Source organism: Rutidosis leptorrhynchoides, chromosome 10, assembly GCF_046630445.1.
Source record: "Rutidosis leptorrhynchoides isolate AG116_Rl617_1_P2 chromosome 10, CSIRO_AGI_Rlap_v1, whole genome shotgun sequence".
NCBI classification, from domain to species: Eukaryota; Viridiplantae; Streptophyta; class Magnoliopsida; order Asterales; family Asteraceae; genus Rutidosis; species Rutidosis leptorrhynchoides.
In genome coordinates, this window is record NC_092342.1 from 135,695,767 (window position 1) to 135,767,855 (window position 72,089).

The following is a 72,089-nucleotide window of genomic DNA, read 5'->3' on the forward strand; positions in this document are numbered from 1 at the left end:
CAGAGTGAGCACTATATGAATTACAATTGAAATGCCAAACAACAACGAAACCACCATACCTAAGCCTACTACAAACACATAAACCCAGCCCCGAATCCAATCCCGCATCTTCATCCTCAGAAACCGCCAATCTAAACCATTCATCGGGCAATCCAAGAACACCTAACCCGAAGCCTAGTTACCGAAATCAACAAAGTAGACAACGACGGCAACAACATCAAGCCCACTAAAGACTCGACGACGGAAAAAATGGAATGAATGAACCAAACCAGCCGCAACAAATCAGAACCAAATGCAGAACCAAACCATAAAGTAGCCGGTCATCTCCAAATTTTCTAAGGACATTTACAAACCCCCAAATTCAAGCAGTCATAGACTCAAGCAGTCAGCAAACAGCAGCTTGCTACCGCCAGCAGCCACCAGCAAAAGCCGGCGACAACCAACAGCAACCAACCACCGGTATCACCATCTTAGGTCGCCGCCGACAGCCGGCAGCAGTCAACAAGCATCCTCGACCTACAGTCGCGTTCAGCCGCTGACAGTCACTAATAGCCTCAAACAACCACCAATGGCAACAACAACCGTTAACCTCTATTTACCGTCACCCATAGCAAGGAACCGACAACCAGAGGCGTAGCTATGTAGAGCCCAGGGTGGGCACGTGACACCACTCAAGTACGCGATGTAGTGGAAAAATTTATGGTTTTTTAACATGTGACACCACTGGATAGTGTAAATTTTTTTTAGTGACACCACTAAAATAAGACATCTAGTGAAAATTTTTTTGAGTTTTAACCGGTGACACCACCAATCCTGGCTCCGCCCCTGCCGACAACCTCTGCTAGCAACCACCGAGGGTCGCCAGCAGCAGCCCCCTACCCCAGAAGCCACCGGCAACGGCCTGACCACCGTCATTCGCCGGATTTCAACACATAACACGCGTACAGTCACAATCAGCAAATCAAACCTAAAACTGACCTTAAACCAGGGATCCAACCAAAAGGGTTGTAGAGTTCAGAAAAGAGGAGAGATGTGACGTACTTTATTGACACGGAAAGAAAGAAATCCGAACCACCGGCGAGATGCCGGTGGTCGGAGAGGAAGGCTGCCAAGGATCTACAAACCACCTGCAAAAATCGTTGAAAGATCAACTTGATAACAGGTAAAAAAGATGTTAAAAAATGTCAAAGATCTACAAAACTTGATAACAAGTCAAAGGTGTTAAGAAAGTGAAGATTAAAAAATCCGATGAAGATATGAAAAAGTAGATCGGGGCATTAGTTTCAAGAGAGAGAGAAAAATCCTCGTTGGTTTTTTTTACTCCTCTAGAAGAGAAATGTCACTCTTTCTATCCGATAATAACTGTTTTATATGACTTTTTAATGTCTTAACTTTAACTCTACAATTTTGACTTCAAATATTCTTTGTTATTATATAATATTTGATATTTGATGAAACTTATATCAATGAAAACACATTTTAAAACCGAATCTATTCATATAAGTTTCATCAAATACTATATAACATAAATGAAAATATTTGAGATCAAAATTTAAAATTAAGACATTGAAAAGTCAAACATGACACTTATTATTGAACGGAGGAAGTAAATTTATGTAAACGAGCTGTCAAATGAGAAGCAATAAATAATTTTGCAAATAACTAGAGGGGGCTTCTGCCTAGTAGTATCAAGGGAATTCATCAACTTTAAAGTTGTGAGTTCGAGTTCATCATGAATAATAAAAAACCGTGTGTTTGTTGTTAAAAGAAATTCGCAAATTGGTCCTAATGTACCCATATGAACTAATATGAACATTAGCGAATCTAAGAAGAGACTCGTGGGGTCACGGGACACCAGTAGTTAAAAAAATTTTAGTAGAAAATATTTTTAAAATTGTATAGGACACCACTAAATTTAAATTTATTGCCCCATATATTTTTCATATTTATAGTTTTTATTTTAAATTGTATAATACGCCACTAAATTATACTACTTACTCCATATACTTTTCGCATTTATATTTTTTAGGTAAACTATCACTAAAATAGCATTCTAATAAAGATTGAGTTGTAGTTGAACTGGTAGTGGTCTGCCTCTTTTAGAGAGAGGTCAGGAGTTCGATTCCGTTGGGCTACAACATTGCACTCAATGTCATCCCTGACCTGAATTATATCCACACAGGTCGCCTTTCGCTTCGTGAGGGGGCATCGGGAAGGGGGGATTTACCGGCCATGCCCTCGGATTGGTCCGGGTTTCCTCCAAGGCAGTAGTTGGGAGCGGGTTATACAACTACGGTAGATGAACGCGTGAGTGGTTTAGTCTCCTGAGTAATCCCAAACTAATGTCTAAAAAAAACTACTCCGTAGCATTCTAATATAATAGTATCGAAAAAATTTCGAGAGTCACTTGAATTATAATCCTAGAATTGATCAATGAATATGAACTTATATAATTATAATTTTCACACCATACGATCAATCATCAAATTGCAGTGAGCATATGTGGTTACACAACTATTTAAGATGATAAATTAATTAAAAAGAAAAAAAAAAAAGTAAGATAGCAAAACAATGTTAGAATTACGTACAAGACTCTAACTACGATCATCACATGACATGTTTCACCAATCTAATCTAATCTTAATATCAAACACCAATCGTAGCTTCACACCACTCAATTTCAATTTTATTCCAACTTTCCAGAAAATTCGTTAATTATGTACTACTCATTCTTTAACTACTTGAACGAGTATTTCTGATCGTCAACCTTTTCTCCATTCTTCGCCAATATATTTGTGGTTTTAAGCCACACAAATCGAACAAAAATTCTGCTTCATCGATCAACATGGGAAGAAGTAAGTTACTCTTTTTAATCTTGTAATAACATCATATGTACGCGATATAACTAGCTTATTTCAACGATCATTTCTAACCTTTCTATACGGTCCTAAATATGTTGCTAGTTAAATTTAAACATAGAGAAAGCATTACACTAAGATTGGTTATTATTTTTCTTTTTCGTTATAAGCATCTAATCTTATATAGTATGTAATTATCATAATGTTGATTGGTTAAAAATGAAAAGAAAATGTTACAATTCCCCTAAAATATTTTTGGGATAATCCGTTAAAATATGAAGTTGTGCGTTCAAGTACATGAACATTTGTATATATTCGTGAAAAAATTTCTGTTGGTTCTATGATTTTGATCAACCAGCTCACGGTTTGGTTTATTTTATTTTATTTTATTTTATTTTTTTTGACAAAAATCATGAATGTTCGTACGTTCTAGAAATTAGTTATAGTTTTAGCGATTTTACAAGTTTCAAATTTACCTTTTTAATTTCGTCATTTTAATTTGATCTACATGTTTAGATTTTTTTAGTAATTTATTTTCATATCTATAGTATTTCTCTTGAATTTTTTTTTTTTTTTTTTTTAATGGTATTAAAAGTAAGAAGTGAGACAGATGGTTGATAACAGTTGCTAATCCAAACTAACACCCCTGTAATTATCGGGGAAAAAAATCGTTTTTATTTTTATTATATTTTTTATTTTTTTGTGATGCAGGACCAGCAAGATGCTATCGCCAAATCAAAAACAAACCATACCCGAAATCACGATTCTGTCGTGGTGTACCCGATCCAAAGATTCGGATCTACGATGTTGGGATGAAAAAGAAGGGTGCGGATGAACTCCCATTTTGTGTTCATTTGGTTAGTTGGGAAAAAGAGAATGTGTCAAGTGAGGCACTTGAAGCAGCCCGAATCGCTTGCAACAAGTACATGGCTAAGCACGCAGGGAAAGACTCGTTTCACTTGAGGGTTCGAGTCCACCCTTTTCATGTCTTGAGGATCAATAAGATGTTGTCATGTGCCGGAGCCGATAGGCTTCAAACGGGCATGAGAGGTGCATTTGGGAAACCACTAGGGACGTGTGCTCGTGTTCATATTGGTCAAGTGCTTCTTTCGGTTCGATGTAGGGATAATAATGGTCAACATGCACAAGAGGCTCTACGTCGTGCTAAGTTTAAGTTTCCGGGTCGTCAAAAGATTATTGTTAGTAGGAAATGGTATGAGTTTTTAAATTTTTATTTTTGAATGTGTTGAAAATATAATGCTTTTAGTTGCAAAAATCGTGTAACCATTGTGCAAATGTCATCTCTAGGGGATTTACGAAGTTTAGCCGCCAGGATTACGTTAGGTGGAAGGCTGAGAATCGGATTGTGCCCGATGGTGTCAATGCCAAGGTATGTCACATGTTCTTGGTTCAAAGTAGTGATGGTAAAATGGCCCGAGTAGGACCATTGAAAATTAGTACAATATAAACGGGTCAAACGGGTCAGATGTTTTTGGTTTTGAAAGAAAAAAACGTATCAAGTGTATCCCAACTTGACAAAATTTAACTTTAAACAATTTATAAAATGACAGTCGTTAGGCCGCGTATAGGGTAAACAACTTTCCCGGGTAACCTGAATAGGAAAAATGTACTCGTTTATAAAATGGTGTCATTAGATGTGTGTATTATTTTGCAGCTTCTTGGAAGGCATGGACCTTTGGCGAATCGTCAACCGGGAAGGGCTTTTTTGACTTCAACCACTTGAGGAGTTTGTGTCAATGATACATATTCAACAAGAGGGTCGAACTATGTTCTACCAGTGTGTGACGATCCTAGTTAAGTTATGTCATCTTGATGGATGGTATTTGCTATAATACATTATAATGCTAGTGTTTGAGAGAATAATTTGATAATGTGGCAAATCTATTTTGCTCCTATAGATTGAAGACTTATGTTGATCTATTACGTTAAATAATGATAAGAGTACGAATCATATGAGATTTCTTTCAAAAGTAAATTTTTGTATGTGTAATGTGTTTCGAACTCTTTGATTTTATTTGCTAACATGTGGTTAAGGGTTTAACCAACCTACCTAGATTATCTTCTAGATTAAAATTATTAACGGTAAACCGAACCAGAGTTAAAACCATTAATTCCTTAAACGCTTATCCTTTGCAATCAACATGTATTCATTCCTTGTGACAAATACATGTTCGATCAGGTAGCGTACAAGATGTGTCTCTTTATTCGCAAGGTCTCAGATTATCATAGAAATATTCGCGGTAACTAGAAAATAACTAAAAACTATTAGTGTGTGTGTGTGTGTGTTGTAATGTGAATTTGATGGAGAAGTTATGATTGAAATAAGGACCAAGTGGACCTATTTATAGGGCCATCAACCCGGCTGATCCATTCATAGAGGCCCTTCTGTTATGCCTAAGCCCGTTTAAAGTGGTCGTTCAACTTGGGTTGGGCCGTTCAAGTAGCCGTTCAAGAGGCCCATTAATTAATGTGTCGTTCAGTTGGTCATTCATCTAGGACCGTTCATGGGAGACGTTAAGGTTGTTGAGCCATATATGATGGTCGTTCAAGCTGGTGACTCAGTCATGTCTAGGCTGTTGCTTGTTCGTGGCTTGGTCATCGGGGTCGTAACATGATTTTCACCGTTTTCACTCTATATTCTTCCTTTTAAGCCCGTTTTCATCGATTCTTTTTGCGTAGCCTTTGTAATCACTTGATCTACAAAATAATGTAAATAAATGCCATTTTTTTGATAAAAAGTTAATTACTTTATTATAAACGAAGTAAGTAATAGGGGTAAAGACGTGACTTTTTAGTCAATATCAACCGACAAGGACTAATTCGTAGAATGGTACTATCGTTCGTACGAATGAACATTCCATGCGCATAAAAGCTCCAACGACGAACGAGTTTCCCACATTTAATAAAAACTACGTGTACAACATATATAATAAATGTTAATAAACAATTCTTCAAACAAGAGCTACACAAAATATGCATCAACAAATTCCCCCTTGGACGTTACTGATGAATTGCTATAAACACCCCTTACAATCTTCAGTTAATCTCCGTAGTAGTACCATAGTCTTCTAATTCACAAGCTCCATCAAAAGTCTTCCATAATACGTTAACCATCAAACTTCGAACTTCAATGTTTTCCGCTCATTGAAGTTGAAATGCTAATAATATTCTATGGTTTCTTCAACATTGCTTGAACATGTTTCCCTTAATACCATGGTAGAAAGATTCCCCATGTGACTGAACTCTACAGTTCTTGACACGATCATATTCTAGATGTTCCAATCTACATACATATCAGTTTGTCCTGGATCAACAACTATAAACCTTCTCCCCACTAATAGCAACTTCCTATAGACGCTTTAGCTCATATCGTCTTCATGACTTAATACCGTGCTAGGCGAAAGTGTAAGACCCAAATATTTATTGTACATAATGTATTTATGGTGTACGATGCGTGTATGAAGTGTACGCAGCATGTACGTGTTGCTTGCTCGAACGTCGAAGGAAACTGGACGTTGTCTGAAGTGACAAGGTGTGTACGTATCTTTTCAACCCCAAATAAAGTTTGAGTTGATGTTTCAAAGCCTTACCATTGGAAAGAAAATCTTATTACGTTTCCAACGATATTTGATTCATCGAAAACGGAGCTACGGTCAAAAAGTTATGGCCAAAACAAGAAACTGAAAACTGACCTGAAGGTTGGAGCGGCGCTCCTCCTTATGGAGCGGCGCTCCGAATGCGTCAGAAGCAATTTTCAGCTTTTTTAAAAGGTTTAAATGAGGGGTACTTTGGTCTTTTCATTTAGGGTCGGTTTAGGGTAACCAAAACTGATCTAGAACTCCATTGGAGCTCATTTCTCACCCACACAAACACTCTCATCCATATCTAGAGAGAGAGAGGAAGGGTTCTAGAGTGAGAGAGCTTGAATTGGAGAAGAAGGAGTTGGATTCTCACCAAAACTCGGGTTTTAAAGTTGTTCATCTCGCTCCTAGCTATGTTTTGGTAGTATTGGTAAGTTCTAACTCCGAATTTCTTTTGTTAGATTTGATATTCAAGTTAGGGTTTGAGTTTGATTTGTAGTGAAACCCTCTTAGATGATGAAATGGGTTTATGGTGACTAGTTATTCTTGTCACTTGGCGGATTTTGGGTTGGTTGACGATTTGGCCTTGATTAGGCTTTAATCTTGAGTTTAATCACTAGATTTAGTGATTATGGAAGTGTTGGAATCACTTTAGGTGAATTTGGGTTGACTAATTTTGACTTGAGTCAAAATTAGGGTTTGGTGATAATTATGACCCAATTGTCGATTTAATAAGGTTTATAAACTTAAAATGGATTAAGTTGAAGTATAAAACCAAGTTAAACATGTTTTGGTGTCAAGACTCGCTAATGGCGCGATGTTGACTCCTTTAGGTCAAAATTAGGGTTTAAGTGTCATTATGGGAAAGATAGGTGTTTAACACCTATGATTGGGTTTAATTGGCGTATTAGGACCATTCTCACTTGTGTTAGTGATTATTGGTTAATTTGGGTGCGATTTGTACTTGGAAGTGCAATCAGGTCGATATTGCACTAGGTGTCAATATGGGTTGGTTTGTAATCCACCCTAATTGTGTTGTTTATTATTATGATAATGGATTAGGTACGTTCATTGACGGATCAACGGATTTGGCTTGTTTTCTTCAAGACTTCAAGGTGAGTGGAATAATTATACATGTATGTATATAATTTATTTGCTTGTGCGCGATGTGCACAATAGCCGGGTTTTGGGGCACATCGATGCGACGATAGCCGTTTGGACACCTTTGGAAATAGTGACACAATAGCCGGATTTTGTGCGCTACATGTGACTTAAGATTTGGGGACCCGATATATTTATTGTAATGTTAATATTTGACGATGAGTCACATAGCCGTTTTTGTGACCATTGAGGTGTTGCATAGCCGTTTTTGCACACATTAATTAATGGTGTCACATAGCCGTTTTTGTGACCATAGTTGTGGGACATAGCCGTTTTGTCCAATTGATAATTATGCACATAGCCGTGTTTGTGCATATGGTGGTGAGTAATAGCCGTGTTTTACTCCCACGTTGTTGCCCGTATTAATTGTTGCACATAGCCGTGTTTGTGCACACGAATGTGAGTAATAGCCGTGTTTTACTCACACATTGATCAAGTGATGCCATAGCCGTTTTTGGAACACTTGGGGGTGATGCAATAGCCGTTTTTGGAACACCTCGGGGGTTAGCATACCATAGCCGTGTTTGGGCGCTAACGGTTGTTATGAACATCGATGACTTGTTTCGCGAAGTCATTCCCCTGCGAAGAGTTGGTTAACCATGGATTATAGTTGTTGTGTAGCATTTAATTAATATTATGACTATTATGCTAATGGTGTTGCTAGTTGTACGATTATGATGCTACTAGCTTTGTTACGAGATGATATGCGAGATTATGCTAAGGTTTATGCTAGTTGTACGTTTGATGTTACTAGCTTGTGCGAATTGATACACGAGGTATTTATGGTGCGTTTGATGTTACTAGCTTTTACGCTTGTTAAACGAGTTCATTGTGGTAAGATTGATTATGCTAGTTTCTTATGCTTTGACATGCGGGATTAATGTGTGGTTTGGGTAAGGGAGTGCAAGTAGGTAAATTATATATGTACGTGTGTAACTATTGCACTCACTAAGCTTTAGCTTACCCTCTCGTTGTTGACTTTTTATAGATTTGCATGGATGCGGTGGCTCGGGTAAGCGCGGGGACTAGTGGACTTGCGTAGTTGCTTTAAAGGCATGCTTTTGGATTCGATTAGGATTGGGTAGCGTATCCCCAATCGCCATGCTCGGCCTTTATTTTGTATTACAAATCATGTGGTTGAAAACTTGTATTTTCGTACGAAAGTCGTAAACGGCCGATGTGGGCCCGGTCTCGTAAGACTCATTTTATTATTGGAACGTGTTACTTTTAACTATTGAAATATGTTGTGAAAACCGTTTGATCTAAATGTGTCTGGAAGTCGAAGATCTTTTTCACAAAAAAGGAAAAGTTGGACATGCCGTTTTGGCGCGCGCCACTATGCTGTACAATTTTTTTTTTTATTTTGCATATTTCGATTGCATATGGGTTGGGTTGTTACAAGTGGTATCAGAGCATGTTCTAAGGGATTTAGGTGACTTGAGATAGGTGCCTAGACTTAGACTTTTGTGTGTGCTTAATTTGTTGCGGGACTTGTAGGATTACGGGTCGGAATGGGTTCTAGCTAGTGCCTTGTTTATAGGTTGACTAACGTTTATATTAGTAATGCGGATATTATTAATATGCTATTGTGATGTGATAATAATTCTCGCGTGTGTTTATATCGCGTAGAATTTTGTTTGTGTTTGTTTATATCATCGAGCGAGGCGGTCGTTGTACTAACGAGTTGATACGGTGTGTGTGCGTAATAAGGACTTGCAAACCTTATTACGGGTGCAAATCGTATCTAACAAGTGATGTACGATGAGTGTTTAGCAAGATGGGGCGGTGTTGTGCGTGTGGTTTATACGTTCGTGATCTAATCGTTTGCATTCCTAAGAATGAAAACGGAAGATGGATGCGGAACGAGTGAGCCTATTCACGAAGAGAAGGATGAGTTAACGTTAAAGATTGAGGCCGTGTTTGAACAATATATCTCAGTTTTCACTGGCAAAGTTAGGGAAGTAACCAAGGAGTTGGTCGAAGGACAAATGACGGAAATGGTCCGAGACCAAGTGACTAAAGTTGTAAAGGAAGAGTTTGAAAAGAGGTTTCCCAAACCTCGAGGTAGTGATGATGAAGATGTACTTGCAAGGTTAGGATTACAGGGTGCTCATGGTAAGAGGGCACGAAGTACGCCTGAAGGCGTCGGGAATGTGAAGAAGAAGAGTAAGAAGGGTTACAAGCTTACGTGCTTTAAGTGTGGGGAACGGAGTCATTTGACACAAGATTGTACGGTGGTGCCTTTAGGCTCAATCGGGTGTTTCATTTGCCGGATGGAGGGACACCGGAAGTCAGAGTGTTCCGAATCGCATGACGATCGAGTTAGGAGGTTAGAGCGCGAATACATGATGGGAAGTGGAGCACGGAAGCCCAACAGCGCTACATCAGGTACTTTTAGTACGAAATTATATGTTGTTCGTTTGTAATAACATGCGGTATGTGCGTAAGTCTTAGCTAAACTTTATTCTCTGTTGGAGATAATTCGTAGCGAGCGGGCGGTTTACGTTTATGGTTCCGGTTTGCTCTCAGTAGAAGGTATAAGTGGTGTGTTGTGCCTTGACCCTATGGTGCGAATCCTTGGGTGCTTAGGCATTTTGGTTGGTATCGGGTCGTTAAGCTCGTTCGAGTGAGACCCTTAAGGTCTCAATTGTGTTGGGCATGTTATTGATATGGGTGACGTTCCTAATGGAAGTACCCTATAGTGACGTTGGATTGTCGGGCGAAGGGCGTAAGACTTGGTGCAACCAAGCATCCCTTAGTATTTGGGAAATGTTTCTACCAAACCATGGAAATGTGTAGCGACCCTTCCAAATCGTCATTGACGGCGCCGCTAACTTAGGTCCCGTTACGTGGTCGTAGTCCCTATATGAGACTCGTTTGACCAAAATTATGTCGCGTTCTTTTGAAACGTATCATGCTTACAAAGTTTAGTTTACAAAACCGTTCGACAACAATTTTAAATTTACAAAAGTTACAAAGTGTAAATGAAATAACTTGCGACATAATATAAGTTGAAAATCACGGTTGCTATAAATAGCGTAAGTATGTAAACATTTGTTTGAATCCAAAGGTGCTATCACTAGCGTATGCATGTATGCTTGACTCCAATCAAAGTAATCAAAGTGTGCGGAAGCATGTATCAATTAGCCAAGTATGAACCTGAGAAAACATGTAGAAAACTGTCAACGAAAAACGTTGGTGAGATCATAAATGTATTTGTAAAAGTATGTTTTTAAATCACAAGGTTTAGTATCAAAGCGTATACATCTATAAAGATGTGTTTGTATCAAAGCGTATACATCTCGAAAGATGTTGTTTGTAAACCATAAGATTTAGTATAAAGTGAATATCAAGCGTATACATCCCAAAAGATGTTGTCTGTATCACGAGCACCCAATTACCAAAACTTAACTGAATCTTACCTCTGCATAATAGTGTAGAACCTACACTATATCCCGAAAATACGTTTCATCCCTTAGATGAGGGTTCGTAAAACCCGCATGGCCACACAACATAAGTTCTCGCTCACACCCAACAAGTGTAACTAATGGTAATTGGACTTGAGGATTTTCGTTCTAACTCGTATGTATCTTTGCTCTTGTATTCGTATTTGTGTTCAAAGTATGAAAGTATAAACCGTATAAAATGTATATAAAGTATATGTTTCTCAGCACACGATTTAAAAGTATAAAAGTATTTGAAAGGGTGGGACTATGATCTCACCTCGAGTGCACGAGTATAAATGTACTTCATAAAGTAAATGCGTGCATGAAAGTTGTTTAGCCTTGACCTAAACAAGTAAGTTGTATCAATTAACCGGTTACGACACAAGGTCGGCGAAAATGTGTTCAATTAGTCCTATGGCTCGTAACGACTCGAATAGTATAGCATGTGAATCACGTTGTCAAGTTTCATGCAAGAATCAAATATAAACGAAGATTAGAACGATTGCATAAACGTTTGTTTAAGTTTGACTAAAAGTCAAACTTGGTCAAGTCAAAGTCAACAAAAAGTCAACACGTTCGGGTCGGGTCCCGAACTATTTTTCTGTGCTAATTATTCATATATAAGCATGTTAGAACAAGTTACATGTGAATCGGAGGTCCATAGTATAGCAAACATTTTGCGTGAAATTGAAAAGTGGGACAGATCCTGGAACACGGCAAACGCCGCGCCGCGACCCAGGATTGCCGCGCCGCGGCAATGAACGTGAGCTGGTACCTGGTCTGCTGAATTTGTTCAAGTCTCAAAACAAAAATACAATTAAACGCAACTTGCAAACCGTAAACACTTAGGACTCGTATCTTATATCGTTGGGAAGCTCTTTTGACAAGGAATACAACTAACTACTTTTCACCAAGCAAAAACATCAATTACAATAACCAAAATCTCGTCAAGTGATGATTATAGGGTTATTTTCAAAGTTTCAAGTTCATCAAATGCATTTTAAGTTTCGGGAATCCAATTCACACATATGATATGCCGTTTTGAAGGCAATGAAACATACATTACAACTATACATTTACAATTTACATTTCATGGCATTCGAAACATCAAAAGCTCGTTTTAAGTCTATCAAACCCTAACCAAAATCCACAAAAATCAATATTCATGTTTTTGAAGTTTTCTTAATCAACCTACGCATCAAAACGAAGCTAGTGATACTAGTAACACAATTAAAACATGAACTTTAACAATTTGACAACATTAACTCATCCAAAATCAAAGATGAAGCACACCCATTTTTAAGTTCATGCTAGTTACTCTAAAACAACAAATCGAGCAAACAAAACATATATTCATGTTATACTTGAGCCATAGACACTAACTAACACCATTTCAAGTATATAAAATGAATTTAGAGAAATCTAGAGTTTTTAGAAAGTTACCCAAACGAGATGAAATTGGTACCAAAATGTAGAGGATGAAGAGAGGATCACGAAAATGTAATTTGTTTTGATGTTTGCTTCTTGATCCGGATTTAGATGATGATTTTGTGAGTTGGGTGTTTAAGTTCCAAAAATGGGAGTATGAAGAGAGAAAGAGGAGAAAGAGATGAAAAGGTGGGTGGAAATGAATGGGCGGATGAGGTGGGTTGACTAGTTGACCTAGTCAACTAGTTTGCCCACTTGGCAACCTCGGTCCCTCAAGTTTCGAAGCGGGTGCGTGAATTTGCCAAATGAATATTTTTAAAACGCTCAAGTAAACGAGTGATGTTATAACTAAATAACGAGAATATTATGAACGTTTGTCAACGGAATCTACGAATATAAATAACGAAAGATATTAAAAAAAAGTGTTAAAAATAAATTTAACGAAAAAACGCGGGATGTTACATTACCTACACCTTAAAAGAAATTTCGTCCCGAAATTTAGTGGGAAGTAGTAGTTGTTGTTTCTTCTTCGAAACCATGCGTTGCAAATTCTACGGATATGTGAAGGTACTTCCTTGGGCATTTCAACGAACTTTGACAGTCGGGATTTTACGTTGTTTTAAAGTTTGGTTTCACGATTTATAGTTTCAATCGGTCCTCCTATTGTGATGACCCGAGAATTTCTGACCAAATTTAAACTTTAATCATTATATGAGTTCGACACGATAAGCAAAGTTTGTAATGTTGAAGTCTCAAAAACTTTGAACTGGGTTCATGTATACATTTGACCTTTGACTAATCTCGACGATTCACGAACAATTGTTGTTAATAATTATGTATATATAAATATAAGTATATGTGTATAAATAATAATGTTAAATAATTAAATACAAATTAAACAGTAGAATTAAATATGAAAAAAAATAATATATAATATAATACTGTTATTATTAAAAAGAATATATATATATATATATATATATATATATATATATATATATATATATATATATATATATATATATATATATATATATATATAACATAGATGATAACTATACATGAGTATTATTATATGTGTATTGTAATATATACATATAAAAGATATAAATATTATGTGACGAATTTATAACATCTATCTCTATTATGAAATAATATAGTAAATAGATATATAGATATATATATATATATATATATATATATATATATATATATATATATATATATATATATATATATATATATATATATATAAACATTATTAATATATTCACATTTACATATATAATATGTAATATAAAAACAAGTTAAAAATATAATGACAATTATATTATTACTACCTTCATTATTAAAATCATTATTAATGATATCAACAAATGTAAAATAATTAAAATTTTAATAAATTTAATATTATGATTGTCAAAATAAATACTTAAATGTAAATATTACTATAAGAATGATTAAATTTATTAACTAGATATAATTTAAATATTATTGGTATTATGATTAATACTATTATTATTATTATTAATATCATTACTTTTATAAATATAATTACAAATTATGGATATAGTATTTTATAACATTATTATTATTTCTTGTATTATTATCCATGCTAATATAATTAGTATTATTATTATAAGTATCATAATAAGATTATTATTATCAATTTTCTTAAAACCTTTATCATTGTGATTTATTATCATTATTACTCATATTATTATTATTATTATTATTATTATTATTATTATTAAAGCATTAAGATTTAGTTTATTTTTAACATAATTGTGATTATTAATTATTAACAATAATTATAATGGGTACGTATGAATCAGTTTCCCATCCAAATCAATTAGTGTATTAAACTTTTATTTCTATCTAATATATGGTACGAACCAATCTTATATATCCATTAATATGTTTTACGTTTTGTTTCTACTCCAATTCTGTTACACATAGCAATCCATTGTAATCAATTATTGAATCTGATTTTTATTTTGTTATTTTTATTTTTTCCCTGGCTCATGAAAGTGTGTCGACACACTACTTGGCTACAAAACAATCTTAATCACTTTTTTTTGTTTCTGTACAAATCGTCAACACAGAATTATATATGTTAACATCTTCTGCGAATTGATTAAAGAAACAGATTCTTTATTTTTTTTTCTTTTACAGCGAAACCGCTGTTCTATATGGTTTATTTTCCAAATTCGAAATCGAAATAAATGATAAAATCTGTTAACGTGGTTTTATCAGGAATCATTTACTCAATATATCTTCAAAATTTCAGCTTCAAATCCTTTAAAACGAATCCTAATTGTAGAGTCAAAGTTCATAATAAAAAGTCAACTGTTTTTGTAATTGGAGAAATTCGAACTCGTTTTGAGGTTTCAAATCCAATTAACGATTTCAATAGTTTATAGATATGAATTAAAATTTATTTCATGTTGTAAGATTTGTCTAAAACGTTATAGAAATCAAAATCATTTTTTTTCTTTCTTACTAGCGACGAGCATCAGTGGGGGGAGCTGTTTTCTTTTTATTTTTTTCTCAAACTAATTAAACACAAATTAGTGTATGAATAATGACATTAAGTCTTAAACCAATTATACAATTCGCGAATTTGATTTGGGATGAGTTTGAATGGAATTCATTGATGAAGAAGATGAACACTAGTAATACGGGTTAAATATAAAAGCTTTCTGTTATATTTCAGATAAAGGGGCAACAGCCCACTGGTTACGAGTGTTAGCGGGAAGCGGGAGGTCGTGGGTTCGAGCCTTGTTATGGGCAATTCTTTCTACACAAGCTTTAAAAGGTATACCAAATTTCTTTTATTATTATTATTATTATTATTATTATTATTATTATTATTATTATATTATTATTATTATTATTATTATTATTATTATTATTATTATTATTATTGTTATTATGATTATTATCATATTGTTATTGTTATTGCTAATATTAATAATTACAATTATTATTATACATACTAGGATTAATAATATAATTAGTATTATTATTAATATTATTATCATTATCATTACTAGATTAACTATAAATATTATTAGTATCATTATTATTATTATCACGAATAACATAAATATTATTGTCGATAATATTATTACTATTATCTATATGATTATCATTAATAAGTAATGCAACTTTTTATTATTTTTGTAAATATTGGTAATTGTACCATTCTTAGTACTATTATTATTATGAATATGTTTAGGATTATTATTATTGTTATAACACAATATAGGTTATTATTACTCTCGCTAATATTAGTATAAATATTATTTTCGTAATTATTAGTTTTACTAATATTATTATTAACATATGTATCAATTTTAACAATATCGTTATTAGTATTATCAATATTAAGAAAGTTATTATTATTAGTAAATCATTATTATTAAAACTATCATTTCCGTTACAAATAAATATTTTGTACCTAAAATATACTTAATACATACATTATAATCATATTAATAGTTTATATATCACCTACCAATTATAATAACATTATTTATATAAATAATTATATATAACGAATTAAGAATATTTTCATATAATACTAACCATATATATATATATATATATATATGTATATATATGTATATATATGTATATGTATATATATATATATGTATATATATATATATATATGTATATATATATATGTGTGTGTATATATATATGTGTGTGTGTATATATATATATATATATATATATATATATATATATAGATATATAGATATATTAATATAACCAAATATATAGATATTAAACATTTAAAATATATACACAATCTAAATAAGTATAATATATAATTCAAGTTATAATATATAAACTTGTTCGAATACGATTATACATTTTAATATATATACAAATGATATAGGTTCGTGAATCCGAGGCCAACCCTGCATTGCTCAGTTTATCTAATGTTGTCATATGTATTTTTACTACAAAATACATTAGGTGAGTTTCATTTGCTCCCTTTTTAATGCTTTTGCAATATATTTTTGGGACTGAGAATACATGCGCTGCTTTATAAATGTTTGACGAAATAGACACAAGTACTTAAAACTACATTCTATGGTTGAATTATTAAACCGAATATGCCCCTTTTTAGTCTGGTAATCTAAGAATTAGGGAACAGACACCCTAATTGACGCGAATCCTAAAGATAGATCTATCAGGCCCAACAAGCCCCATCCAAAGTACCGGATGTTTAGTACTTCGAAATTTATATCATGTCCGAAGGAGGATCCCGGAATGATGGGGATATTCTTATATGTATATTGTGAATGTCGGTTACCAGGTGTTCAATCCATATGAATGATATTTTTGTCTCTATGCATGGGACGTATGTTTATGAGAAATGGAAATATGAAATCTTGTGGTCTATTAAAATTATGAAATGATTATTTATGTTAAACTAATGAACTCACCAACCTTTTGGTTGACACTTGAAAGCATGTTTATTCTCAGGTACGAAAGAAATCTTCCGCTGTGCATTTGCTCATTTTAGAAACATTACTTGGAGTCATTCATGGCATATTTCAAAAGACGTTGCATTCGAGTCGTTGAGTTTATCAAGATTATTATTAAGTCAATTATAGTTGGATATATTCTGAAATGGTATGCATGCCGTCAATTTTCGTTGTAAAGAAAGACTGTCTTTTAAAATTGAATGCCATGTTTGTAAAATGTATCATATAGAGGTCAAATACCTCTCGATGTAATCAACTGTTGAGAATCGTTTATAATCAATATGGACTTCGTCCGGATAGATTAGAACGGGTCCTTTCAGTTGGTATCAGAGCGGTGGTCTTAGCGAACCATGTCTGCATTAGTGTGTCTAACTGATAAGTCGTTAGGATGCATTAGTGAGTCTGGACTTCGACCGTGTCTGCATGTCAAAAGTTTTGCTTATCATTTTATGTCAAAAATTACCTGCTTATCATTCTTAGAGAATCACTTGCTTATCATTCTTAGTCTAGACACGTTTTACTGCATTGACTGCATGAATAGTGTATAGACAAAATTCATATCTTAGCGAATCTGCTACTTCATATCTTAGCGTATCTGTTACTGTAACTTTGCCTGACAACTTCCGTAGATTCCTCCGTAACTTATGGGATTTTAGTATTATATATGCATATGTAAATTATGTATTGCAGGGTACTAATCTACATCCTATAATCTATTTCTTATCGAAAATCCTTCATCTGATCGTATGAGATGAATCCTGCAACCAGTTCGAGTCCCTCAGATTCCGATAGCTATTCTGATAGTTATTCCGACAGCTATTCCGACATAGATGTTCACCTAAGCTCCGAAAACAGCGTCATCGGCATGAATCAACCAATCAGCCATTATCAATTCATCCGATGGGTTCGTAGTTGACTTAATTAATGAAAACGCGCAGAAGGCAATCCCTTCCACCAACCGAATTCACCTCTTGACAATGAACCTGAAGCGTTTACCGGCGAACCTGTTTGAGACACCATTTTTAGTCTCATTCCAGGGGTAACTTGACAAGATTATATTCTATCCATAATTCTGAACCTTATTCATCTGCTCGTTCCGACCGACAATCATCCTGGAGTAATAAGTCAACAAACTTCGCGCTCGAATAATCAATTCGGAGAATATGGTGCAAAATGTACCAGCTTCAGCAACATCACCGGCACTAACAGTACAATCAATAACAGCACCAGTACCATCAACAATCCATGCTTCAATATCATCATCTGTACTTTGAGTATGATCTTCGTTCGACATGTCGAATATGTAATCTCTAAAGTTTTAAAGATTATTTATTCTAGATCCAACCGAAAAGCAAATGAGTTTAATATTATATTAACTCATTAAATCCATGAATACATCTGAAGAAAATATATATGTATATATGTTTTCATAAAGATTGTAATTAAAAATTCTCTTGTACAAACTGTTAATGGTGAAAATATTTTAACGGATAGGTAATACCCGAGGACTATTTAAATTTCACATTAATAAGTTACATTGTACGTTCTTCGAATCTGTTTCAATAGTCATATACTATCCTACTTACATCCACCGATATACAAATCCGTTCACCACAGAATAACCATATTCATCCAATTACATATTTGGATTTTGACCTATCAGAATCCAACAAGTGGCATAATGAAGAAATAATGGACACAATAAAAATTGATTAGAAACAGATTAATTAACAATATGAAATTCTATTAAGAATCCACGCTAACAAAATCCTAGCTAACTGTTCCTAGCTAACTGTTAATTCCGTATTACCATTTAATTATCGCAATTTATTTATCGCAGTTTATTTATCGCAATTTACATTCTTGCAATTTTATTTATCGTCATTTAATTTCTGTTATTTACTTTACGCACTTTATTTATCGTCATTTAATTTCTGTTATTTATTTTACGCACTTTAAATATCGGGACACGTATACAAGGTTTTGACATATCATATCGACGCATCTATATATATTATTTGGAATCACCATAGACACTCTATATGCAGTAATGATCGAGTTCTCTATACAGGGTTGAGGTTGATTCTCAAATAATATATATACTTTAAGTTGTGATCGAGTCTGAGACATGTACACGGGTCACGATATTTAGTAATTAATTCGAATGTTATATATTAAACTATATATAAATTATTAGACTGTTAACTGTGGACTATCGACTATGGACTAATAACATTGAACAATTAAAATGAATTAAAAATATTGATTATAATATATGAAACTAAACAATTCTTCAAGTTTGCCACTTGATTTCATTTTAAACTTCATTTGTATCTTGACAATTACAAATCTGCGTTCAAACCTTTCATGATTCTTGAAAACACCTCAATCGATAGGATGAATCAACCGCGCTTCATCTACGGAAGGAAAGTTTTATGCATATAGTTATGCACCTGAGAAACTCTCAGCAACTGAGTAAAAGTTTAACACGTAGCCGCGTCAGATCCTTTGGCATTTATTAGCAAAAATAACTTTGCGATCCCTTTTCAAGGTAGCCAATTTTGTCACAGCTCCAGCAAGTCAACTTCGACTTTTCATTCGAAGTAGCCTTACTATAATCCTGGTATATACGATTACCCTTTTGATACTGGAGAATTCTTTTATATTCCACCATATTACCAGCAGACATACCAGCAACCTCGTTACTTCTTGGTTTAAATCTCTCTGACAAATCATTATATTTATTCATTGAAACCCTATCATATACTCATCCGCATTTTGTAACGAGAACTGCCATACCAATTACCGGGAATCAGCAATCAGTACTTTAAAAACTCACAGCATATCTACATCAACAGTTATATGTATGACATTTATCTCTTAAAATTATGATCTCTCCTTCTGGAATTCTGAAAAGCACTCAGTCACAAATCAATACTCTGAATGTTGAAAAAGCTGAATGAAGCATCAGAAACCATAGACAACCGTAAACGACCATAACCATCGAAAGTTTGATGATAAAGAATAGTATGTTGGAAAAGCTCAGAAAAAAAAAATTTGGAACTGGAAAACGGATTGAGCTAACCATATATTCAAAGAATCCAGATAATTCTGGATCCGATGAAACCTTCAACGAATATTTTGCTCCGCACTCATGTTAAAATCTTGCGGAAAAATCTTCCTCATCAACCATCGAACTTAGAAATTCCAAAATATCATCATCAATATCTTCGATATTTCTGAGGATATTTTCATAAATATTCTCGTCTGAAATTATATACCTCTTCGTGCTTCCGGTGTGTCATTATATTGGAAACATTCAATAGAAAATTTAGTACCGAAAAGCAGAATGTGCGAAACTATGAAGAAAGCCGTGGACAAATCACAAAAAATAAGTTTGACTTCAAAGAATCCGAATGATTCAATGTCTGCTAAGGTCTTTAGTGAATATCTTGCTCATTACTCTAAACCCTTGCGGACAATAGTTTCTATCATCCTATGATCTTAGATATTCCTAGATATTATCGTATCTATCATTATAAATATCCTCGATATTTCTGAATATATTTTCATAACTAATTTTATCTGAAATCATTAATCTCTTCGTGCTATCAGTGTTACATCATATAGAAAATATTAGTTTCTATATTCTGTAAACTTTCGAGCTTAAAATATGAATGATATTGAAGTAATGTTGGGAACTGAAGCATGAGTTAGTATAATATAATGACACTTGATCAACATGATTATATTACAGTAGGTCATGCTGAGTTTCTAATGAAACGTGATGATTTACAGAATCATAACGTCATCACGTGCCATGTTACATAACTCTTTTATTCTATTTAACTTCTGAACATATCAAGAAAGTATATTCTTGATAGTTCTATTCTCAGCGAATCTGGTAATTTGACAAATCAAATCGTGCTATTACGTTCCTCCTTATTTAGAACATTAACAGTGTTCATTCTGAAATTTATATCTACGAATTCTGGACCATTACAAGAGATGCCAAATCGCCAGAAGAAGAAACGAAGGGACAAAGCTCTGAAATAGAAATTGGAGTATAAATCGCAGCAAATAGGAGAGGGTATTAACTGGGGATGACAATGATTGTAGGAAACAGAAATAAGGACATTGAAATATAAGGGAAGATATAAAGCCCAATAACAACACGGAAATTACAAACCGTGTATATCAATGTTTATCGCAACATAAAGACACGGGAGAATTAAAAACACTATAACACAAAGGGCGAAGTAAAAGAGAACAGATTCCTCTGGTGGAAGTTGGAAAAGGAGAATAATTGTTGTGATAGTAAGGATAAGGATAGGGATTAGAACTGGATTAAACATTTCCATAATCTTTTGGATGTATGAACTAAGAAAGAAAGTATAGGAATGGTGAGAATAATGGAACGGAAGAGCTTAACTTATAATGGAAATATCAGACAGAGTAATCAAGGCAGATCACCGTATTTAATTATACAGATTTTAACTTCCTTATTCACCGAAGAATCAAATCTTATAGATTTCGAAGATTTTCTTCAAATCCCTTGAATTCCGAAAATCAACAGTGACTACGTCACCGGTTAAGTCGAACCTGCATTTACTCATTCCACTATTTTGTGATAACTTCATTCGTACTCCTCGAATAATCGAATTATTTTATTCATATTATTCAATAATGATAAAATTCTATTTATCAACTCATATTCGTCAGGAAAACATATTTATTGTTAGCCATGACGACCTCACTCAAATTTCGGGACGAAATTTCTTTAACGGGTAGGTACTGTGATGACCCGGGAATTTCTGGCCAAATTTAAACTTTAATCATTATATGAGTTCGACACGATAAGCAAAGTTTGTAATGTTGAAGTCTCAAAAACTTTAAACTGGGTTCATGTATACATTTGACCTTTGACTAATCTCGACGATTCACGAACAATTGTTGTTAATAATTATGTATATATAAATATAAGTATATGTGTATAAATAATAATGTTAAATAATTAAATACAAATTAAACAGTAGAATTAAATATGAAAAAAAATAATATATAATATAATACTGTTATTATTAAAAAGAATATATATATATATATATATATATATATATATATATATATATAAACATAGATGATAACTATACACGAGTATTATTATATGTGTATTGTAATATATACATATAAAAGATATAAATATTATGTGACGAATTTATAACATCTATCTCTATTATGAAATAATATAGTAAATAGATATATAACAATTATATATATATATATATATATATATATATATATATATATATATATATATATATAAACATTATTAATATATTCACATTTACATATATAATATGTAATATAAAAACAAGTTAAAAATATAATGACAATTATATTATTACTACCTTCATTATTAAAATCATTATTAATGATATCAACAAATGTTAAATAATTAAAATTTTAATAAATTTAAGATTACGATTGTCAAAATAAATACTTAAATGTAAATATTACTATAAGAATGATTAAATTTATTAACTAGATATAATTTAAATATTATTGGTATTATGATTAATACTATTATTATTATTAATATCATTACTTTTATAAATATAATTACAAATTATGGATATAGTATTTTATAACATTATTATTATTTCTTGTATTATTATCCATGCTAATATAATTAGTATTATTATTATAAGTATCATAATAAGATTATTATTATCAATTTTCTTAAAACCTTTATCATTGTGATTTATTATCATTATTACTCATATTATTATTATTATTATTAAAGCATTAAGATTTAGTTTATTTTTAACATAATTGCGATTATTAATTATTAACAATAATTATAATGGGTACGTATGAATCAGTTTCCCATCCAAATCAATTAGTGTATTAAACTTTTGTTTCTATCTAATATATGGTACGAACCAATCTTATATATCCATTAATATGTTTTACGTTTTGTTTCTACTCCAATTCTGTTACACATAGCAATCCATTGTAATCAATTATTGAATCTGATTTTTATTTTGTTATTTTTATTTTTTCCCTGGCTCATGAAAGTGTGTCGACACACCACTTGGCTACAAAATAATCTTAATCACTTTTTTTTGTTGCTGTACAAATCGTCAACACAGAATTATATATGTTAACATCTTCTGCAAATTGATTAAAGAAACAGATTCTTTATTTTTTTTTTCTTTTACAGCGAAACCGCTGTTCTATATGGTTTATTTTCCAAATTCGAAATCGAAATAAATGATAAAATCTGTTAACGTGGTTTTATCAGGAATCATTTACTCAATATATCTTCAAAATTTCAGCTTCAAATCCTTTAAAATGAATCCTAATTGTAGAGTCAAAGTTCATAATAAAAAGTTAACTGTTTTTGTAATTGGAGAAATTCGAACTCGTTTTGAGGTTTCAAATCCAATTAACGATTTCAATAGTTTATAGATATGAATTAAAATTTATTTCATGTTGTAAGATTTGTTTAAAACGTCATAGAAATCAAAATCATTTTTTTTTCTTTCTTACTAGCGACGAGCATCAGTGGGGGGAGCTGTTTTCTTTTTATTTTTTTTTGTCAAACTAATTAAACACAAATTAGTGTATGAATAATGACATTAAGTCTTAAACCGATTATACAATTCGCGAATTTGATTTGGGATGAGTTTGAATGGAATTCATTGATGAAGAAGATGAACACTAGTAATACGGGTTAAATATAAAAGCTTTCTGTTATATTTCGGATAAATGGGCAACAGCCCACTGGTTATGAGTGTTAGCGGGAAGCGGGAGGTCGTGGGTTCGAGCCTTGTTGTGGGCAATTCTTTTTACACAAGCTTTAAAGGGTATACCAAATTTCTTTTATTATTATTATTATTATTATTATTATTATTATTATTATTATTATTATTATTATTATTATTATTATTATTATTATTATTATTATTATTATTATTATTATGATTATTATCATATTGTTATTGTTATTGCTATTATTAATAATTACAATTATTATTATACATACTAGGATTAATAATATAATTAGTATTATTATTAATATTATTATTATTATCATTATCATTACTAGATTAACTATAAATATTATTAGTATCATTATTATTATTATCACAAATAACATAAATATTATTGTCGATAATATTATTACTATTATCTATATGATTATCATTAATAAGTAATGCAACTTTTTATTATTTTTGTAAATATTGGTAATTGTACCATTCTTAGTACTATTATTATTATGAATATGTTTAGGATGATTATTATTGTTATAAAACAATATAGGTTATTATTACTCTCGCTAATATTAGTATAAATATCATTTTCGTAATTATTAGTTTTACTATTATTATTATTAACATATGTATCAATTTTAACAATATCGTTATTAGTATTATCAATATTAAGAAAGTTATTATTATTAGTAAATCATTATTATCAAAACTATCATTTCCGTTACAAATAAATATTTTGTACCTAAAATATACTTAATACATATATTATAATCATATTAATAGTTTATATATCACCTACCAATTATTATAACATTATTTATATAAATAATTATATATAACGAATTAAGAATATTTTCATATAATACTAACCATATATATATATATATATATATATATATATATATGTATATATATATATATGTATATATATATATGTATGTATATATATATATATATATATATATATATATGTATATATATATATATATATATATATATAGATATATTAATATAACCAAATATATAGATATTAAACATTTAAAATATATACACAATCTAAATAAGTATAATATATAATTCAAGTTATAATATATAAACTTGTTCGAATACGATTATACATTTTAATATATATACAAATGATATAGGTTTGTGAATCCGAGGCCAACCCTGCATTGCTCAGTTTATCTAATGTTGTCATATGTATTTTTACTACAAAATACATTAGGTGAGTTTCATTTGCTCCCTTTCTAATGCTTTTGCAATATATTTTTGGGACTGAGAATACATGCGCTGCTTTATAAATGTTTGACGAAATAGACACAAGTACTTAAAACTACATTCTATGGTTGAATTATTAAACCGAATATGCCCTTTTTTAGTCTGGTAATCTAAGAATTAGGGAACAGACACCCTAATTGACGCGAATCCTAAAGATAGATCTATCGGGCCCAACAAGCCCCATCCAAAGTACCGGATGCTTTAGTACTTCGAATTTATATCATGTCCGAAGGAGGATCCCGGAATGATGGGGATATTCTTATATGTATATTGTGAATGTCGGTTACCAGGTGTTCAATCCATATGAATGATATTTTTGTCTCTATGCATGGGACGTATGTTTATGAGAAATGGAAATATGAAATCTTGTGGTCTATTAAAATTATGAAATGATTATTTATGTTAAACTAATGAACTCACCAACCTTTTGGTTGATACTTGAAAGCATGTTTATTCTCAGGTACGAAAGAAATCTTCCGCTGTGCATTTGCTCATTTTAGAAACATTACTTGGAGTCATTCATGGCATATTTCAAAAGACGTTGCATTCGAGTCGTCGAGTTTATCAAGATTATTATTAAGTCAATTATAGTTGGATATATTCTGAAATGGTATGCATGCCATCAATTTTCGTTGTAAAGAAAGATTGTCTTTTAAAATTGAATGCCATGTTTGTAAAATGTATCATATAGAGGTCAAATACCTCGCGATGTAATCAACTGTTGAGAATCGTTTATAATCAATATGGACTTCATCCAGATGGATTAGAACCGGTCCTTTCACCTATGAGGTGGAGGTTATCGTTGATAGTAAGTTCATCGAAGAGGATAACAAGTTCTTGTTTCGCAAGACACGCCTTTAAGTTTGATACACAGAATGTAGGATGAACGGAATTTGTTTGAGTCGAAAGTTCTAAGCGGTAAGCAACGGGTATGATACGCCCCAAGATTTCAAAAGGATCAGAATCTCACGGATTTAGCTTTTTACTTTTCCCGAAACAGATTACACCTTTCCAAGGTGCGACTTTTATCGGCATAGCTCTTTTGGCAACTACGGGCCATCTTGAGCCTTCCTCGGATTGGAATGATTTTAACGGTTACTCCATGAATGAGTCCGGGTTCGGTGACTTGATTATCATTTACTTGGTTCTACAAAAGGAGGATGACATTTCCGGTCATATAAGATTTCAAAAGGTGTGACGTTAAGACTTGAATGATAACCATCGTTGTAAGAGAATTTGGTTAAAGGCAAAAACTTTTCTCAAGTATATTTGAAGTTGATAACATGAACTCGTGTTTATGGTTTCCAAGGTTCGAGTCGTACATTTGATTTATTCGTCGGTTCGTGGATGACACGCGGTACTTATGTCTAAACGTGGTCCCGAGACTTTTGTAAGGCACCCCGAAATCTAGAAGTGAAACGAGGATCTCGATCCGAAACGAGGTACATTTCCTTAAGAGATATTTTGAACAAGTTTTTGTTTCTCAAGAATTTCGCGCCGCGGAAGATTTATCGGTTTTCAAAAACGTTCATTAGAGCAAGTTTCTTATCGGTTTCTAAAAAAAAAGTTCATTAGGACTATTCACCCTCGTGGTGAATACTAGTATAATGTGAAAAGTCTCTCTCTCCACTGAGAATTTAGATAAAATATTTCCTTATACGGGAGTACGTGATGCGAGAGAAGTTTCCGCCTTAATGTGAGCATAACAAGCATATTGTAGTTCGTCGATAAAACTGTGCGAAAACGAGATGGTATACACGCATAGCATATGGTTGAAGTTGAAGTAATTAGTCATTCATTCGGAAGCATAAGTATGGTTCGATAATAATCGATGACGTGTCCCGGGTATGGTTGTTATCAGTATTCTCGGAGTTGTCGGATGTTCAAACAAGAAAAATGAAGTCATGTACATGGCACATGGTGGTGATTAGGTTGATCGAGTCCAACCACCATCACGTGTCATTAGAACTTTGGTATGATTTACCGTAATATAACCACGTTGATCGAGTGTCATTATATTACGCTAACTCATACCTCCATTCCCACATCACTCCATAGAATCAAGTTCGTGTAACCGTGAAGATCTAAAATGAACAAAGTGTAACGGCATCTCTAACGTGACTCGTATTGAATCGAAAGAATTAGTGCAACTCTAAAGAAGCGTTCCCCGAGGGAAGTGTATAATCTTGTGCACGTCAATGCGGTTCGAGTCAAATGATAATGTATTTAGGTATGAAAAGAGTAACGAATCATGATAACGAGTAGTACGCAACCGTAGTGATAAGTAGTGACGACGATACTCACCTGGAGTAGTGATGATAGTAACAAGAAGTGGTAGATAGTAAGGAACACCGGTGTGACACCGATAGTAAGTTGAAACGGTGGCGAATAACAATCTGGGACACAGAGTTCCCGAACAAGTATGACTAATGAAGTCGTCGTCATCCTTATGCGTATGAATCTTGAATTTACGTGTGTTACCAGAAAGTGGCAGAATACGGATTCGTAAGATGAAAACTTGGTACCATTAAGAAGTTTGCCTAAGAATGATTCAAGTATAATGCACAAGTAGTCAAGTAAGTGCTATCTATAGAAAATGTATGTCAGAATGCAATGGCTAACTATCCGGTTGTAGTCTAGATTCACTAATGCGTCCTAACGACTCTGTCAGACACACTAATGCACATCCTAGTTCCCTACAACCAACGCTCTGATACCATCTGTAGCGACCCGTCTAAATCGTCATTGACGGCGCCGCTAACTTAGGTCCCGTTACGTGGTCGTAGTCCCTATATGAGACTCGTTTAACCAAAATTATGTCGCGTTCTTTTGAAACGTTTCATGCTTACAAAGTTTAGTTTACAAAACCGTTCGACAACAATTTTAAATTTACAAAAGTTACAAAGTGTAAATGAAATAACTTGCGACATAATATAAGTTGAAAATCATGGTTGCTATAAATAGCGTAAGTATGTAAACATTTGTTTGAATCCAAAGGTGCTATCACTAGCGTATGCATGTATGCTTGACTCCAATCAAAGTAATCAAAGTGTGCGAAAGCATGTATCAATTAGCCAAGTATGAACCTGAGAAAACATGTAGAAAACTGTCAACGAAAAACGTTGGTGAGATCATAAATGTATTTGTAAAAGTATGTTTTTAAATCACAAGGTTTAGTATCAAAGCGTATACATCTATAAAGATGTGTTTGTATCAAATCGTATACATCTCGAAAGATGTTGTTTGTAAACCATAAGATTTAGTATAAAGTGAATATCAAGCGTATACATCCCAAAAGATGTTGTCTGTATCACGAGCACCCAATTACCAAAACTTAACTGAATCTTACCTCTGCATAATAGTGTTAGAACCTACACTATATCCCGAAAATACATTTCATCCCTTAGATGAGGGTTCGTAAAACCCGCATGGCCACACAACATAAGTTCTCGCTCACACCCTACAAGTGTAACTAATGGTAGTTGGACTTGAGGATTTTCGTTCTAACTCGTATGTATCTTTGCTCTTATATTCGTATTTGTGTTCAAAGTATGAAAGTATAAACCGTATAAAATGTATATAAAGTATATGTTTCTCAGCCCACGATTTAAAAGTATAAAAGTGTTTGAAAGGGTGGGACTATGATCTCACCTCGAGTGCACGAGTATAAATGTACTTCACAAAGTAAACGCGTGCATGAAAGTTGTTTAGCCTTGACCTAAACAAGTAAGTTGTATCAATTAACCGGTTACGACACAAGGTCGACAAAAATGTGTTCAATTAGTCCTATGGCTCGTTACGACTCGAATAGTATAGCATGTGAATCACATTGTCAAGTTTCATGCAAGAATCAAGTATAAACGAAGATTAGAACGATTGCATAAACGTTTGTTTAAGTTTGACTAAAAGTCAAACTTGGTCAAGTCAAAGTCAACAAAAAGTCAACACGTTCGGGTCGGGTCCCGAACTATTTTTCTGTGCTAATTATTCATATATAAGCATGTTAGAACAAGTTACATGTGAATCGGAGGTCCATAGTATAGCAAACATTTTGCGTGAAATTGAAAAGTGGGACAGATCCTGGAACACGGCAAACGCCGCACCGCGACCCAGGATTGCCGCGCCGCGGCAATGAATGTGAGCTGGTACCTGGTCTGCTGAATTTGTTCAAGTCTTAAAACAAAATACAATTAAACGCAACTTGCAAACCGTAAACACTTAGGACTCATATCTTATATCGTTGGGAAGCTCTTTTGATAAGGAATACAAATAACTACTTTTCACCAAGCAAAAAAATCAATTACAATAACCGAAATCTCGTCAAGTGATCATTATAGGGTTATTTTCAAAGTTTCAAGTTCATCAAATGCATTTTAAGTTTTGGGAATCCAATTCACACATATGATATGCCATTTTGAAGGCAATGAAACATACATTACAACTATACATTTAAAATTTACATTTTATGGCATTCGAAACATCAAAAGCTCGTTTTAAGTCTATCAAACCCTAACCAAAATCCACAAAAATCAATATTCATGTTTTTGAAGTTTTCTTAATCAACCTACGCATCAAAACGAAGCTAGTGATACTAGTAACACAATTAAAACATGAACTTTAACAATTTGACAACATTAACTCATCCAAAATCAAAGATGAAGCACACCCATTTTCAAGTTAATGCTAGTTACTCCAAAATAACAAATTGAGCAAACAAAACATATATTCATGTTATACTTGAGCCATAGACACTAACTAACACCATTTCAAGTATATAAAATGAATTTAGAGAAATCTAGAGTTTTTCGAAAGTTACCCAAACGAGATGAAATTGGTACCAAAATGTAGAGGATGAAGAGAGGATCACGAAAATGTAATTTGTTTTGATGTTTGCTTCTTGATCCGGATTTAGATGATGATTTTGTGAGTTGGGTGTTTAAGTTCCAAAAATGGAAGTATGAAGAGAGAAAGAGGAGAAAGAGATGAGAAGGTGGGTGGAAATGAATGGGTGGATGAGGTGGGTTGACTAGTTGACCTAGTCAACTAGTTTTCCCACTTGGCAACCTCGGTCCCTCAAGTTTCGAAACGGGTGCGCGAATTCGCCAAACGAATATTTTAAAAACGCTCAAGTAAACGAGTGATGTTATAACTAAATAACGAGAATATTATGAACGTTTGTCAATGGAATCTACGAATATAAATAACGAAAGATATTAAAAAAAAAAGTGTTAAAAATAAATTTAACAGAAAAATGCGGGATGTTACAAAATGGGTTTTGGTGTTCGGTCGTTAAGCGCGTGTTCGTTTTCGCGTTGAAGTGGATGAACCATGAGGTTCATCGGGTGGATTGAAATTCTTGAAATTGAGTGTTGATCTCGATGTATGTTGGTAAAGGAGTCTACGTGACGCGACATTAGGTGCCTTTTTATACCTACTAGCGTGGTGTTCGACTCTGATTGTGTTGCGGTTACATTGTACTTAGGGTACCGAAGTGAAACCCTTAGGTACATGAGCAGTCGGGTGAAATTCGACAAACTAAAGCAATTGGATAATTGCGAGTGTATAGTTTGTGTAATTTGTGGTACACTTTTTGTTAGAAGTGTTTAAGGATAGGTTAGGATCCTTGGTATGCTCAAAGTTGAAGCAAGACGTGGTGATGGGCCGTGTGAACCCAATTATTGGTAAAGTCTACTTTTGGTAGCATTGTGTGGGTGTACAAAATGCGGTTATGGAATGTAGTTCCAAGTTGGGGAGTTACACTCCCGCACGAGGAGGTTTTTAGTGTGAGATTTCGGACAATGCTTTTGGTAGATCCAAAATTTGTGTCGGGACCTAGATTTGGTCGATTAGTGGTAGGGTACAATTTCGGTTAAATTGTACTTATGATTTTGGATTTGAAATATCACCAAGGAAGTAATGTGGTAAATCTCGTTGAGAGATAATGGACGGGTATGGTGAGCAAGGTGAAATCCCTCGGTTAAAGGATGTGCGTATCGGATCCTCTTTTAGAGAATTATTGTTTTGTGCCTATGTTTGATATAGGCGGTTCTTGCTCGATTGTGTGAATGGTTAGTGGTATCCGTTAGGATTCACTATGGCGTAGCAGAGCGCGATGTTACGCTACTCGTTGTTCGAGGCCAAAAGGGATCGTTGATTGGTGGAGCATGACCTTCGGGGTCCTCTGACTTCATCATGAGATCATTGATTGGTGAAGCATGACCTTTGGGGTCCGCTGACTTCATCATGGGATCGTTGATTGGTGGAGCATGACCTTCGAGGTCCGCTGACTTCATCATGAGATCGTTGATTGGTGAAGCATGACCTTCGGGGTCCGCTGACTTCATCATGGGTGTAGTGTTATATCGGTGAAGCATGACCATTGACGGGGTCCGCTGACTTCATCCGGTGTTGAGATTTGGGAAGTGGGTCGCGTGTAGTTTTCCGCCAGCCTTCATGTTGTTGGATGTGTGATCTATTGGTTGTTTTATACGCCAATGGTGGGGTCGTAAGGACCACGTTGTGTGAACTAACGGTGGTTTTATACGCCGATGGTGGGGTCGTGGGGACCATGTCGTGGGATTAGTGAGGCGATAGCCGTGTTTCGCTCACATGTTGTTACGGGTGTGACAATAGTCGATTTTGTACACCTTAGGTTTAGCGTTGCCATAGTCGTTTTGGGCGCTTTTGGTTTTAGCCGTTGCTTATGATGTTAGGATAGTGGTGTATTGGTGGTATTGCGCACTACAAAGGATGTTTAGTGGTAAGTGTAATCCATAAGGATTCATGTGGTTCGATCTTCAATGTTCGGATTGTTGACTTTAGATTGAGACTTGGTCGTTTTTAGCGTTGTCCTTGGTAAAGGTACGCTAAGGAATGGATATCTCGGTACGAGATGGATTGAGTTTTTCCCGATATGGGGACTTGAGCAGGTTTTAGTGCTAGGATTGTGGTTTTGATAAATCACGGGTGGCGATTTTAGTTGTTAAAGGTGATTCATTGGGAAGAATTATCTAGGAAGGTTCGGATTGGGACTTATGATTGAGGACCGTTGAGTAGTTCCGGATTGGTTAAGTGGGGAAGATCACGAGGACGTGATTGATTTTAAGTGGGGAAGAGTTGTAAGACCCAAATATTTATTGTACATAATCTATTTATGGTGTACGATGCGTGTATGAAGTGTACGCAGCATGTACGTGTTGCTTACTCGAACGTCGAAGGAAACTGGACGTTGTCTGAAGTGACAAGGTGTGTACGTATATTTTCAACCCCAAATAAATTTTGAGTTGATGTTTCAAAGCCTTACCATTGGAAAGAAAATCTTATTACGTTTCCAACGATATTTGATTCATCGAAAACGGAGCTACGGTCAAAAAGTTATGGCCAAAACAAGAAACTGAAAACTGACCTGAAGGTTGGAGCGGCACTCCACATTATGGCGCGGCGCTCCGAATGCGTCAGAAGCAATTTTCAGCTTTTTTAAAAGATTTAAATGAGGGGTACTTTGGTCTTTTCATTTAGGGTCGGTTTAGGGTCACCAAAACTGATCTAGAACTCCATTGGAGCTCATTTCTCACCCACACAAACACTCTCATCCATATCTAGAGAGAGAGGAAGGGTTCTAGAGTGAGAGAGCTTGAATTGGAGAAGAAGGAGTTGGATTCTCACCAAAGCTCGGGTTTTAAAGTTGTTCATCTCGCTCCTAGCTATGTTTTGGTAGTATTGGTAAGTTCTAACTCCGAATTTCATTTGTTAGATTTGATATTCAAGTTAGGGTTTGAGTTTGATTTGTAGTGAAACCCTCTTAGATGATGAAATGGGTTTATGGTGACTAGTTATTCTTGTCACTTGGCGGGTTTTGGGTTGGTTGACGATTTGGCCTTGATTAGGCTTTAATCTTGAGTTTAATCACTAGGTTTAGTGATTATGGAAGTGTTGGAATCACTTTAGGTGAATTTGGGTTGACTAATTTTGACTTGAGTCAAAATTAGGGTTTGGTGATGATTATGACCCAATTGTCGATTTAATAAGGTTTATAAACTTAAAATGGATTAAGTTGAAGTATAAAACCGAGTTAAACATGTTTTGATGTCAAGACTCGCTAATGGCGCGATGTTGACTCCTTTGGGTCAAAATTAGGGTTTAAGTGTCATTATGGGCAAGATAGGTGTTTAACACCTATGATTGGGTTTAATTGGCGTATTAGGACCATTCTCACTTGTGTTAGTGATTATTGGTTAATTTGGGCGCGATTTGTACTTGGAAGTGCAATCGAGTCGATATTGCACTAGGTGTCAATATGGGTTGGTTTGTAATCCACCCTAATTGTGTTGTTTATTATTATGATAATGGATTAGGTACGTTCATTGACGGATCAACGGATTTGGCTTGTTTTCTTCAAGACTTCAAGGTGAGTGGAATAATTATACATGTATGTATATAATTTATTTGCTTGTGCGCGATGTGCACAATAGCCGGGTTTTGGGGCACATCGATGCGACGATAGCCGTTTGGACACCTTTGGAAATAGTGACACAATAGCCGGATTTTGTGCGCTACATGTGACTTAAGATTTGGGGACCCGATATATTTATTGTAATGCTAATAATTGACGATGAGTCACATAGCCGTTTTTGTGACCATTTAGGTGTTGCATAGCCGTTTTTGCACACATTAATTAATGGTGTCACATAGCCGTTTTTGTGACCATAGTTGTGGGACATAACCGTTTTGTCCAATTGATAATTATGCACATAGCCGTGTTTGTGCATATGGTGGTGAGTAATAGCCGTGTTTTACTCCCACGTTGTTGCCCGTATTAATTGTTGCACATAGCCGTGTTTGTGCACACGAATGTGAGTAATAGCCGTGTTTTACTCACACATTGATCAAGTGATGCCATAGCCGTTTTTGGAACACTTGGGGGTGATGCCATAGCCGTTTTTGGAACACCTCGGGGGTTAGCATACCATAGCCGTGTTTTGGCGCTAACGGTTGTTATGAACATCGATGACTTGTTTCGCGAAGTCATTCCCCCGCGAAGAGTTAGTTAACCATGGATTATAGTTGTTGTGTAGCATTTAATTAATATTATGACTATTATGCTAATGGTGTTGCTAGTTGTACGATTATGATGCTACTAGCTTTGTTACGAGATGATATGCGAGATTACGCTAAGATTTATGCTAGTTGTACGTTTGATGTTACTAGTTTGTGCGAATTGATACACGAGGTATTTATGGTGCGTTTGATGTTACTAGCTTTTACGCTTGTTAAACGAGTTCATTGTGGTAAGATTGATTATGCTAGTTTCTTATGCTTTGACATGCGGGATTAATGTGTGGTTTGGGTAAGGGAGTGCAAGTAGGTAAATTATATATGTACGTGTGTAATTATTGCACTCACTAAGCTTTAGCTTACCCTCTCATTGTTGACTTTTTATAGATTTGCATGGATGCGGTGGCTCGGGTAAGCGCGGGGACTAGTGGACTTGCGTAGTTGCTTTAAAGGCATGCTTTTGGATTCGATTAGGATTGGGTAGCGTATCCCCAATCGCCATGCTAGGCCTTTATTTTGTATTACAAATCATGTGGTTGAAAACTTGTATTTTCGTATGAAATTCTTAAAACGGCCGATGTGGGCCCGGTCTCGTAAGACTCATTTTATTATTGGAACGTGTTAGTTTTAACTATTGAAATATGTTGTGAAAACCGTTTGATCTAAATGTGTCGGGAAGTCGAAGATCTTTTTCACAAAAAAGGAAAAGTTGGACAGGCCGTTTTGGCGCGCCGCGCCACTATGCTGTACAATTTTTTTTTTTATTTTGCATATTTCGATTGCATATGGGTCTGGTTGTTACATAAAGCTAGAGGCTTCCACCCTACAGCTAACAATCCCAAACAAACTAGTAAGCACTCAGATTTACCAAATCATCATATATCATAATCCTGTGATTGCGTATTAATAACCTGAAAACCAATCAGATTTCCTCAACGAGCGGAATCAACAAAATGCGGAAGATAAAGTATGACATCGTTGGCCCTTAATAATCAGGTGCTTCTGATTACCCCACAATAACTTCACTCCAGGTTCTTCAAATATTCAGTACCTTTTGTAAATCCAACCATATAGCCCAAAGGTTCCCGAGACAAAACTGTTTCACCACTCACGACATCAAACCCGAAATATTCCTCCAAATATGCATCAAATTCAAAATCAATATCTGAAAGTCCAACGGTTCGATAATCACCAAATTATTACCATACTTAGATATGTATGTCTTGTCTCCCCAATTCGAATATCAGGCTGATCCAATGGTAGACGAACCAACAATAATTTTTCTTCCACAACTGCGCAATTATACCCTAAGGTTTTTTTCCCCGAACGGTAGCTGACTTAAAAGACATCTTATCTCCAAATTTAACGGTATAATCTCTACCAAATTTTGACCGCATTTAGAAAAATGTTTCAACACCTATAGTTAAATATCAAGGTGATCCAGCCGTTAACAAACCTGTTACGAATTTTCTCCCACAGCAGCGCTAGAATCTTCGAATTTAATAGTTGAATCGTAACTTTGAACTTCTTTGATCTATAAATCGATTCAATAATCAAGAGCTCGATTGCATCGACTCTGATAATAATATGTTTTTCTATATAAACAGATTACACATCGAGTACAAGATTAAAAGATGGAAGAGATAAACAATAATCAAAGATAAACAAATAATATACCAATGAATCTCGAGATTTTAAATCGTTTAAATAGAGAAACATTGGTTGCCAAGGAAGATCGAGCATAATCTTCCTCAAACTCTAGATTCGCCAAATGCGGATCACCATAATTAGGTTAAACTTTTAACCCTAAATGATACATTAAGTTTGTATTTATAGACCTGTAGGCCCATACGTACGGATGGACCTTTGTCCATACAGATGAATCATTCATCCTTACGGGTGATATAAGGCACGATTTTTTCTGGCGTAAAAAATGCGCGTAGGCCATTAAGTACGCTAGGTACTACCCACGCGTATCCAAACACAAGCGTAACAGCGTGTTTTTAATTCTGTAAATACATAACGCTACATTAAATATGAATATGCAACTTGAAAGTCCTCGCCGTATCGCGCGGGCTGATCCGGTTTAAGAATTAATTGTGATTGTGATTATGATTATTTCTCTAATTCCATAAAACTTACGCGTGCCCCAATTAATCGCGTGAATTAGGGCAACAGTTTCATGCTTATAATTTCATTAAGTTTTAAACCTCCCGAATTTATTTTGTCACGAGAAATTTTCTTCTTCAACTTCAATCCTCTTTGTTCGATTCCCGAGATTCTCAACATCAAAAAAACTGACAGCCTTTGATTTTCAAGTTTTAAGGTCGAATCTGGGTTACTTGATTGTTGCTTTGAAAAAGGTGGATTCAACCTTCAATTACAATTAATGGAGCGATTACGAACTATCAGATTTCTACATTTCATACTCAGGTTCTAATACATCATTATTGATTGTTTGGTCGAATGGGTGGGACAAATTGAAAGTCACTAAAAGTTTGTTTTGGACTGCCTTCGATCTTGTATTAACATTTGATTGTTTTCTTATGGATTTTGTCATCTGTTGCAGTTGTCATGGGAAATGTTTTAGGCTATTTCATGGAAATAGCGATATTGAGAAGGCACAGGAGTCCAACTATGGAACTCTGCATAACTTCTTAAGCAACAGAGGTTTGTTAGTTTGTATGAGCTTTTGATGATGTCCACCTACAAATATTTTTCCCTTCATAGCTTTTCTCGTGTCTTTCATTTTTGTATTGGTTATATACAGGCGCAGGAGCGGTTTAAATGTGAGAATTGTCATTATATTCTACATCAATGCTTTGTTTGGTGAACTCGGGTCTTCTGATAAATCTTCGAATACAGAGGTATGTAGTACTTTGAGGCAATTGATCACTAGCAAAATGGTGTGTTCTTTTTGTTATTTTTATATTTACTTGTTAACACTCTTTTTTCAGTAGTTGACTAATTTGTTCTCCGTTTTAAATAGGTCATTTTAATTTTATGTTTCTTATTCTTATATTAAGGTCCTTTTTCTTTATGAAAATTATTCAAAAGTGGAGTTGCGCTTTTCACAAAATGAGAGATCACTGTTGGTAGCAACTTGGCCGGGTTGGTGAATTGTGTAAATTTTCAGACAGTCGTTGGTTTGTGTTAAATCATTATCATTTGTACATGTTATAATGGCTTTTCTGTGTATATTTTATTTTTCTTCGAAATAACTAATGCATGTGTTAAGACTAAATTAGCATTTTTTTTTAATATATAATCATACTCTGAAACTTAAGAGTAAGAATGATTTTGGAGGTTATTGCACAAAAAATACACTTCGGGCATTTTCCAACCCCATTGAAAACATTTTTGCTTTTGGCTAAATTTTTAATTGTAGTTAGCTGTTACACGCTTCTATAATCTATATGGCTATGGGAGGAGTAAGATCTATCTTGGCTTATATATACATTGATCAAATATATACTTCTACCAACTGAACACGCCTTAGGGTCAATAGAACTGATGCTAGCCAATTAGTTCATTGCAGTAATGCTCTTGCGAATTGTCTTACTAGGGCTGTAAATGAGTCATTGATCGAGTTACTCGGTCAAGTAGATCACATTTTTAGGTACTGTTATAGGTGTGATGGTATCCTGATGGTCCTAACTTGCTATCGTTGTGAGGTTTTTCGTTGTAGTTTTGCAACCTGTGGCCACTTTTATCATCCGCAATGTGTTGCAGTTCTGCTACATAAGAATGATAAGGTTGAGCAACACTTTAAACAATATTTTTTCCCCTTTTATGATTAAACAACTACATTTTCTTTTCCATTTATATTATATAGTTAATAGTTAATAGTTAAGAGTTAGTAAGTAATAGTTATATTCAAGCTTTTGTAGCTTCCAATGGAGCTGAGGTCCTGCTGGCTGTGATTTGTTCAAACAGCTCTAGAATTCTCAAACCAACAATGGTTTGAAAAAGCTCAGTGCCATTGTTAGTTGCTACCAGGAAAATTAGAATTGCTCATCTATCTCTAAGACTGAAACCTGAAAGGTAAAAAGGTATTTCAATTAAGATTACGGATTATAGAACTGTACTAAAGCTGTTAAAATGGGCGGGTCATGGAGGCTAGGTAACATGTCAAAACACGTTTTGTTAGTGTGTGTCAGGTTTCATTGACTTGTAACCACTTTTGTCATTTTAAATTTATCATCAATTACGAATGCCAAAGTATAATATTACAGTTATTTTAGAAATGAGCCAAAAGTTTCTTAAGCCAAAACAGGTAACTTATAGTTAGGTCAGGTTAGGCTTAAAATGGTAGACAACCACATCATATGTATATTTATGTCCTATCGGCAGTTAATGCCTTAAATGTGATTACAAGTTAAAAGACCTATAATATTAATATTATGTGTAATAATAATCTTAAATATTACTTCTAATAAAGTAGTATAGGAGACATATCCGGACATTTCTCTCTCTCGAAAAACGTGAAACACATTCACATCTTCTTTCCGATCTCCTTTTATTTTTCCGATCTGTAAGTGCTTTTTCTTCACTACTCTTTGCCGGTTTGTAGTTCCGGTTTTGTTTCCCTCTCCGACCACCGGCATCTCACCGGTGGTTCGGATTTTATGCTTTTTGTCAAATAATTACAACCTAGGTCCTATGATGCCTTGACCCGTTTCATCTTCTCCGGTCGCTTCACCGACTTCCAGGCGGCGATTCCGAGTGGTTCTACTCGGGATCTGGGTGTTGGTTGGTTTTTGGGTTGGTATTTGATGTTTCCGGCATCTTTTGGGTTGCTCGCCGGTTTTTTCCTCTCCGATATTCGTGACCGGTTTCTTCCCTGAGGTGGTGGTAGGTGACGAATTCCACCGGAATTCTACTTTCATCTTGGTAAGTCTCGGTTATGTTTTAAGGTTAGGTTTAATTTTGGTGAGTTTGTGGTTGGTTTATGTTTTGTGTTGAAACCAGGCTATTTCCGGTGGCCGGACTCCGTCAGTGACCCCCGTGAACGGATGACGGCTGTTAGTGGCCGATTTGTTACTATTGGCCGGCGTCTGGGTTTGGGTGGTTGAGGGCGGTTTCAACCAGTGTCGTGAGGCTGTCTGACGGCTGTGAGAGGATGCTGACGACAGTTGATGTTGTTGGCGGCCTTTTGCGGTGGTCTGAAGCCTTGTGGCTGTCGGTTTCTGTTGGTGGCTGTTGGTGGCAGCTGGCGGTCGCCGGCGGGAAACGGCTACTGGTTTCTGGCCTCTGGTGGTTGCGGGTTTGTAATTGTTCTTTGAAAATTCGGCGTTGATAGCCGGGTTTCTGTTGGTTTGGTGCTGTAATTTGTACTGTTTGGTCGTCGTTCCGCTGTTATGTTCATGCCTCTCCCGTAGTCGGGTCTATCCGGGTGGACTCGATGTCGTTGCCGGCGTGTGTTGGCTTTGTTGACCATGGTAAATTGATGTATTTTGAAGTAGTTCTATCGGGATCCTTTTTTCCGCTCGAACGGGGTTTTGATCTTACTTGACGAGCATGTGGTTCTCTGGTTAGGAGTGTTATGGGTTCTTCGAGTACGAGAGGTTACTTTGATGTGCAGGCCTCGGGTTAGGTGCTGCTGGAGTGCCCGGCGTTCATTTTAGTGTGCGGCTTCTATGTAGTGGAGATTGTGGCGTTAGATACGTTCCCGGTTTTATGTTATATTTAGATTTAGGTTTGGTGGTTAGTAGCTTGTTGTATCATTTCATTTTCAATGTGCTCGCTCTCTTTCAATCAATGTTTTCGTCCAATTTGTAGGACGATCAGAGCGAGCCCTTACAATTTCAATCATTATTGTTTGTTTGTAACAACAGATCTTTACGATCTTTATATATATATATATATATATATATATATATATTAATATTTTTGCCGGAAAAAAAAATAGTAGTAGAGGAGACTGTATGCTATAATAATACAATATGAGGGACTTTTTTGCCCATTTACCCGTTCACGTTTCAGTTAAGTTTTTTATTTGACCTTAATCGATCCATGTAATAAATGGATAGATACTGTCATCTAACTAATGTGCATGCTACAAGAGAAGATTATGTGAACTTACCTCATGATCATAATAAGAACCGGGCCCATAGGAAAATTTGATACTATGGTAGGAACAAGTAAAGCTTCCTCCCACATGGGACCCATGATATGGTGGAACCTTCATCGAACAAGTAAACCGGGCTGAAGTATTTCCCTCCCTCATTAATATAAATTTTAATATGATTAATTCTATAAGTTTAGATTAAGTGGCTAATTACAGTGATTTACATTTTAAATGGCGTATACAATAAGTTATAATCCGTTTGTGTTTGCTTTTTTCAGGTTGTATCGGATGCGAAATCTGCATTCGAACTTTGAATTTTTCTCAAACTGAGCTCAAACTTTCATCATCATGAAGACTCATTGAAGTTGTATTATCTATTTCACTACACTAGAAAGACAATGTAAAAAACTATCGACGAATTTAACCATTGATTTCTGTACATATACTCTGAAATCAATAATTGTTAATTGTTTGCACGTAATGGTTTTGTTCAAAATTATTTAGTTATTAATTATTGGAATTTTAGGTTACCATATATGTTAACAAATCGGAATATATGATATGCTTCAGGTTTTAATATTATTTTATCAATCATTTGATTTGTGGTTTTTGGTTCAGTTGCATCCATTCTACTTTTTGATATTGGATTTACATAGTTAAAGAAGAGGCCAGTCGAAAGCTCATGTTTCTGTCTATGGCAGCCGGTTATTATCATTTCTTTTTGTGATTTATGAGTACTATTATGTATGCAATCAGTGACGTAAAGCTTTCATAACGCATGTTTTAAACTCTAAATTGATGGATGTCATTTGTTTATGCGTTATCGTAAGATATGACATTTCCTTGATCGCCAACAGTTTGGCTGGTTGAACAATCACAATGGCGAACAATAATTCAAAGAAATGAGGCTGCCTTTTGAGATTATGTTTAGGATAACAATCTAATGTTAAAATAATATTTGTACACCAACACCCCGCCATCTACACAACAAGTATACGTGGATTGGTGAACCATAAGGAAAAGATTGTTGAATGTCTACGAACGTGAAGGAATGCACGTGATCTCTATATAAGTTTATACCGGGGAATGATGTTGGTTTATACTTAATGATAATATTAATAATAACTAATGTCAATAAGTGTTTTGATGATGACAGATGCACATAACTAAAAGTGATGGTAGACATCTTGACATAAATATACAAGTTCACTAATCCACACTTACTCTAGCAAAAGACCAAAACCAAATGAAGCTTAATACGAAAATATATCACACGGTTTGGTCCACGGTCAACAGCAGGTCAGAGCGTGGAAGACCTTGCACCCTGGTTTATGAAATCAAGCGCACGGTCGACCTAACGGCTGACCGTGGGTCGACCGCAGAAGGTTCTGTCCAAACTTTTGATCAAATAAAGTTTGACTACTTCGGGGCATCTATAATTTATGAAACTTGTTTCAACATGCTTAAAATAGATTCCCCCTTCATATACAAAAGAGTTTTGGTTACTAGAACGCTAATCTTGGTTAATCACACCTAATGACACATTAATGACGACTTACCCTTGATTAAGGATAACACATAAGTGTTACAGGAAAAATTTGTGGTCCTAAAATGTATTTAGACATACTTAGGATGGTCATCAAGTTCCAACCATGAGTTGCTCCTTCCTTGTACATGTGTTGGATATTAATGTATACTTATACATTAATCTTGCAAAATGCCACATTGCAAGTAAACTTACATTGCCTTGATACAATGCTATGTCATCACTATATGTTTAATCCTAGATTAATTAGTGTTCTCTTGCTAGTCATTACATAATTATTAAGTGACTACTTGCTATTAATACATGAGTATTACTTGACTATGTGTTATTTGTCAACTTGCTTATACTCATTCAAATACATATATGAAAGATATTACTTGTCTTGCTATGTGCTACAAGTTCAAAAATCATCAACTTGTATTTGGACTACTTCAATATACTTATGCAACTTGGATAACAATTGAAGAGTCATAATCTAGTGGTCTTAAAAGGATAAAGATTTATTAACACACATATGAAATTTGCTTAAGTCTAGAAACAATTTTAAGAATGGTCTAGTCTTGATTAACATAATGTCTTACAACATACTTAATTAGTATTACTTGTTTCTCTTATTAAGACATTATGAATACACTTAATTAATCCACAAACAAGCTTAAAGATGAATATTATGTGCATTGTGATTAAGTGGCTTATTGTCATCAATGACATGTTGACCAACCAATTGGACTTTAACAAGTGCGTTAATTACAAACAAAAGATTATGTCAAAACTGAGATTGCCTCAAATGACTATTATGACTTGTACCCCAGAATGTTAGACTTACCACTTTGAACATGACAAGTCACTATCAAGGCAATACATCCAACATAAATGAACACTTAATGCATTTAGTACTTGTATGGGATGTTGGGATCTTTTGCATGTATTAAATGAAGTAAAGAGTCCAAAGATTTGAGTTCAAAACTGAAAACGGCTATACAACGGATATATGTTTTGGACTAGATGGTCGACCGTGTGCTCAGCCGCAGCAACGACTATATTTTTTCTCTCTCCCTATAAATAGCATGACATTGAGAGCTTTGAAGATTTGACCCTCTTGCATGCTTCAACTCAAAATTCATCAGAGAATCACAAGATTATAATTCATATATATTTTTGTGATTAGCAAGGGAAGTTCTATGATCTCATAGATTATAGAAGGGTTTTAAACTTACTATCAAATTACCATCTTTGTTAGTTTACTTATTGTTGTATTATCCTTTGAATTGTCTTATGATCTTCATCACTAGAAAGGGTGAGTCTTGTACTTTATAACTAGAAGCATATGCTAGCTTAGTTATCATCTTCCTTAAATGGAAATAAATAGTTGATTAATTCCATTAGAAATTAATACTTGTCCAAGGTGAAGACAAGTTGATCTAAGTTAGAGGTAATCTTTCAAATGGATAGAAAGATTAGGTTTGTTGTCTACAAAGAAGTACTAGAGTTGTAAATCGGATCTCCACCAGATTTGGAGAAAAGGCTTAGTGAAGGAAAACTCCCGATTAGTGAATCGGTGAGTGGATTAAGGTGGATTAGTTAACATCCACCCGAACCACTATAAATCATTGTGTTTATGTTCTTTAATTTACATTCTGCATTACTTCAAACATAACACTAAACATATTGAGTTTGAGTTGATTAATTTGATCAAGGATTGTTCAAATCTTGCTGATCATCGAAAAAGTTTTAAAATCGTATTAAGTAACTATTCAACCCCTCCCACTAGTTACTTACAATTTCAATGCTATATTTGGTCTTATAATTTGTAGATGTTATAATGAGTAATTGATGTGAAAACTAATTTTCAAAATGCATTCTTTACATGTAGTCACCACTCAGATGCATCTCGACATCTTCTTGGAAACACTAATCCTTCATCTTGATTTGAGTTATACAATTTTAAGTTGGCATTCAGTTTTGAGTTTCGGGTGTTAAAAGGGGCACTAATTCTGAGTAGTTATGAACTTCAAACACTATATTGTCTATTCAAGTTTTAGATATAATGTTGTACGTACTTCACATTGTATAACAATCCATTAGAAATCTTGATTGCATTAGTAAGTTAAATATGTGACGACCCGGAGATTTTCGACCAAATTTAAACTTAATCTTTATTTGATTTCGACACGGTAAGCAATGTCTGTTAAACCTAGCCTTAAAATTTTTGAACTGGTTACATGGAATCAATTAACCTTCGACTATGCCCGACGATTCACGAACAAGTTGTCTGTAAATAAATATGAATATATATATATATATATATATATATATATATATATATATATATATAAATGTAAATACATATAATGATTTGAAATTTATAAATTATAATTTAATCATTAGAATTAAATATGAAAGATAATATATAAGATAACAAATTTGTAAGTTAAAATGAACCTATATATATATATATATATATATATATATATATATATATATATATATATATATATATATATATATATATATATATATATATTCAATACATAAGTATTATTATATATATATTGTAATTAATAAATATTAAAGATTCAATATATTATAATATAATTAATAAATTGTATTATATTAAAATTTAATTACAAGTTTGGATGTAATTGTTATATTAATATTATTATCAATACTCTCATTGTTATCATTATTTGTAAAATTTGATACGTATAATTTGTTATATCATCATTAGTATTATTATGATTATTGTTATCATTATTGTTATTATCAATGTTACCATATTATTATTATTATACCTATTCTTAAAAAAAAAATATATTAACAAGTAGTATATTTATCATTACTATAATTAGATTATTTATCAATAATTATTATTAATATTATTATGTCATTATTATTTCAGTATTTTTATAAATATGATTATTATTAATATCAATTAATTATATAAAAGAGTATCTGTATAAAATGGGGATCAAATCTGTTTGATGTAGCTTTCCAACTGTGTTTAATTTGTCCTTCCATTCCTAAACTCGTACAAATCATAAAACATATCACAGATCGATCCAAAATCTGTTTGATGTCAGTATCATCTTTTTTTTATTCTTTTATTTATTCGCAAATTTATCTGATCTGTTGAATCCATTCAGTTATAAAACGAGTATTGAGCTCCCTTTATACGAAATAAAATTTAAATCTTTATCTTCACTATCAATTATCACTCCACTGATTTTTTTTATCTGATAATGTAAGTGTTTTTTTTATATATCGATACCTCTGTTTGAAACAAAAACTGCAAAACCATGATTTTGAACGAAATTTATAAAAGTAATAATGCAGTTTTGTTTAAATTCATGTATCTAAACTATCTGCAAATTTACAAATCCCAACTTTTAATATTGAATCTCAATTTTGAAGTCAAAATTCTGTTTTCAAAAGTTAAACTATTGTTCTAAATTGGAATTGAAGTTTTAAAACGTTGTTTCTGTTGGAATTAAGAATCCCCAAAGTTTTTAAGAATGAATTAGCACCTTTTTCATGTTTTAATCTTTGTCTAAAACATATTTAATTTTCGAAATTGAATATGAGTTTATATCGGGTTCCATGTTTTCTGATACAGCGAATTTCATAAAATTATTTTTGTTTTAATTAATCCAGTAAATCCTAAACTGTTTCTGGGCCTTAAAATTTGATAGATAAAATGTTATTAGTGTGATTTGAACTTTGGTCGATTTGATATCATGATGAAGAAGAAGATAAAACTGAGTTAATGGGTTAAATGAAATTAAAATGGGTTACATATTAGAAAAGCAAGAGCAGAGGGACGGTTTGGGTTGTTGACGGGTGAGCGAGAGGTTGAGGGTTCGAACCCAGCTTGGTGCAATTCTTTTTAAAATGGCTCTGTAAAGGTAATCTTTATTTTTAAAAATTATTATTATTATTATTATTATTATTATTATTATTATTATTATTATTATTATTATTATTATTATTATTATGATTATTATTATGATTATTATTATTATTATTATTATTATTATTATTATTATTATTATTATTATTATTATTATTATTATTATTATTATTATTATTATTATTATTATGATTATTATTATTATTATTATTATTATTATATTATTATTATTATTATTATTATTATTATTATTATTATTATTATTATTATTATTATTATTATTATTATTATTATGATTATGATTTTTATTGTTATTACCATGATTATTATTATTGTTGTTGTTATTAATATTGTTATAAGATAGATCTATTGGGCCTAACAAACCCCATCCAAAGTACCGGATGCTTTAGTACTTCGATGTTGTTTTTATCATGTCCGAAGGATTTCCCGAAATGATAGGGGATATTTTTATATGCATCTTGTTAATGTCGGTTACCAGGTGTTCACCATATGAATGATTTTTGTCTCTATGCATGGGACGTATATTTATGAGAACTGGAAATGAAATTCTTGTGGTCTATTAAAATGATGAAAATGATTATTTATGTTAAACTAATGAACTCACCAACCTTTTGGTTGACACTTTAAAGCATGTTTATTCTCAGGTATGAAAGAAATCTTCCGCTGTGCATTTCCTCATTTTAGAGATATTACCTGGAGTTGTTCATGACATATTTCAAAAGACGTTGCATTCGAGTCATTGAGTTCATCAAGATTATTATTAAATCAATTATAGTTGGATATATTATGAAATGGTATGCATGCCGTCAACTTTCGATATAATGAAAGTTTGTCTTTTAAAAACGAATGCAATGTTTGTAAAATTGTATCATATAGAGGTCAAGTACCTCGCGATGTAACCAAATGTAATGTATTTGTTCTGATGGATTAGGACGGGTCGTTAGAGTTGGTATCAGAGCGGTGGTCTTAGCGAACCAGGTCTTGCATTAGTGTGTCTAACTGATAGTTGTTTAGATGCATTAGTAAGTCTGGACTTCGACCGTGTCTGCATGTCAAAAGTTCTGCTTATCATTTTGTGACGAAAATTACCTGCTTATCATTCTTAGGGAATCACTTACTTATCATTCTTAGTCTAGACACGTCTTACTACATTTAGTGCATCGATAGTGTATATACAAAATTCATATCTTAGCGTATCAGATATTGTTACCTTTGCCTGACAGCTTCCGTAGATTCCTCCGTGACTTATGGGATTTTAGTATTATATATGCATATATAAATTATGTATTGCAGGGTACTAATCTACATCCTATAATCTACTTCTTATCGAAAATCCTTCATCTGATCATACGAGATAAATCCCTCAACCAGTTCGAGTCCCTCAGATTCCCATAGCTATTCCGATAGCTATTTCGATATGGATTTTCACTCGAGCTTCGAAAGCAGTGTAATCGGAATGGATCAACCGATTAGCCATCATCTATTCTGGATGAATTGGGGCTGGGTTCGTAGCCTCCTCAATCATTGGAAACAAGAAGAAGGTGATCCTTTTCATCCACCACATTGCCCTCTTGGCGAAGAACCCGAAGCACTTACCGGTGAACCTGTCCGAAACACCATTTTCTCTCTCATTTCCGGAGTATCTCGTCACGATTATATACTATACCAAATTCTAGATCATATTTACCCGCTCATCCGAACCGACAATCACCCCGGTGTAATAGAAGAAGTCAACGAACTTCGTGCTCGGGTAGTGGTTTTGGAGAATATGGTGCAAAGGTTACAAACACCAGCAGCAGCACTAGCAGCATAACCAGTACCACCATCGTCAACGCCAACAGTACCATTACCACCACCACCAACAACCGCATCGCAAACCTCAACTTCACAATCTGTCACACAACGTCATACGCACCATAGATACCAAGGAGTACCAACAACAATGAACGATGAAGTATTAATTCATAACTTCATTGAAGAAATATTTTGCGAAGAATATGTGATTTCTAAAAGTTTTAGAGATTATTTATTCTAGCTCAACCCGAAAATCAAATGAGTTTAATATCATATTGACTCATTAAGTCCATGGTTACATCTGAAGAAAATATATATGTATATATGTTTTCATAAAGATTGTAATTAAAAATTCTTTTGTACAAACTGTTAATGGTGAAAATATTTTAACGGGTAGGTAATACCCGAGGAATATTTAGATTTCACATTAATAAGTTACATTGTACATTTTTCGAATCTGATTCAACAGTCATTTACTATCCTATTTACAACCACCGATATACGTATCCGTTCACCGCAGAATAACCATTTTCATTCAATTTCATATTGGAATTTTGACTTATCAGAATCTAACAAGTGGCATAATGAAGAAAACACTGGACAAAATAAAATTTGTTAGAAACAAACAAATTAACTATGAGAAATTTTGTTAAGAATCCACGCTAACTATTCCTAGCTAACTGATTAATTCCGTATTACATTTTATTTATCACAATTTAATTATCGCAGCTTAAATTCTCGAAATTTTATTTATCGTCATTTAATTTCTGTTATTTATTTTACGCACTTTAAATATCGGGACACGTATACAAGGTTTTGACATATCATATCGACACAGCTATATATATTATTTCGAATAACCATAGACACTCTATATGCATTAATGCTGGAGTTAGCTATACAGGGTTGAGGTTGATTCTATAATAATATATATACTTTGAGTTGTGATCGAATCTGAGACATGTACATGGGTCACGATACGTATTAATTAATTCGAATATTATATATTAAACTATATATGAATTATTGGGCTGTTAACTGTGGATTATCGACTGTGGACTAATAACATTGGACAATTAAAATGAATTAAAATATTGATTATAACATATGAAACTAAACATTTCTTCAAGTTTGCCACTTGATTTCATCTTAAATCTCATTTGTATCTTAACAATTACAATCTGCGTTCAAACCTTTCATAATTCTTGAAAACACCTCAATCGAGAGGATGAACCAACCGCACTTCATCTACGGAAGAAAAGATCGATGCATATAGTTATGCACCTGAAACTCTCAAAAACTGAGTAAACGTTTAACGCGTAGCTGTACTAATTCCTTTAGCGTTATTATTACCGAAAATAACTTTGCAATCTCTTTCCAAATTAGCCAATTTTGTCACAGCTCCAACAAGTCAACTTCGATTTTTCGTTCGAAACAACCTTATTATAACCTTGATATATATGTGTGCTCTTTTATTGTTACCGGGGAACTTTTTATATTCCATCATATTACCAGCAGATGTACCAGCAACCTCGTTGCTCCTTGGCTTAAATCTCTTCAACAAAACACTATATTTATCTATTGAAGTCTTATCATGAACTCATCCGCATTTTGTAACAAGAATTGCCATACCAAGTATCGGGAAATCAGCAATCAGTATTTTGAATATCGCAGCGTTTCTACATCAAAAGTTATATATACATATAACATTTATCTCTTAGAATTATGATCTCTCATTCTGAAACTCTGAACAAATCACAAGGACTAAACTTGTACATAAAGAATCCTGATGATTCTGTTTCTGATAAAATCTTTAGCGAATACCTTGCTCCTTAATCGCTCTAAATCATCGTGAATGAATTTCTTCATCACAATTTGATTCTAAAATTCTAAGATATTATCGTATCTTTCAATATTAATATCCTCAATATTTCTGAAGATATCTTCATAAATATTCTTATCCGAAATCATCTATTTTCTCGCGTTATCAGTATTACATCATAAAGGAAACTGTATAGTTTCTATATTCTGTAAACCTTCGAGTTTAAATTAAGAATGTTTTTTGAAGTAGTGTTGGGAATTGATGCATGAGTTAGTATAATATAATGACACTTGATCAACGTGATTATATTACAGTAAGTCATGCTGAGTTTCTAATGAGACGTGATGATTCACAGACCCTAACGTCATCATGTGCCATGTTACACGACTCTTACATGCTATCTAATCCATAAATATATCAAGAACATATTTTCTTGATAGTTCTATCTTTTCTTTTAAATTCTGGTAATTTAACCAATCAAGATCGTGGTATTACATTTTCTCTCTCAGAACGTTAGTCCTGTTCATTCAAAAACTCTATAACTATGAATTCTGGACCATTATTCGCTTGATTTAAAGTCGGGAAGAGAAAACAAAATAATGAAGATCTGAAATAAAAATGGGAGTATAAATCACAGTAAATTGGGGAGAGTATTAAATGTGGATGTCAATGATTATAGAAGGACAGAAGCAGAGACATCGAAATATAAGAGAAGATATAAAACCCAACAATAACTCAAAAATTACAAACCGTGGATATTAATACGAATAGCAATATAAAGACACGGTATAATTACGAATAGTATCACCCCAAGGTAATAGAAGAAGTAAACAGATTTTTCTGGTGGAAGATGGAAAAGAAGGATGATAGAAGTGATAATTAGAAAAATATCAAGGATTAGAACTGGATTAAGAATTTTCACAATCTTTGGAGGTATGAACTAAGAAAGAAAATATAGGAATGGTGAGAATAATGGAATGAAAGAGTTAAATTTATAATGGAAATATCAGACAGAGTAATCAAGGCAGATCACCATATTCATTTATAGAGATCCTAATTTCCTTACTCGCCGAAGAATCAAATCTTTTAGATTTCGAAGATTTTCTTTAAATCCATTGAATTTCGGAATTTAACCAAGACAACGTCAAAAGTTAAGACGCACCTTATTTTCTAAATTCAATTCTGACTACGTCAAATGTTAAAACGAATCTACCTTTACTCATTTCACTCTTGTGTGATAGCTTCATTCGTACGCTTCGAATGATCGAATTAGTTTATCTATATTACTCAATATTGATAAAATCCTATTTGTCAACTAAAATTCGTCATGAAAACATTTTTATGGTTAGCCATGGCGACCACGATAAAATTTCGGGACGAAATTTCTTTAACGGGTAGGTACTGTGACGACCCGGAGATTTTCGACCAAATTTAAGCTTAATCTTTATTTGATTTTGACACGGTAAGCAATGTCTGTTAAACCGAGCCTTAAAAATTTTGAACTAGTTACATGGAATCAATTAACCTTCAACTATGTCCGACGATTCAAGAAAAAGTTGTCTGTAAGTATATATATATATATATATATATATATATATATATATATATATATATATATATATATATATATATATATATATATATATATATATATATATATAAATGTAAATACATATAATGATTTGAAATTTATAAATTATAATTTAATCATTAGAATTAAATATGAAAGATAATATATAAGATAACAAATTTGTAAGTTAAAATGAACCTATATATATATATATATATATATATATATATATTCAATACATAAGTATTATTATATATATATTGTAATTAATAAATATTAAAGATTCAATATATTATAATATAATTAATAAATTGTATTATATTAAAATTTAATTACAAGTTTGGATGTAATTGTTATATTAATATTATTATCAATACTCTCATTATTATCATTATTTGTAAAATTTGATACGTATAATTTGTTATATCATCATTAGTATTATTATGATTATTGTTATCATTATTGTTATTATCAATGTTACCATATTATTATTATTATACCTATTCTTAAAAAAAAAAAATTTATATTAACAAGTAGTATATTTATCATTACTATAATTAGATTATTTATCAATAATTATTATTAATATTATTATGTCATTATTTTTTCAGTATTTTTATAAATAGGATTATTATTAATATCAATTAATTATATAAAAGAGTATCTGTACAAAATGGGGATCAAATCTGTTTGATGTAGTTTTCCAACTGTGTTTAATTTGCCCTTCCATTCCTAAACTCGTACAAATCATAAAACATATCACAGATCGATCCAAAATCTGTTTGATGTCAGTATCATCCTTTTATTTTATTTTTTTATTCTTTTATTTATTCTCAAATTTAGCTGATCTGTTGAATCCATTCAGTTATAAAACGAGTATTGAGCTCCCTTTATACGAAATAAAATTTAAATCTTTATCTTCACTATCAATTATCTCTCCACTGATTTTTTTTATCTGATAATGTAAGTATTTTTTTTATATCGATACCTCTGTTTGAAACAAAAACTGCAAAACCATGATTTTGAACGAAATTTATAAAAGTAATAATGCAGTTTTGTTTAAATTCATGTATCTAAACAAATCTGCAAATTTACAAATCCCAACTTTTAATATTGAATCTCAATTTTGAAGTCAAAATTCTGTTTTCAAAAGTCAAACTATTGTTCTAAATTGGAATTGAAGTTTTAAAACGTTGTTTCTGTTGGAATTAAGAATCCCTAAAGTTTTTAAGAACGAATTAGCACCTTTTTCATGTTTTAATCTTTGTCTAAGACATATTTAATTTTCGAAATTGAATATGAGTTTATATCGGGTTCCATGTTTTCTGATACAGCGAATTTCATATATTTTTTTTTGTTTTAATTAATCCAGTAAATCCTAAACTGTTTCTGGGCCTTAAAATTTGATAGATAAAATGTTATTTGAAATTTGGTCGATTTGATATCATGATGAAGAAGAAGATAAAACTGAGTTAATGGGTTAAATGAAATTAAAACGGGTTACAGATTAGAAAAGCAAGAGCAGAGGGACGGTTTGGGTCGTTGACGGGTGAGCGAGAGGTTGAGGGTTCGAACCCAGCTTGGTGCAATTCTTTTTAAAATGGCTCTGTAAAGGTAGTCTTTATTTTTAAAAATTGTTATTATTATTATTATTATTATTATTATTATTATTATTATTATTATTATTATTATTATTATTATTATTATTATTATTATTATTATTATTATTATTATTATGATTATGATTATGATTATTATTGCTATTACCATGATTATTATTATTGTTGTTGTTATTAATATTGTTATAAGAATTATAATAATTATTAGTTTTAACATAACTATAAGTATTATAACAATTATTATTATTATAAGCATCATTAATGTTATTATTATTATTATTAAATTATCATTGTAGTATTATTATAATTTTTATGATTATGATTATTAATATTATAATTATTATGAAAATAATATAATTCATTATTGTTTTCATAAATATTAACCATAGTATCATTTTAGTACCATTATTGTTATTAGTAGTAACATAAGTATTATTATAATTATGATCAATATTATTATCAATATGACTATCATATCAGTATTGTTATTATTAAAAAATAGTTATCATTATTATCATTTTTGTGAAAATTATTATTTTACTCTTATTAAAGCTAACATTATTATTATTATCAGTATTATCTAAATTTTTATTAATAAAATAATTATGATTACTAAAATAAAAGTTAAACGACGTTATTAAGGTTATGAGTATAAAAATAAAGATCTTATATATATAAATATACTTAGTACACCTAACTTAACTATATTAACATTTAGATATATAAAATGAAAATATGAATAAATAATGAAACTTATAAATTATTTTATATATATAAAATCACTAATAAATTATATATATATATATATATATATATATATATATATATATATATATATATATATATATATATATATATATATATATATATATATATATATATATATATATATATATATATATATATATATATATATATATATTTATCCGAATACAGGAATAAGTTTTAATACATATATGAATGATATAGGTTCGTAAATCCGAGGTCGACCCTGCATTGTTCAATATAGTCATATGTATTTTTACTACAAAATACATTATGGTGAGTTTCATTTGCCTTTTTACCCTTTATATTTTTGGACTGAGAATACATGCGCAATTTTTATAAATGTTTTACGAAATAGACACAAGTAATTGAAACTACATTACATGGGTGAATGATCGAAGCCGAATATGCCCCTTTTGCTTGGTAACCTAAGAATTAGTAAACCGATCTACTAATTGACGCGAATCCTAAAGATGGATCTATTGGGCCTAACGAACCCCATCCAAAGTACCGGATGCTTTAGTACTTCGATGTTGTTTTTATCATGTTCGAAGAATTTCTCGGAATGATAGGGGATATTCTTATATGCATCTTGTTAATGTCGGTTACCAGGTGTTCACCATATGAATAATTTTTGTCTCTATGCATGGGACGTATATTTATGAGAACTGGAAATGAAATTCTTGTGGTCTATTAAAATGATGAAAATGATTATTTATGTTAAACTAATGAACTCACCAACCTTTTGGTTGACACTTTAAAGCATGTTTATTCTCAGGTATGAAAGAAATCTTCCGCTGTGCATTTGCTCATTTTAGAGATATTACTTGGAGTCGTTCATGACATATTTCAAAAGACGTTGCATTCGAGTCATTGAGTTCATCAAGATTATTATTAAATCAATTATAGTTGGATATATTATGAAATGGTATGCATGCCGTCAACTTTCGATGTAATGAAAGTTTATCTTTTAAAAACGAATGCAATCTTTGTAAAATTGTATCATATAGAGGTCAAGTACCTCGCGATGTAACTAAATGTAATGTATTCGTCCTGATGGATTAGGACGGGTCGTTAGAAAATAAACATCAGGTTTTAGATGGAAATGACGGAAATTTCAATGTTATGATGTGTAAAGTGTTTTGGTTGTGGATTTTGACCCTATGACCCGTTTGACCTAATTTGTGTTAGATTGGAAAATGATCATCTAGGACATGACCATTAACAACATGTAGGAAAATGCAACAATAGTTATATTAGAGTCTAACATACACATCATGTACTACATTTTGATTTAGTGTTACATTCGTTTTTCAGCAAATAGAACTAGACTAGGAACTTCGACTTTGCTGAAGATCTTGATACAAAATTGTATCACTCTGATTTTGACTATTTTAGTTTTGAACTACTATCAATAAATCATTGTTGCATTCTAAAACTATTGATTCATAGCGTTTACGGAACTCATTTTTAACATTTCTTTAGTTTCAATACATATACTACTAAAGTGTTTCGTCATTAAACTGTTATCAACAACAATCAATGCTAAACAAAGAGTAACGATTACGAAAACTAATTTCTAGAGCTTCGTGCAACGCACGAGCTCTTAAAATCTAGTATAATAATAAAGGGTAAACTATTACTCCCTCCGTTCATATTAATAGTCCAGTATTTTATTTTGAGAAGTCCCAAATTAGTTCACTTCCATAAAGAGAAAAGAGTTAGAAGTTTAAGTTCTATTATGCTTTTAATGTATGTGGATAAGATTAAAAGAGAAATAAAAAGTAAGGATAAAATTGAAAAAGGTAAAGAAAAAATAAAGTACTTTTATAACATTTTTTTAAATCATGTGTTTTTTATTCGTGACCGTTAATATGTGATGAAAGTATATGCTTTTGAGAAGTACAACAAGTAAAGAGTATTCTAAATCTTTTAGATTGACACGTGGCAAGTTGTAGTAAGCTAATAGAAATGATCGGTAAAAATTCAAAGAACTTTTCGTTTAATTATTGAGTGTTTTCAATGGAACCATGTCTGCGGTTTTGACTACGATCGCTTAGTTGGCACGTTCCCACAGCATTAAAAGTCAACAGTACTAAGTGTAATAGTTTAATTACGTGTCAGTTTCTAAGTGGTTGACACTTGAGAAAAAGAACTGGATACCTTATGTGGACTTGTTGGATTATAATATTTGTCAAGCCAATTCGATGAACGAAATCAGCTAAATTATAATTGTAGCCATGTTGTCATTTTCACGCGTTTATTTTTTTGATTCTAATTCTAGTTCTAGTGACGATTTTTGTACGACTTGATACCAAGTCGAATGTATATTAATTATTTTTTATTTAATGTTGCTCTAGTTTCTTTACTATCAACTAATGCTTTTGGCTAAACAATACCATTCGGTTCTACAATTTCATGTTCAAGTTGTGCTAAACCAATCTTCTTCCACGTATTAGCAAATGTGGGGCTTTAAAATCATATACTCCGCAATTAAATGACATGTTCAGGTTTGCCTGAGTGGCCACCGAGTTCCCAATGAAGCACACCACCGGGTTCAATTCCTGATTATGCCAAATTGTTCAAAAAGAGAGTGTGACTAAAGGGTGCGCATAATGCGCAATTCACCCGGTATCAGATCTCGCGCTCGGGGAGTTTGATTATCCGAGGTTTTACCTTCTATGAGGGAGCCAATGTGCTCGTTCATAGGAGGGTTTCCTCGCTTATAAAAAAAAAAAAAAACTAGTAAATATAATATACTAATACAAAACTAATCTTAGTTAAATACTTTTTTAACATGATTTCAAAATATCAAATTCTTTTGTGAAACATTTTCAAGTGAAATGATAGTTTTACATTCAATTGAATATATGACAAAACTTAATTCTTTTATGACAATAAAAAATTATGAGTTTCTTGTAGAGCTTTTTAATCGGGCCGTATGCAGGAGTGGTAGAATGTGGTGATTTGGTCTCATATTCAAATGTTCTTGCTAAAGGTCATGAGTCTAGCTTTGATTTGGTGATTCCGTTTTCTCCAAAGGCTGAGGCCTTTTTCAGGTATGTCTGGGTCGAGTTAAGGGGTTTTCCAGCGAAATTTTCGTCATTAGACAATGTCAGAGATATAACTAATAGGGTTGGGACGGTGGTGAGAGTGGCGAATGCTTCGCCGGAATCGTTAGGTTTTGGCTCTGTTTTTGTTTTTGTTGAAACGTGTCAGGTTAAACATATTCACGAGCTTGTGCCTATGTCTTTGATTGCTGATACTGTGATAAATGGACACATTTGGGTTAATGAAATCTATGAGATTTCAGTTGTTGATAGAATTCAGGCTGCTAATGTGTCGAATGGTTTTGTGCGAGATTTTAATGATTTGGTTGTGAAGAGTGTGAGGACAGGAGGGAGTAATGAGGATGAAACTGGTCATATGGGTGTTAATGAGTTCGGTGGTGAGGTTGTGGGCGCAGGTAGGGAGGAAGGATTGGATGGGGGTGGAGATGATATGATTGGTTTTTTATCTCCGGTCATTAATGGTTCCAAGGTTGGTGTAAACGGTTCTAACGATGTGAATTCTGGAGGCAGTTTAGACACACCTTCTTCGGTTACGTACTCTTTAGATCAGGTTCAAGTGGCTTTAGAATCTCATGGTTTTCGAAAACGTAAGCGGGTTCGTAATTCGGGCCCAGTTTCTTTTGAGAGTGGTGGGATCTTAGGGAGTGGTTTTAAGGGAAATGGTGTTAGGGAGACGGGTTTCATTCCGGTTAGTGTAGGTTTTGAAATTGGACAGTCGAGTAACACAAGGGACGAGGTGACAACGGGTCGAGTGGAGAGTCTGTTTGGTATGGATCGTGGCGGGTTTGGGAAGACTAACGGGCACGATGACGGGCTTGGATGTGGGTCCGGGTTGGGTACTATTTCTGGGAATGTGAATGGGCTTGGAGATGGGCTTGGGCTGAGACATGAGGCGGATAGTGGGTTGGACAAAGGAGGAGGGTCGGGTGGAAAGTTTAGTTTCTTTGAAGAGGCGGTGAATGATTTGGAAGGTTTAGTTCGGGTGGAAGGAAAGTTGATCGGGTCAAAGACGCTTCCAAAGGTTAATGAGAAAGCAAAGGCGCGGTCAAGGAAAGGTAAAGGGGTGGTCGTTCGTAGATCCAAGTTTGATGGTTATTTTGTTTCGTTCGTTGATTCGTTTGGTTTTTTGTCTCCTTTTGTTATTTGGTTAGTTTGTGTTTTTATTGAGGTTTTGTAGTTTGGTTGGCCCCGATGCCTTTGTTTGTAATCTTGTTCCGAGGCTTCATTTTTTTGATGAAGCTTCGTGGTTATATAAAAGTTACGGTTTTTTTGCCAAAAAAAAAAAAAAAAAATGATTCAAAAGAGATGACTCTAAACTCTAAATCAACAGTTCTCTTCATTTTCTTTCTTTTATGTTAAAACTGTGAAACATTAAAAAAATACTTTTGGATCATTTCATTTCATTTCCCTTTAGAATAAAAACCAAATTTCAATTATTGTCAGATTTTGACAATCTTATTGCACGTGACCCTTATTTATACACAACCATTACATATAAAACACTTAAAAGTTTGTCGAATTAGCAATGATGTATGGCTCAATTAGGAATGAGTGATGACATCGTACACACGGGTGGAAAATATGTGGGGGCAGCCCCTAGTGAATTTTTAGTTTTTCAGTGCAAAAATTTTGGATTTTTCGATTTTTTCCTCAGTGGAATTTTTTGGCTCAAAAGTCTCCATATTTTGTCCAAAAGACTCCGTATTTTGCTCAAAAGATTCCGTATTTTTCCCAAAAACTTTCATATTTTGTCCATATACCTCTATATTTTGTCAAAAAAATTGTTACGCTTTTAATAGAAATAAATTACTGTTTCTGCCGCTGATCATACAACTAGAAAATGATCAAGCATAGAATATTCAGTTCAGGGTCGGTCCATGCTTGACATCAAAGAAGGGGATTTAAAGGTCAATTGAGTTTAACTCTCCGGTCCGGAGTACCGTGAATAACCCCTTGCGAGATGAGGATCTCAGCGGGGGTGGTTAAATATAGACCCACCATCGACGGGTTGTCCGGTTAACGATGGCTCACGCTGGGTTGTGGGGTTTATGTTCGTAGAACGTTAGTATATCAAGAGTGTATAGTGGAATGCTATAAGTCCAGTAGCACGGGTATAATCGCGCTATCTAGGTAGCGCAACTAGTTCGTACGTTGATATTTAAAATAGTATGTGTGTAAACTCCCAAAAGTGGAATGCCCTTGCCTTGTGGATTATGTCCGTTATTTATAGGGTGATCCTTTTTGTCTTCTATCGCCACGTAATAAGGCTAACAGGATCGTGGCCTGCAAATAGTACATCCTTGAGTGAGCTGGACCGACAAAAGTAAAAAGTGTTTTGTCGGACCTGATTCTTGTCTACCAGATGCCCTCTGCCAGCTACAGCATCGCCTGACATGTATACGTCACCTTGGCGCTTCGAAGGATCCGCGCGGATTAGTTACTTGAGCGCTCATCCTTTCAGCGCGCTTCATGTGTAACGACCCGACTTTTTCGACTTATATTTTTGTGCTCTATACTTTCACGAATCTGCGTATATGCGCGTACTGAGCTATTTTATGCTCTGGGATCTTAATCCATGTTAATTACTTCCGTTAATATCTTACAACGTGCTATTAAGTGTTGGATCACTTAACTTGGTCCCCGAATGCTTTTATGACCGTTAGTGTCACTTGACGTTTATAACGAGCTATGTACTTGGTACACGTTTAACTTTTGTCATAATTGGAATATTATGACCACGTAATACTAATTGTTATTTTCTAATAACAATTACTTGGCTTATTGGATGCTTAATTACGCTTAGTAATTTACTTATGCTCACTAGTTAGTCTTGTTGGACTTTCTATCTTATTGGACTTTAGCCTACCCTACTTTAGCTAATGGACCATTTAATTAGCCCAATTTTAATAAGTTAATGACCCACTAATATGAAAGACAAATACCCATTATTAAGAGGCAACATACTAGAATTTTTGTTCACCATTACCATACATGATGCATGGGATCCTAACAACTAGCACCACCTTTAGACCACCACTAACCAAAAAGCAAAAGTTGTCCCCCTTTTGTCCCCCCATACCCACGGCCAAACACCACCCTCCCCACTATAAATACCAAGCTTATTCCTTCTATTTTACACTTGATCTCATTCACATTTTACACACACTTACTCTCTAATTTTCTCTCTAGTCTTTCTCACTCTAAAAAGTGTAAGTTTTAAATTTTTCTTCTTCTTCTTCTTCTTCTTCTTCTTCTTCTTCTTCTTCTTCTTCTTCTTCTTCTTCTTCTTCTTCTTCTTCTTCTTCATGTATATGACATCATTGAAATGTCCCGTTCATATTGATTATAAACGTTCCATATTAATTGATTTCGTTGCGAGGTTTTAACCTCTATATGAGACGTTTTTCAAAGACTGCATTCATTTTTAAAACAGCCATAACCTTTATTTTATCAATAAAGGTTTCAAAAGCATTACGTAGATTATCACATAATGATAATCTAAAATATACTGTTTACACACGACCATTACATAATGATTTACAATAGAAATATATTACATCGACATATGTTTCTTGAATGCAGTTTTTACATAATATCATACAACATGGACTCCAAATCTTGTCCTTATTTTAGTATGCAACAGCGGAAGCTCTTAATATTCACCTGAGAATAAACATGCTTTAAACGTCAATAAAAATGTTGGTGAGTTATAGGTTTAACCTATATATATCAAATCGTAACAATAGACCACAAGATTTCATATTTCAATATACATCCCATACATAGAGATAAAAATCATTCATATGGAGAACACCTGGTAACCGATATTAACAAGATGCATATATAAGAATATCCCCATCATTCCGGGACACCCTTCGGATATGATATAATTTTCGAAGTACTAAAGCATCCGGTACTTTGGATGGGATTTGTTAGGCCCAATAGATCTATCTTTAGGATTCGCGTCAATTAGGGTGTCTGTTCCCTAATTCTTAGATTACCAGACTTAATAAAAAGGGGCATATTCGATTTCGATAATTCAACCATAGAATGTAGTTTCACGTACTTGTGTCTATTTTGTAAATCATTTATAAAACCTCCATGTATTCTCATCCCAAAAATATTAGATTTTAAAAGTGGGACTATAACTCACTTTCACAGATTTTTTTACTTCGTCGGGAAGTAAGGCTTGGCCACTGGTCGATTCACGAACCTATAACAAATATGTACATATATATCAAAGTATGTTCAAAATATATTTACAACACTTTTAATACATTTTGATGTTTTAAGTTTATTAAGTCAGCTGTCCTCGTTAGTAACCTACAACTAGTTGTCCACAGTTAGATGTACAGAAATAAATCGATATATATTATCTTGAATCAATCCACGACCCAGTGTATACATATCTCAGTATTGATCACAACTCAAACTATATATATTTTGGAATCAACCTTAACCCTGTATAGCTAACTCCAACATTCACATATAGAGTGTCTATGGTTATTCCGAAATATATATAGATGTGTCGACATGATAGGTCGAAACATTGTATACGTATCTATGGTATCTCAAGATTACATAATATACAATACAAGTTGATTAAGTTATGGTTGGAATAGATTTGTTACCAATTTTCACGTAGCTAAAATGAGTAGTTTTTACCAATTTTGTTTTGCTCGCCATTTCTTCGTTTCTAATCCGTTTTGAGTGATTTAAGCTGCCACGGTTTCGTATTGAACTTGAATTTATGAAACTAAACAGAAAAGGTATAGGTTTATAGTCAGAAATACAAGTTACTAGTCGTTTTTGAAAGAGGTAGTCATTTCCGTCGAAAGAACGACATCTTGATGACTGTTTTGAAAAACATACTTTCACTCTGAGTTTAACCATGATTTTTGGATATGGTTTCATGTTCATAAGAAAAATCATTTTCCCAGAAGTATAGCTTTTAAATCAAAGTTTTCATAGTTTTTAATTATCCAAACCAAAACAGCCCCCGATTGTAACTACGACGGCGTAAATCCGGTTTTATGGTGTTTATCGTGTTTCCGGGTTTTAAATCATTAAGTTAGCATATCATATAGATATAGATCATGTGTATAGTTGATTTTAAAAGTGTAGTTAGAAGGATTAACTTTATTTGCGAACAAGTTTAGAATTAACTAAACTATGTTCTAGTGATTACTAGTTTACCACTTCGAATATGATAGCTTTTTATGTATGAATCGAATGATGTTATGAACATCATTACTACCTTAAGTTCCTTAGATAAACCTATTGGAAAAGGGAAAAGTGGATCTAGCTTCAACGGATCCTTGGATGGCTCGAAGTTCTTGAAGCAGAATCATGACACGAAAACAAGTCCAAGTAAGATCATTACTTGAAATAAGATTGTTATAGTTATAGAAATTGAATCAAAGTTTGAATATGAGTATTACCTTGTATTAGAAAGATATATTACTATAAATAAGAAAGATTTCTTAAGGTTGGATGATCACTCTACAAGATTGGAAGTAAGCTAGCAAACTTGGAAGTATTCTTGATTTTATGAAACTAGAACTTGTAGAACTTATGAAGAACACTTAGAACTTGAAGTTAGAACTTGAGAGAGATAAATTAGATGAATAAAATTGAAGAATGAAAGTGTTTGTAGGTGTTTTTGGTCGTTGGTGTATGGATTAGATATAAAGGATATGTAATTTTGTTTTCATGTAAATAAGTCATGAATGATTACTCATATTTTTGTAATTTTATGAGATATTTCATGCTAGTTGCCAAATGATGGTTCCCACATATGTTAGGTGACTCACATAGGCTACTAAGAGCTGATCATTGGAGTGTATATACCAATAGTACATACATCTAAAAGCTGTGTATTGTACGAGTACGAATACTGGTACATACGAGTAGAATTGTTGATGAAACTGAACGAGGATGTAATTGTAAGCATTTTTGTTAAGTAGAAGTATTTTGATAAGTGTCTTGAAGTCTTTCAAAAGTGTATGAATACATATTAAAACACTACATGTATATACATTTTAACTGAGTCGTTAAGTAATCGTTAGTCGTTACATGTAAGTGTTGTTTTGAGACCTTTAGGTTAACGATCTTGTTAAATGTTGTTAACCCAAAGTTTATAATATCAAATGAGATTTTAAATTATTATATTATCATGATATTATGATATATTAATATATCTTAATATGATATATACATTTAAATGTCGTTACAACGATAATCGTTACATATATGTCTCGTTTCGAAATCCTTAAGTTAGTAGTCTTGTTTTTACTTATGTAGTTCATTGTTAATACACTTAATGATATATTTAATTATCATATTATCATGTTATATATAATATAACAATGTATTAATATGCTTCATATATATTTAGTAAGACGTGGTTATAACGATAATCGTTATATGTATCGTTTCGAGTTTCATACGTCAATAGTCTCCTTTTTAAGTATATAACTTATTGTTACTATTTTTAATGAGATACTTGATGATCATTATATCATGTTAAACATATATATTTATTCATTTATGTATCATCATGTCATATACAACTTATAGCGTTCGTGAATCATTGGTCAAGCTGGGTAATCAGACATTTACAAAATTTCCGTTTCAATTAACCAAGTCTTAACAAGTTTGATTGCTTAACATGTTGGAAACATTTAATCATGTAAATATAGTTTTCATTAAACATATAATCATAGAAAGGTTCGGAAAAGTTCGGGTCATTACAGTACCTACCCGTTAAATAAATTTCGTCCCGAAATTTTAAGCGATTGGAGGTGTTGGCTCATCTTCTGGAAATAAGTGCGGGTACTTCTTCTTCATCTGATCTTCTCATTCCCAGGTGAACTCGGGTCCTCTACGAGCATTCCATAAAACCTTAACAATCGGTATCTTGTTTTGTTTAAGTCTCTTAACCTCACGATCCATTATTTCAACGGGTTCTTCAATGAATTGAAGTTTTTCATTGATTTGGATTTCGTCCAACAGAATAGTGAGATCTTCTTTAGCAAAACATTTCTTCAAATTCGAGACGTGAAAAGTGTTATGTACAGTCGCGAGTTGTTGAGGTAACTCAAGTCGGTAAGCTACTGGTCCGACACGATCAATAATCTTGAATGGTCCAATATACCTTGGATTTAATTTCCCTTGTTTACCAAATCGAACAACACCTTTCCAAGGTGCAACCTTAAGCATGACCATCTCTCTAATTTCAAATTCTATATCTTTTCTTTTAATGTCGGCGTAGCTCTTTTGTCGACTTTGGGCGGTTTTCAACCGTTGTTGAATTTGGATGATCTTCTAAGTAGTTTCTTGTATTATCTCTGGACCCGTAATCTGTCTATCCCCTACTTCACTCCAAAAAATCGGAGACCTACACTTTCTACCATAAAGTGCTTCAAACGGAGCCATCTCAATGCTTGAATGGTAGCTATTGTTGTAGGAAAATTCTGCTAACGGTAGATGTCGATCCCAACTGTTTCCGAAATCAATAACACATGCTCGTAGCATGTCTTCAAGCATTTGTATCGTCCTTTCACTCTGCCCATCAGTTTGTGGATGATAGGAAGTACTCATGTCTAGACGAGTTCCTAATACTTGCTGTAATGTCTGCCAGAATCTTGAAATAAATCTGCCATCCCTATCAGAGATAATAGAGATTGGTATTCCATGTCTGGAGACGACTTCCTTCAAATACAGTCGTGCTAACTTCTCCATCTTGTCATCTTCTCTTATTGGCAGGAAGTGTGCTGATTTGGTGAGACGATCAACTATTACCCAAATAGTATCAAAACCACTTACAGTCCTTGGCAATTTAGTGATGAAATCTATGGTAATGTTTTTCCATTTCCATTCCGGGATTTCGGGTTGTTGAAGTAGACCTGATGGTTTATGATGCCCAGCTTTGACCTTAGAACACGTCAAACATTCCCCTACGTATTTAGCAACATCGGCTTTCATACCTGGCCACCAAAAATATTTCTTGAGATCCTTGTACATCTTCCCCGTTCCAGGATGTATTGAGTATCTGGTTTTCTGAGCTTCTCTAAGTACCATTTCTCTCATATCTCCATATTTTGGTACCCAAATCCTTTCAGCCCTATACCGGGTTCCATCTTCCCGAATATTAAGATGCTTCTCCGATCCTTTGGGTATTTCATTCTTTAAATTTCCCTCTTTTAAAACTCCTTGTTGCGCCTCCTTTATTTGAGTAGTAAGGTTATTGTGAATCATTATATTCATAGATTTTACTCGAATGGGTTCTCTGTCCTTTCTACTCAAGGCGTCGGCTACCACATTTGCCTTCCCCGGGTGGTAACGAATCTCAAAGTCGTAATCATTCAACAATTCAATCCACCTACGCTGCCTCATGTTCAGTTGTTTCTGATTAAATATGTGTTGAAGACTTTTGTGGTCGGTATATATAATACTTTTGACCCCATATAAGTAGTGCCTCCAAGTCTTTAATGCAAAAACAACCGTGCCTAATTCCAAATCATGCGTCGTATAATTTTGCTCGTGAATCTTCAATTGTCTAGACGCATAAGCAATTACCTTTGTTCGTTGCATTAATACACAACCGAGACCTTGCTTTGAGGCATCACAATATATCACAAAATCATCATTCCCTTCAGGCAATGACAATATAGGTGCCGTAGTTAGCTTTTTCTTCAATAACTAAAATGCCTTCTCTTGTTCATCCTTCCATTCAAATTTCTTCCCTTTATGCGTTAATGCAGTCAAGGGTTTTGCTATTTTGGAGAAATCTTGGATGAATCTTCTGTAGTAACCAGCCAATCCTAAAAATTGACGTATATGCTTCGGAGTTTTTGGGGTTTCCCACTTTTCAACGGTTTCGATCTTTGCCGGGTCCACCTGGATATCTTCTTTGTTCACTATGTGACCGAGGAATTGAACTTCTTCCAACCAAAATGCACACTTTGAAAACTTAGCGTACCGTTTTTCTTTCCTCAATACTTCTAGCACTTTTCTCAAATGTTCTTCATGCTCTTGATCATTATTTGAGTAAATAAGTATGTCATCGATGAAAACAATGACAAACTTGTCAAGATATGGCCCACACACTCGGTTCATAAGGTCCATGAACACAGCTGATGCGTTAGTCAATCCAAATGGCATAACCATAAACTTGTAATGACCATAACGCGTCCTAAAAGCAGTTTTTGGAATATCATCCTCCTTTACTCACATTTGATGATATCCAGAACGTAAATCGATCTTCAAATAAACCGATGAGCCTTGTAGTTGATCAAATAAGTCGTCAATTCTCGGCAGTGGATAACGGTTTTTGATGGTAAGTTTGTTCAACTCTCTCTAGTCAATACATAACCTAAATGTACCATCTTTCTTCTTGACAAACAAAACAGGAGCTCCCCATGGTGATGTGCTTGGTCGAATGAAACCACGTTCTAATAGTTCTTGCAGTTGGCTTTGCAGTTCTTTCATCTCGCTGGGTGCGAGTCTGTAAGGAGCACGAGCTATTGGTGCAGCTCCTGGTACAAGATCTATTTGAAATTCAACAGATCGATGCGGAGGTAGTCCCGGTAATTCTTTCGAAAATACATCGGGAAATTCTTTTGCGACAAAAACATCATTGATGCTCTTTTCTTCAGTTTGTACTTTCTCGACATGTGCTAGAACAGCATAGCAACCTTTTCTTATTAGTTTTTGTGCCTTCAAATTACTAATAAGATGTAGCTTCGTGTTGCCCTTTTCTCCGTACACCATTAAGGGTTCTCCTTCTTCTCGTACAATGCGAATTGCATTTTTATAACATTTTCAGCCAGTCCATGCCAACTATTACATCAAAACTCCCTAACTCTACTGGTATCAAATCAATCTTAAATATTTCGCTACCCAGTTTAATTTCTCGATTCCGGCATATATAATCTGCTGAAATTAATTTACCGTTTGCTAATTCGAGTAAAAATTTACTATCCAACAGCGTCAATGGACAACTTAATTTAGCACAAAAATCTCTACTCATATAGCTTCTATCCGCACCCGAATCAAATAAAACGTAAGCATATTTATTGTCAATAAGAAACGTACCCGTAACAAGCTCCGGGTCTTCCTGTGCCTCTGCCGCATTAATATTGAAAACTCTTCCGCGGCCTTTTCCATTCGTGTTCTCCTGGTTCGGGCAATTTCTAATAATGTGGCCCGGTTTTCCACATTTATAACAAACTACATTGGCATAACTTGCTCCGACACTACTTGCTCCACCATTACTCGTTCCGACACCATTTGTTCCTTTCGTTCTGTTAATCCCTGGTCCGTAGACCTCACACTTCGCCGCGCTATGACCATTTCTTTTACACTTGTTGCAAAATTTGGTGCAGAACCGCGAGTGATACGTTTCACACCTTTGGCATAGCTGCTTCTGATTATTGTTGTTGTTGCGGTTGTTATTGTTGTTGGGATGATTGTTGTAGTTGCTGTTATTGTTGTTGTTGTTGTTGTTGTTGGGCCGTTTGTTGTAGTTGCGATTGATATTGTGATTGTTGGGATAGTTGTTGCGATTATTGTTGTAATTGCTGTTGTTGTTGTATTGGTGATTCTTATCACCATTTTCCTCCCACTTTCTTTTGACTTGCTTCACATTGGCCTCTTCAGCCGCCTGTTCTTTAATTCTTTCCTCAATCTGGTTCACTAGTTTGTGAGCCATTCTACATGGCTGTTGTATGGAGGCGGGCTCGTGTGAACCTATATCTTCTTGGATTCTTTCCGGTAATCCTTTCACGAATGCGTCGATCTTCTCTTCCTCATCTTCGAACGCTCCCGGACTCAATAGGCACAATTCTGTGAATCGTCTTTCATACATGAAAATATCAAATCCTTGGGTTCGTAACCCTCTAAGTTCTGTCTTGAGCTTATTGACCTCGGTTCTGGGACGGTACTTCTCGTTCATCAAGTGCTTGAATGCTGACCACAGTAGTGCATAAGCATCATCTTGTCCCACTTGCTCTAGATAGGTATTCCACCATGTTAACGCAGTACCTGTGAAGGTATGCGTAGCGTACTTCACTTTGTCCTCTTCAGTACACTTACTTATGGCAAACACCGATTCGACCTTCTCGGTCCACCGTTTCAATCCGATCGGTCCTTCGGTTCCATCAAATTCCAAAGATTTGCAGGCAGTGAATTCTTTGTAGGTGCATCCTACACGATTTCCTGTACTGCTAGATCCAAGGTTATTGTTGGTATGTAGCGCAGCCTGTACTGCGGCTATGTTTGAAGCAAGAAAGGCACGAAATTCCTCTTAGCTCATATTCAAGGTGTGTCGAGTAGTTGGTGCCATTTCCTTCAAAATAGTCAAATGAAACAAGTTAATCATACAAAATATTAAGAGTAGTCAATAGTATCTCATAGCCTAATATGAACTCATTTATAAAAGCTTTTTCTTCATATTAGCGTTTTATAAGTTTAAATTCGGGTAGTACCTACCCGTTAAGTTCATACTTAGTAGCTAATATACAATTCATCTGTGACACCCCCAAATAGGGCCTGGGGTATTTGTGTCTAATTATATCAAATCACGGTTGTATAAACGAGAACGACTCTACATGAGACGTTTTGTTGAGTTTTGCAGCGGAAGATAAATATGTCTTTAATTGATATGATATGTAATGAAGACTCCAAGCATAGCAAGCAATCATCATCAAAGCAGTAGATATACAGCGGAAGCAATATTTAAGTACCTGAGAATAAACATGCTTAAAAAGTCAACACGAGGTTGAGTGAGTTCATAGGTTTGTCATAAATAATGATTTCAGTAATAGTTTTAGACCACAAGATTTAGTTTGTAAAGTAGATCTCGCAAGATCCAAAAGTTGATCTCCCGCAGGATCAAAAAGTTATGCCAGTGCGTGATATTTAGACTAAACGTTGTTTGCCCCGTGACAAGTTGTTCTGTCCTTGTCGTTTAATTTCATTATCAAGTAATACAAAGACTTAGTCAAATGTATCGGGGACGTTACTCCCGATAGGCCTATCCCCAATAATTAAGAATGCCGCAGCAATTAAAAATATCACTGTAGGGACTTAGTCAGACATAGCCGGGTATAGCATAGTTTAATAGTTGGTACTGATATTTAGACTAGACTTTCAAGTTTGCCCCGTAACAAGTTATCGTTTATACTTGTCGGTTGGGGACTTGCTGGTCATAGCCCAACATATCACAGTTTAATAGTTGGTACTTGTATTTAGACTAGACTTTCAAGTTTGCCCCGTAACAAGTTATCGTTTATACTTGTCGGTTGGGGACTTGCTGGTCATAGCCCAACATATCACAGTTTAATAGTTGATACGTGTAAAACAGTTATAAAAGTTGCACATGTATTCTCAGCCCAAAAATGTAAAGAGTAAAAGGGATCATATGTAACTCACGATACGATACGATAGTTTGTAGGATATGCGTATGATAGTACTGAATAAGTTTAGAGTTGTCCTCGGATTCACGAACCTATATCAGTTGTATATTTATTAAAACATATAATCGTAATCAAACAATTTTATATATTTATTTTATTAATATAATTATTATATTAATAATTTATTAGCTATATTCATTTGTATATTTTTAATACTTCAAATTTATATGTATGTATATATATATATATATATATATATATATATATATATATATCAGATTTAAAGTATATATTAAGTCATTCATTTTAAATATCCTATTTTAATTGTTTAGAAGCATCATCTCTTGTATTAAAACTTAATATATATTTATTTGAAATAAGTACTTAATATTAATTTAAAAAGGTAGATTATCAATGTTCTTATATTAAATTAAAATATTTTTGTGTTAGTAATAATAATCATAAAATAATGATATTAGTATTAATATTAATAGTTGTAATAATAATTGTAGTGATAATATAAAAATTCTAATAATAAAATTGATAGTTTTTAATGGTAACAAAATAACAATTTTAGTAAGAATGATAATAATGATAATAATACTAATAATAACACTAATAATTATAATACTAGTAATATAATAACTAATAACAATAATAATAATAATAATAATGTTGAAAAAGAAAACTACCTTAAATAAGCCCTTTAAAAAGAAATGCCTCAGACGAGGCTCGGACCCGAGACCTCTCGCTCACCTGACAACACCTTAGACCATGGCTCTGTTACTTACTTTTTTGATTTAATACCCCTTTATATTTATTATAACCCGAAAACAAAACTGGTTCATTTCCTTCTTCTTCCCTTATAATTCGATCAAAGTGATTATTATTAACAAAGGATTGGTTTTAGGATTAAGAACAAAACAGAAACGATCATCAATGTGATTGAACTTAACAAAAAATAAAAAATAAAAAAAATATAACAGCCATCGCTGCTGTCGCAATACTTTAAAAAAAATTTGATTTTTCGAATTCAATGTGTATTTAGCTTTTGATTATAACATAAATTATACTCTAAAACTTCAGTATAAACTTTATGAACCCTTAATTGATCCTAAAACATATCATATAACTCGAATTTGATCAAAGAAAAATGTTTGACTTTTTGAATTCGTAACTTTGACTCAAGAATTAGAACTCGTTTTTAGGAATTGAAGGCTGTAATTTTGCAGAAAGATTGAGTGGGTGATTGCTAACAAAACCACATTTAAGGATTTTGAAATGGATTTGAAATCGAAGTTTTTGAAAAATTGAACAAGAACAGAGGGACAATTTTATTTCTTTATGGTTTTCTGTTTTGATTTCCAATTAATACAGACCTGCAACAATTATATAACACTACTGATATTGTAAATCGAATGTGTAAGCAATGATTTTGATTATTTAATGATAATGGATGTCCATGAGGAGGAACCACGATCATAAAAAAAATATGTAGCAGATAAAATAAAAAAAATAATATGGGAAACAGGTCACGATCAGATAATCAGATAAAGTATGGCGTAAAAAAAAAATATAAAAGTAGTAAATGATAATACCTAATTTAGGTATATGTTACTTTTCATTAATGTTAATAATTAATAATAATACAAATTAATAATAATTATATTAGTAATAATCATATTAATAATAATAGTAATAATTGTATTAATAATAATAATGATGCTATAAGAATACTAATATAAATAACAAGAATAATGATATTTATTAATAATTATGTTAATAATAATAATAATAATAATATTAGTAATATATGATATTTTTATAATAATACTTATTTTAATAATGATAATAATAATTATAATTTTATTATAAATTAAAATATTAATATTCATAATGATAACACTAATACTAGCAATGATATAATAATTTAAATGTATTATATTTCATTATATTTTGCAAATAATAATATAACTAATACCGATATTAATACTAATAATAATAATAAAAGTAATAACATAAGAACAAATATTATCTTGTATAAAAGTTTTACGTTTCTAGTGATAACAATTAAGTCGTATAATATATATCCATATGTTTATTTAAAATTATTTGTTCGTGAATCATCGAAATCGAAATAAAGATTAAGTTTTAAATTTTGTCGGAAATTTCCGGGTTGTTATAGTACCTACCCGTTAAAAGAAATTTCGTCCCGAAATTTAGTTGTTGCCATCAATCAGCGTTGTTCGTACATAGACGAGGATATTTACGTTTTATTTGGTTTTCACGTTCCCAGGTATGTTCGGGGCCTTGCGTGTTTTCCAACGGATAGAATATTGTTTTGTTTCAAGCGTTTAAGTCATACAAACCATAATCTCTATAGGTTCTTTTATGAAGTACATTTTATCATTAATGCAGAGATCATTCAAAATGATGATGTTATGCAAGTCATTTCAGTAAATTGGATACATGAAATGTGTTATGAATAATATTGAGCTCATTTAAAACCTTGAGCGTTTATGCTGTAATATTAGGGCAGACAAAACAGAGAGGAGTTCATGAAAATCATAGTCATGAAATTTGATAGAGATCGTCATTCTTTACAACAAGAATGATGAATTAGATTTTTGTCGACATTAAATAATATGGATAAAGTAATTCGATTATAGAAAGAGTATAAACGAAGCTATCGTAAAAGAGTAAATGAGAAAATTAAATGTTCACCTTAACTTTTGACGTAGTTACGATTGATTTCCGGATTTCAAGGAATTAAAGAAATCTTCGAAATCTTTATAAGATTTGATTCTCCGGTAATTACGGAAATTAGGATTTTCTTTAATTAAATGCGGTGAATTGCCTCGATTGCTGTGTCTGGAATTTTGCTATTATCTTCACCACTTCTATACTTTCTTTCTCAATTCATACTTCCAAAAGTTTTGTTAATATGCTCAATCCAGTTCTTGTTTTTGACCTTATATTGGTTATCGCCACAATCTTCCTTCTTTTCCAACTCCCACCAGAGAAGTTTGTTTACTTCTACTATGCTCTAGGATTTATTGTGTTTTTAGTTCTCCCGTGTCTTTATATTGTTATACGCATTGATATACACGGTTTGTAATTTCAGTGTTGTTATCGGGCTTTATATTTTCCCTTATATGTCGAAGCTTCATGCTTTTGTAAAGCAAGTAACGGTCCTGAATTCATAGGTATGAAGTTTCGAATGATCATGATATTCAAAGCAGAAGGAAAGGTAATAGAACGATTTGATTTGTCATATTACCAGAATATCCGGAAAAGACCGAATCATCAAGAAAAATATTTTCTTGATATATTTAGAGTTTAAATAGAATGTAAGAGTTGTGTAACATGGCAAA

The 72,089-nt window shown here is 33.2% G+C and overlaps 1 protein-coding gene and 1 long non-coding RNA gene across 3 annotated transcripts; both read left to right on the top strand.

The window, feature by feature from the left end:
- The first annotated feature begins 2,609 nt into the window (after window positions 1–2,609).
- LOC139872194 (large ribosomal subunit protein uL16-like) lies at window positions 2,610–4,850 on the top strand. The gene is made up of 4 exons (XM_071860030.1): window positions 2,610–2,855; window positions 3,570–4,071; window positions 4,167–4,248; window positions 4,534–4,850. The coding sequence occupies exons 1-4, from the start codon at window positions 2,846–2,848 to the stop codon at window positions 4,600–4,602; spliced, it is 663 nt and encodes a 220-aa protein (XP_071716131.1). The 5' UTR covers window positions 2,610–2,845; the 3' UTR covers window positions 4,603–4,850.
- Window positions 4,851–36,334: 31,484 nt separating this feature from the next.
- On the top strand, window positions 36,335–40,701 carry LOC139872869 (uncharacterized). 2 transcript variants are annotated; one of them, XR_011767187.1, is made up of 4 exons: window positions 36,335–36,544; window positions 36,681–36,781; window positions 36,882–36,978; window positions 40,460–40,701. It is a non-coding gene; the product is annotated as an uncharacterized lncRNA (long non-coding RNA). The 2 variants fall into 2 exon arrangements; XR_011767186.1 differs by having other exon boundaries at window positions 36,681–36,978.
- The last annotated feature ends 31,388 nt before the right edge of the window (window positions 40,702–72,089 follow it).

What these genes read in the sequence shown, in the direction of transcription:
- LOC139872194 (XM_071860030.1), top strand. An exon ending in ATTATTGTTAGTAGGAAATG is followed by an intron (nt 4,072 to 4,166) that starts GTATGAGTTTTT and finishes TGTCATCTCTAG; the next exon opens with GGGATTTACGAAGTTTAGCC. An exon ending in CCGATGGTGTCAATGCCAAG is followed by an intron (nt 4,249 to 4,533) that starts GTATGTCACATG and finishes ATTATTTTGCAG; the next exon opens with CTTCTTGGAAGGCATGGACC.